Source organism: Pyxicephalus adspersus, chromosome 1 (genome assembly GCF_032062135.1).
Source record: "Pyxicephalus adspersus chromosome 1, UCB_Pads_2.0, whole genome shotgun sequence".
Lineage (NCBI taxonomy): Eukaryota > Metazoa > Chordata > Amphibia > Anura > Pyxicephalidae > Pyxicephalus > Pyxicephalus adspersus.
In genome coordinates, this window is record NC_092858.1 from 119,193,778 (window position 1) to 119,265,849 (window position 72,072).

General features: G+C 37.4%; 2 protein-coding genes across 2 annotated transcripts; one reads left to right on the top strand and one right to left on the bottom strand.

Annotated features, from left to right (window-relative positions):
• The first annotated feature begins 13,802 nt into the window (after positions 1 to 13,802).
• On the top strand, positions 13,803 to 37,606 carry LOC140340379 (guanylyl cyclase-activating protein 2). The gene is made up of 4 exons (XM_072425531.1): positions 13,803 to 14,034; positions 30,496 to 30,645; positions 34,483 to 34,597; positions 35,220 to 37,606. Exons 1-4 carry the CDS (start codon positions 13,834 to 13,836, stop codon positions 35,345 to 35,347), a joined length of 594 nt encoding a protein of 197 aa, XP_072281632.1. The 5' UTR covers positions 13,803 to 13,833; the 3' UTR covers positions 35,348 to 37,606.
• A 5,642-nt stretch (positions 37,607 to 43,248) lies between these two features.
• On the bottom strand, positions 43,249 to 51,578 carry GUCA1A (guanylate cyclase activator 1A). The gene is made up of 4 exons (XM_072425546.1): positions 51,190 to 51,578; positions 49,078 to 49,227; positions 47,160 to 47,250; positions 43,249 to 45,588 (listed from the first exon to the last, which is right to left on the bottom strand). Exons 1-4 carry the CDS (start codon positions 51,385 to 51,387, stop codon positions 45,410 to 45,412), a joined length of 618 nt encoding a protein of 205 aa, XP_072281647.1. The 5' UTR covers positions 51,388 to 51,578; the 3' UTR covers positions 43,249 to 45,409.
• Positions 51,579 to 72,072: the final 20,494 nt, after the last annotated feature.

Below are 72,072 nucleotides of genomic sequence, written 5' to 3' on the forward strand. Positions count from 1 at the left end.
TTCCCACTTACAGTTACCGTGCGTTTCTCTCCGCCGGGGGAACTCCGTTAGGGCAGAGATCAGCGTGCTTCCGGGATCGCGGGGGCGCGTGTGCCGGCTTCTCCACGCTCGGCTCTGAAGGAAGGAGGAGACACGCGCTGCAGCCAGGAGGAGAAGCGCGCCGGATCGCGGTATCGGGTGAGTACCGGTATGTTCTTTTAATTATTTTTTAAAACTGTATTCGCCGTATAAAACGCACCCACTTCCCCCCCCAGTTTTGGGGAAGAAAAAGTGCGTCTTATATGCCGAAAAATACGGTATTTTGGTCATAACAATCACTTTGGGATTCCCCATCACTTTCTGCCTTAATGACAACAGTCACCAGGACAGATAGAAAAAATAAATCCACCCAGTGAAAAACAGCAATACAAACAAGACATATGGCTAACTGTTCTTTTAAAAGTACATTTTGGCTATACATACACTTTTACACTAGCTTGCCACCAACTGACTATAGACATCTATAACTAAGTAAAACCAATACCAAATCACATAACTAAAATAAATAAAGAATTTGACATTTATTTTTTGTCCTGGACATAATACATCATTAAGAAAACATTCACATTTTGTGCTCCAGTGCCTGTTATGTTTTGCATTATTATACGTTGCATTTACAAAGCAAAATTTATTTGAATATATTATCCTGTCGCACGTACAGTATGTGAAAGATACATTGGCTTGAAAATACAAAGTATTGATTGCTAGGATTTGGCTATCCCTGTATATAAAGAATCATACAGGCTATAATATATTCATATGATCTTCATTTGATTGTTAAGATTGCTATCCTTGTATATAAGGTCAGTTTCTGTTTCTTCCTGTAGACAGTGTATGTGTCTTAGTAAACAGGTTTAGATTTCCACATTCCTCCTTGTGGTAGTTTCTAGACATTGTAAAACATTATGTTTCGACAACAGTGTCTGCATAAAAAAAATCTTATCTTGAGAGGCCAAAAGTATGTTATTTCCTCATATATTCAGACAATGCTATTCAAACAGGTATCTGCATGTTAAATGTAGCTATATTCAAAACTGGTATGTGAAACATCAACAGTTTTCGTATTTGAAACATTTAAATCAAATAGGATTCAAACTAGCTTTTTGCAGATTGACAAATACTATGGTACAGTATCGTATAGTGAAGTATTGAGGTTTTAATAAGCTAAATTCCAATGTATCTCTTCCCCCAATTACTTTAAAATAGTATTTTCCTGTCCATAGTTTAACTTCAATTTATTGAAAAACACCATTCTTTTTAAATTTTTTTGCTGTTAGGACATGTTTTCACAAGAACCCAAAACTTCCCTGCATATTTAGCGACATGTACAGAGGTTTGCGATGAATTGGGCAACCAGTGCTAAAATTAAGCTGCGTACACACGTGCAATTCTTGTCGTTTTTAAAGGATCTTTTTACGATCCTTTCCAACGACAAGGACTACACGATGCATGAACGAGTGCTGGACATACAGCACCGTTCTGCTCCATGGAGAGGGGAGGGGGAGAACGACGGAGCGGCACCCTGCTGCGCGCTCTCCCCCTTCCCTTGCATTAGGATCGCTCATCGTTCATTGTCCGTGGATCCGCCAGGACGGATCCACGGACGATGAACGACCTGGGCTGTACACACGCCAGATTCTCGCCCGACATCTGGCCGATGCCGATTATCAGGCGAGAAAAATTTGACGTGTGTACGCAGCTTAAGTTTACCTGACTGTAATTTAACTTTGTTATACAGAGATACTTCTTAAAACATCTTTCTGGTTTTGATATGGGTTATGTTATCATTGCCTACCTTACTTTCCTAATGATTTTGGTGAACGATATGTTCTGGAGCTTTGCTTTAAACTTAAAGGGCTCAAATTATAGAATCAGTTTGTCACACTTACCTCTTCCCACAAAAGCACAGGCATCCCTCTCCTGCACATGCTTGCAGTTCTGAAGCTGGGAGTGCCTCTGTTTCCAAGCTTTATCAATTCCGTCCAAACCTCTGGCCAATCAAAGTATATCCTCTTGATCAGCCCTGGCTATTTAGCTGGCTCTCAGACTGCACTTTGTGTTCATGCAACAAGTGGTGTCTCTTTTGAGTCTCCATTGTGCTAAGCCCTTGATTCTGTGAACTAAATCCTGTACACCTGCTGCTTAAACCAGTGCTTCCTGTGTCCAGCTCCCGTGTTAACCCCTTGTTGTCCAGTCTGTTGGTTCCCAGCCAACTTCCCTGTGCTGTTCCTGTGTTCGTGTCTGCCTGTGGATATCCCTGCTTCTTCTGTGCCTCCTGCTGTTTCCAGTGTCTTCAGTGTTCCTTGTGCCCGCAGTGGCCACTGTGTCATTGCTGTCTGTCTCATGGATCCCTGGCTATTGACCCCTGGTATGTGACCTGACCTCTCTTGCTTGCTGTCTGTCTCGACCCCGGCTTTCCTTGACTATCCTCCTGCCTGGTGACTTGGTACTGTGCTTGCCCACCTTGGTGTGCCCAAGGACCGCAACCTGGCCATAACCAGCAGCACAACATCCTCACCATCAGAGGCTCTGGAGAAAACCTGTTTACGGCTTAGACTCTGCGCCTTGGCTCTTCTCAGGGCTCACACCACCTCCATACACCCCCTGAGGGTCCTGTTACTGCCATATATAAAGCATATATACCTGGAAGATTCTCTCCCCGGGAATGTTTGAGGGAATATCATATTCCCTTTTTTATATTTAGAGCTCTAAAGTAGATAGTCATAGATATTAGGATTAATAGCTCCAATCAGGCATATTACAAAATCTACATCACAACGAGTAACATTTGGTAATACAGGTGCCCTCAACTCTTTCCCCCTAATTTCGGTGACAATAATATGTATCAATAATTTCATTCATCTATTTTTTTCTCCATAAACCATGCAGTGGTGAAAGGTAAATAAATAAAATTCACAGCTTGCAACACAATCTAAGAATTAAATAGATGGAAACAGTATAATTTTACCAGACAGCCACTTGACAGTGTACTTTGTCAACAGATATTTGCCAGTAGAATTGTACTGCTTAGGTTACATGCATCAGCAGCACCCCAATCTGACGACTTTCCATAAAAAAACAAAACAAAAATTGATTGAAATTAATTACAGCAACACATACCTCAGGTGAGTGTTTTACAAGAAAAAAGAAGCTTCAGAGTGCAGATGATGTAGAATTCACCACCTGGGAGGAAAGTTTTAATCAAGGAGAATAGGCCCAGACTATACATGCTTCACTCCTATTCTTACTTTTGGGTTGTGTAAGGTAACCTATGGTTTAGGTGTCTGCGGTTTTTGGTAAACAATGCAGCGGCATCCTACTAACAAGCAGAGTTAAATGAAAAATTGTGGATAATACAGCAGTTTGCTTACTGATCCTAATCTCTTCCTATGCAGGTTATTAGATTTCCATATCCTATTCCTACACAGTCCCAATGGCTGCTTTAAGTACTCATTTTTATGTTTGGAGCTGGGTTATTCAAAGTCCCCCACCACTGGCCCTTCAAAGCCTGCTAGCAATAGACCCTGAATTTTTACAATTCCAGGTTTTACAGCAAAACCAAGGTCGCAGCAGATCTGAACCTTATCCCTAGTCATGTGCATCACCGGCAAATACTCACATCTATAACCAATATTTACACTTCAATATTGTGCATGTCTGTATATGAATGGGATCATTTGGGTAACTGGGTAATTTCACACAAACACTTGGGCCTAGGGTGCCTCAGCAGCATCAGGGATAGGATGTGGATGTCTAGGTCAATGTAAAATCCAACTGCCCACTACTTTACACTGTTGCCCATTTCCTCTTACATATGATGCAGGGCATTATTAATGGGTCGCCTTTCTTTATATTCTAAAACAAACCACTACAGATTCTTTGAGGGGGTGCTGAGAAGTTCTTGGCTTTTCCCCCTTCCAGATTAAATACAAAAATGAGCGTGGGGGCATATGACAGCCTAATATCTTAGTATGTAACCGTGCAAATATCAGTTCTTTGCGATTCTTAAAACTGTTTTTTCTTTTAGTGAGAAGCTGTCATGGCAGAGGCACAAGCAATTTTCATGTCGTTGGAGTTACGGGCCGTCATGAAGTTTTTGTTTCTCCAGGGAAAGTCAGCAAAGGACATTCACATTGAGATGTCACAAACACTCGGGGAGAAGTGTCCTTCCCACAGCACTGTCAAAACCTAGATTTCTCATTTCAAGACTGGGCATTTCACTGTTGAAGATAAGCCCTGCAGTGGGCACCCCCCAACCTCAACTGACCCGGCAACCTGTGATGCTCTCCATGAGCTGATTATTGAGGACCGGCGAATATCTGCAAAAAGCCCAGATACTTGACATCTCACTGGAGCGTGTTGGGTTTGGTATCACCACTATCCTAGACATGCCCAAGCTTTCAGCGAAGTGGGTGCCGAAATGTTTAAACAGTGATCAGAAGAAGGAACGAGTTGAAGCATCCAAAGCCGTTTTGGCCCATTTTGAACCTGCACAGCACTTTTTAGCTAGGTTAGAGACTGAGGATGAAACCTGGCTCCACATCTATGATCCTGAAACCACGGAACAGGCAAAGGAATGGCACAGCGGGTCACCATGGCCGAAGAAGTTCTGAACCCGGAAATGGGCCAAAAAAGTCATGGCGTCTGTTTTCCGGGACAAAGACGGTATTTATTGGTGGACTACCTACCTCAGGGCTCTAGTATCACCAGACAGCATTATGCTAACCTCCTGGACCAGCTGAAGGAGGCAATTAGGACGAAACGCCATGGAAAGTTGACTAAAGAGATCCTTTTTTGCAGGATAATGCACCTGCACACACATACAACGTTGGGGCTGCTAAATTGAACACCCTGGGTTTAGAATTGGTCCACCATTCCCCCTACTAACCTGACCTGGCCCCTTCGGACTATTATCTGTTCCCAAATTTGAAGAAACACCTGAATGGGAAACGTTTTGAGGACATTTCTGATGTCAAAGATGCTGCTGAGAGCAGGTTTGCGGCCCAACCAAAGGACTTTTATTTAAACGGTCTAGAAAAGCTGCAACTACGCTGTACCAAGTGCATCAGTCTCAGGGGGGAAAATGTTGAATAAATGTGTTATTTTATAACTCTGGCTCTCTTATTTCTGGGCAAAGCCAGGATCTCAGCACCCCCTTATACCATGGAGCCTCCTGTATTGTTATCCCACACTCTAAACCCCCCATTACTCACCTGTCCCCATTTCATTGCAGGGTGTTGCCATCTTCTCTTCCTCTTTGCAATCTTCAGCCACCTTGATTGGCTGGGCCGAGATGACATAACTTCTGCGCAAGCAGGCAGGTGTTTATTCAGTGCCAAGAAGTGTAGTGGAAGCCAGGATTGCCAGGGGCATGCAGCTCAGCTTTTATGGCAATTCTCCAGAACAATCAAGTAGCTAAGAAGGATTATTGCAGAAGGAACATTGCCTGTCCCCACCTAATATAATGACCTGAGTGATCAAACATTTTTAAAAGTAAAACTTTAGCTCTACTTAATAAGATCAATTATTCCAATGCTGATGGGCTGTACTTGGTGCATGCCTTTCATTCTGTGCAGGCGCTAGCTTTTCAATCAAGACACAACATATACGGTGTACTTTCAGGCTGCCTGCACAGTGATCTGATTAGGCCACTGGAACTAAGGTCTGCTTTCAAAGATATTTACACATTATATACCTAAATGTAAAAGTGTGAATCTCTAAGTGTTAGGTATTTATTAAAATTTTATAATTGATCTGAATTTGTCTTGCTATTGGGTTCCTGTAATCTCCCATGCAGCACAAGAGGGAGGTGTGTAATTGTGATGGAGCACCTGACATCCTGGCATCTAATCTAATACAAATTGTGGACTGGTTTCGTAGCAAAGGCAGGAAGAGCTAGGTTTTATTGGAGAACGCACTTTCCCCACTAGACTTACAGTCACTGCCATGGATAGACAGCTCTCTTCTACGTTCCCGCCGCCTTCTCCCTGCTTTTTCTGCCAGCAGCGGGGGTGCAGCCCTTCCTAACATAGAATGGCAAAGACAACTGTCATCTCTAAACCATTCTCCACAGATGGTAACTTCCTCCTTTTCTCATCCTTAATGTTAGAGAGTGTGGTAAACTGGTCCCCTGGTTTCATTATCGACAATTGACATTTTCATGTCTTCCTACAAGGACAAATGTATTTTTCACAGAAATCTCTCTACCCCGGAGGTGGTGTTAGAGTCCCCAGATCACCCATCCCATACTATCTCGTTATTGTATAAAGTAACCCTTCAATCCTTTTTTTATACCTGGTATTCAGAAACAGACATAAAAATGCCCATCTTGGATTGGGAAAAAGCTTTTATTCTCACTCACAAACTTGCTCTTACATGTAAAACCCTGTTCCTCTCCAGGTATCGATGTCCAACAGATCCACATCAAATCTCCCCTTCTCCTCTCAATACATGCTGAAGATGCTTATCTAAAAGAGGCTCTACGATTCATTTGTGGTGGGAATGCCCAGCTGTCTTTCAATTATGGGAGACAATCATGAAGTTATATAACACAGTGATAGGCTCTGATGTCCCCAACAACCCCAAGGTGGCCCTTGGCATTGGGAATGCTTAGACCCTCCTTTTTCCCCCCTCTCCATTCATTCCCTTTATCAGCCACTTATTCCAGCCACCTTACCCAATTCATATTCCTCCCCCTCCCTTAAATTTCCAAGTTTCCCCTTATCCCCACCCCCCTCCCCCATCCCAACAGGGCTAGAGGGAATGTGTGAACTTTCTCTTATGTCCCATCCCACCATCATTGTACAATATCAATCTTTGATTGAAACATATAGTTTTGCATTTTTTAGGATTATATCAGCACTTAAGTAGCTGCCTGGTTACGTTGGCACTTAATCCCTTGTAGTGGTTATATAATGGATGGTCACAGATATATTGAGCAAACAATATGAGTGTTACTCAAGTCAAGAATCCAATGTGATAAAGGTTATTCTACGTAAGAACTTGTACTGGCAATTTCTTTGTGCAGATAAGATATAAACTTTCCATCTGTCAGTGTCTAATACATTCCCTCCTTTCCTGCACTTCTGTCTGTCTTAAATACTTTAGATTGTAGTACTCTAGATTATAAGCGCTTCGGGGCGGGGTCCTCTTCTCCTTTGTCACTGTCTGTATTTGCGTAATATGTTGGTGCTTTATAAATCCTGTTTAATAATAATAATAAAAATAATATTAAATACTTTACATTTCTAGTAGAGGTGGATGCCACTGACCCCTCAATGTGCTGTGGCTGCTCCCTTCAACCCTTACATATTTTCAGGGTAATTCTTCCAAATGCTGTCTACAGGGGGGAATATGAATGCAAATCTCAATGCAGTACAGATGGTAGCGTTTTTTTATTATTTTCACCATCATCAAAAAAAGGAAAAAGCTTTAGCTTCAGATATATTTTAGGTATTTTACTGTCAGAGATAGGAGAAAACTAGATTTTTTTTCAAAGCAAGCACAGTAAATTCATTATAAGTTATTGGCCCACATTGGGGAACACAAGGCAATACTTGGGAACTAAAAAATTGGGTAGGGGTGTCATAAGTGTCATCATCATTTGACAGGTAAGAGAAATCTACTGGTGGCTAGTGAAAGTACCTGGTGATTAGTATAATGAAACAGAGTCAATCTGTTTAAGCAAACAACAGGTCCAATTGTAATGGGTTGTTTTTAGGCTAGTTGGAAACTTTGCCTCTGTCCAGGAAAAATATTGTCATCTGCTCCACAGAAAAGGAAAGTATGAAATGCTCACCTATCGAAATGGGCAAATGAGGTGGAATAAAATGCTCAGGCTACTTTTTGGAGTATGAACAGATATAGTCCTATCCTTCAATCTCAGATATATGTCATCTATGGCTTTCTTTTTTCCCTGTTGATATGAAACTGTATGAAATTTACAGTATGGATTACAGTATGAATTTTACAAAAGTCAAACTAGAAATCCAACTTATAAGACTTTACTTCTTCTGTCACAATCTTACCATTCTGGTCAGATTGTTTGTGTGACTTATTGATCTTTTTTAGCAATCAATTAACATTTAAATTAAATTTCCTCCAATACAGAAATTAACATAGGCATACTGAACAAATTTGTATTAGCAGAATCAAACTTTACTAAATATAAAAAATATGCATGCCTTTGCCTGTTTTGGAAAATTCAGTGTGTTTGTGACAAGCCAAACCCGGGTACTGAGTATTCATTGGCAAATAAGACTTGATGACTTCACAAGTGATTTATCACCAAGGACATTACCTTGACATTTCATTAGAAAATTGCAGTGTCAAAGTTCCCACGTTTTTTCTCAATTTAATCAAAATGTCACTAAACAGTAAAGGGGATAAATATTGTTTGAAAAACACAAACTTTTTTAATTCATATATATTTTCAAATACCAGTAATTTTTTCCCCTTCTCTAAATAAAAATGTATACTTTTAAAAGGGTCAGAGGTGTTTATGTGTAAAGTGGTGGTAGTGGTGGTGAGGTTTTGTTTGAATTGGCTGATAAGCATATCAACTTTTGGCATTAGATGCATTTTCTTTTTTAATGAACTTGGAACATGCTAATAATTTTTACTTTTCAGGGGACCTAGGCACATTACCAGTTTATAGTTATCTAGTTAATTAAGCATTTTAGTCATCTAGGAGTCAACAGTCATACTGGTGAAAACTTTATTTTAACTGATGCTATTGATATATGTTTTGGTTTGACTAATTACCAAAAACCCAAACACTCAGCTTGCCTTTTAACTATTGAAAATAAACTTTAGGTATTTTAGGACAATTGCATACATAGTGATATGATTTAAAGTGTAAATAGTTTTTTTTGCTGTCTGGCAACCAAATCTCTATGGCAGTCAATTTTTATGATAGACTTTCAGAAACAGTAATTTACCAGGTATGATTTAGGAGTGCATGAACCAACCTGCCCCATTAGCATTGATGCAATTCTCTTAGCGTAGACTAGTGTATTATGCAGCAGTAATGTTAGGATGCAAAATGACCCAGTGCTCCCTCGAGCATTTGCCCCTATGCCATTTGTTTCCCTATGCAGACCTCTTTCTGGATACTTGATCCTCATTCATTTCCAGTCCTGTACAACTTGTTGTTTTCTTCCTCCTGACAGGTTCAGCCTTCTCAGTTGAAGAAGAAAGCCTTGAACAGGAAACAAATCATCTTGCTCCTCCTCCTCAAAACCACGAATCCACATATTTCCACCCACAGCCGAGTAAGTGTGCATTAGTGTATGTGTATTTGTGCATGCTGCATGTTTGTGTGTGTAAGTGCAACAGTAAAATAAGTCTCTCAGTGCAGAGACTGAAATAAATTTAGTATTTTATCATCATCACCCATGGCAAATCCACACTAGTACATCTTGGCCTTTTGCAAGTTATTACAGCATATGTAGAGTGTGGAACACAAGTCTTTCTGTTGCTGTAAGCATGCTGTGGGTAAGTAAAATGTCGCTACCAGAATGTGGTGCAATGGGCATATTCTGATAAGACCTGGGCAGAGGTATTGGGCTTGTGGTGGGGCTTTCTACAAGCGACCGGGAATAGGTAGTGCAATCACACATTCAGGGTGCTGGACATTTATTATGCTGTGCCTGTGGTGTTCTTCATTCCAGAGAATCTTTTACCTTTTTAAGCTAGTACAAAGTCACATTGGGAAAGAATACCTTACATACCTCTCTAAGTGTTGTCGATGCCAGGACTGACACAGGCATTTCAGGCGTGAACAGGAGTATAAATAGCCTTACTTACAGTAGCTTAGCACCTGTAAGAACAGTATTAACAGAAGAACAAAATGAATGTAATACTTACAAGCATTGTGATTTGTAGCACTGTCTGAAAAAAATCATGCACATTTATGTTGACTTATTTATTTAAATTTTAGAGTATTGAAAGCAAACAGGAATCTGATTTTCATCTGATTAGATAACTGAAGTAAATTTCCAGATGCATACCTCCTGCCTTTTTCTGTCACTGGAGATAGGATTGAGTTCAGGGTAGTCCAGCAATATCAGTACCTCACTCTCTGCAGCAGCAGATGGAAGTAAATGCCTAGCCTCTGTTCATATAGGAACCATTGTTTTGGTAGCATGGGCTGCTAAATGCTACCCCAACCATGCACAGTGTAGTAGGCAACGTCCTACTGAAAAATCTGGTGCTGTGTATAGGGGTCAATGTATGTTTGGAAGAATAGCTCTTATAGGGAAAGTGTCATTACTAATGGCCCCAGTCTGTACCAAGCCCTACATCCTAAATGAGGCCATAGGGCCAATACAACATAGGAGAAAATATATGCATCCAAATGGCCCTACAATTAAAACAAGTGAGTTCAGTGGCTACAAAGTAAAATGTAGGTAAACTTGCTCAGCCTTATTTCATCACATATTTTAAAAAATGAAGCAGCTGTAAAATAAATAAATGTTTTGACTAATGCATGATAAAATGCACTTTATTGTTCAATGGTGTGCCTTAACAATTTCACATAGCAAAATATTTTCACAATGTATATCTCTTTTTGTATGACAAAAGGATAATAATGTTCTTACTAGTAAAACATTTATTTCCAGGTAATAATGACACATTTGCATTATTAGATGCACCACAAGTATAACACATTATTCTACTTTTTTCCAAGAATTACTTTCCCTGCAAATAAATCAAGTGAAATAACCGAGAGTTCTAGAGAACTGAAACTGTGTTGCACGTGCTTTCATCTATTGTGTCCTGTTAAAACGGTCCCAATCCTCTTAACAGTACAATCACATCTAAGACCTTGGACCATTTTTAGAAACAGGTCACTAATTTGGCTCCTGACTTAGGGAATGAGATATCATCCTTTCCTATTCAAATGAATGCATTTATATAATTTTTGCATAACAGGTTTATTTTTTTCCTAATCAATTGATCTATTTAATTATATTAGCATAGTCTTGGTATTATCCAATCGTGTAATCTTTACAGAAGTATAGAAGATTAACAACTTTCTATTAGAAAAGCATTATGCATTACATTTTATTACATAAAAAAAATCACTTGCACGTGGGTATTTTGTAAAACATCGATTTTGGCATGTGTGAGTATGTAGCTGTTTAACTTTATGTATTGCTAGCAGGTCTTTTATTAATTTCTCATTTTTTATGAATACTACAGATGTATTTTAACTGAATCTTTTAGCTCAATAGTTTAAAAAAAATCAAATAGTAGAACTGTGTAGAACTGTGTTATGTTGGAGCATTTGCCCTAAGGAAACATTTAAGGCTGCTATTGTTTGCTTGCAAAAAAATTAGATCTGTGGGGATAAACTGACAACATTGCAAGAAAAAGTGCTTGTCTAATCCACACAGCATAGATCTTTGCAGGGAATAATGTATTAGAGAGCACAAAAAGAACAATCGTCTTGTCCTTCTAGTGTTTTACAACACCATTACTGACATTTAGGATGTTACTGGCTGCAAGCCTGTTCTGGTATAGTGGTCATTATTATTATTCTGTGAGTAATAATATAGTGCAAACATATCATGCAGAGCTTTACCAAGCCTAGTCATGTCACTAACTCTACCTCAAAATATATTGACCCTACCATAGGCATATGTCATTAACACAGCCTAAGTCCAATTTTGGAGGTAGGCCAATTAACCTAACTGCATTTTTTGGTATGTGGGAGTAAACCCACAAAGGCTCCATGCAGAGATTCAAATGTTACCTATTGTATTACAGCCTATGGATGTAAAGGAACTCCATGAGGTTTTCCACACCTTTATTTGGGTTGGAAAGCAAGTGAGGTCAAGTCTCATTATCTTGCAACAGCAGTTTAAAAATGCAGATCTTAACTTCCAAGATGTAGAACTGAATATCTGGGCAGCAAAAATTGGTTGCATGGCACGGCTTGTTACATGGATTAGGTGTTAGATAAACAGACAGTGCCACATCAAAGTTTAAACTATATGCTGCATATTCACAAGAAATTACCATGATGATTACTATTCTACCAGAACCCCCAGATCCTTTCCCATTTCTGACTCCCCCAGCTGTATTCCCCCTAGACAGTATGAAGCATGCATGTTGTTAGCGCCCAAGTGCATAACTTTACATTTATCTATATTAAATGTCATTTGCCACTTGGCTGCCCAATCAAACACTACATCCAGGTCTGCTTGTAGATTATAGACATCCTGTATGGACTATGAAGAATTGTTTCAGGTAACAGTAATTACAAGTGTGTACTTTGAGTAATTCATAACACTCTGTTGTAAAGTACTACCCGATAAATATCCAGATACATTTTATTTTCCTAGTTTACGTTTTCTTGACAAGGGTGAATATAGAATAATTATGGTGTTGGTTTGGTAAAGGATTCGAAGCTGGGGTTAGTTCTGGACCAATTGGAAAAGATGCAGATTGGAAGCTAATGTGGCAGAAGAAATAACAGGCAGAATGGCATTTGATAATGAACCAAGGATTGGAGGCATCGAGAAGGCAGAACAAAAACTGGATGTTAACTAGAGTCATAGAGGAGGCCAAGTGGAAGCTGATCATGGCAGATGTTTTAGGGGCGATAAAGGGAACAAAACTTTCAAGGTTGAAAAACAAGGCAAAGCAGAAGCTAACTAGGGTAAAAAGTAGGAAGGCTAGCTGACCAAGGACAAATAACGTAGTAGGTAGACAGGATATGTTTGAAGAAACAGTGGGTACATTTATATTGGACAGGGATACTGGAATCAAACAAGAAATAGATGTTGCCTAGATAGGGGAGGTGGTGTTCTACATCTAGGGCTCAAAGATGGATCGTGTGAAGTGGACGGTGATGTTCAAGGAGCATATCAAGGACAGGAAAGGAGTCCCAGATATTGCAGGGATGCTGAGGATCTTCTTCACTTGCAATTCTGCAGGGAAATCTGTGTCTTGATTCTTCCTCCTCCCTCTCTGGAGGACCCTGGGATGGGACAAGTGGGACACTCCTTGATTCTACTTGTACACTTTCAAGTTCATCAATGACTATGAGCTGCATGTGCTGAAACCCAACCTGTGGGAACCAAAGGCTGTCCACAATGTAATCCATGAGGAGGACTCTTTGGAACCTGTCCGGGGTAACAAGGTCTGGACTAACACTGAATTCAAAAGACTCACCAAAAGGCACACGGACTTGGCTTTAATGGTGGTTCAGGGAGGACTACTGCTCAGGACTTTTATGCATGACAAAAACCTTTGTCGGTGCACAATACACAGCGGAGGGAATCAAAGTCACTTGGAGGATTGAGTTGCTTTAAGGGTGCTATTTGTTGTGCAAGGAAGCACCTTATCAACTGGAGTAAAGGATGTCCATTGAGGACTGCCACAGGTTGGTCCTCTGCTCAGAGACTATTTCTTGACAGGTTTTCTTGAGGAGAAAAAAAATGTCTGAAAGCATCCCCCCCCATCCTACCAACAAGCTCCTTCATATCAGTTTAGGGAACTCTAATAAAGCTTTGGGCCTGTGAGTTCTTCCCCTACCCCCTTTTCCCACACCCCAACCTCATATCACACCTGAATGCAATTACAGTGATGCTATAGGTTTGATGTATCATATATCACACATGCAGTAGTTTTGTATGACTTTAAATAATGCTTTGGCCCTGGGAGTTTTTAAGAGATATGTTTTTCGATTTTAATTGTCCAGTGCATTGTATTTAGTGTTTTTGCATACAGTCTGACTGGGTATGACTGGAAAGGAGGACATTTGTGTTGCAGGATTTTCCTAAAATGGGTAACCATCTCAGTGAGGAATCCAACAAAGTGGAAATTGATGTAGCAGAGCTCCAGGAGTGGTATAAGAAATTTGTGGTAGAATGTCCCAGCGGAACTCTTTTTATGCATGAATTTAAACGTTTTTTTGGTGTGACGGACAACCAGGAGGCAGCAGACTATGTGGAACATATGTTTAGAGCCTTTGATAAAAATGGGGTAAGTTCTGAATGCATTCTGTAGAAATATAGCTATACTAAATATATTATTTCTTGTGTCTAGATTTTCCATAAGATAGACTTGTATAGGTTCAGATACCACTTCAACCTTCTCGCATAAAGGTATAAGTTCCATTGGCACTTTCCTAACAGAAGCTTCAGTAATATTCTATTTGTAGAAGCAACAACACATTACTAAATTGCACATGCTTAATAAGTTTGAAAAACTAGATTTTTTTTTGTGAAACATTTCACTGAAATGGCTCTCCTACTGTGAACAATGGTAAATCTGGCTTTAAAGTTACCATTTTTTTAAATGCTTATGTGAAATCAACAGCCATATGAGCCAAATGTTTCAGTTTTAAATAGTGTAAGAGATGGAAAAAAATCCCTTGTCTTTTTTACTGCTATTCAGGTATCTATAGCTCCTATACTGCTCACAACATTTTAGCAGACAGGAAAATAATTCTTCAGTAGAGAATCACTGTCTGACTGATTTCTCTTTGGGTTTCTGTTGCATATTTCCCCCAACTTTCTGTCTGTTGAAACCATTGTGAGCAGGACGAGAAGTCTAAGGTTGTGTACACTCATTCAATTATTTTTGTTGGAAAGGATGTTTCACAATCTTTTCCAATGATGTATGAATGAGCGCTGTACATACAGCTCCGTTCTGCTCTATGGATAGGGGAGGGGGGAGAACGATGGAGCAGCACCCTGCTGCACTCTCCCCTTTCACTTCCATTCGTCATCCATCGTCCTTGGATCCACCTGGACGGTGCATTTTTTATTTCCCATGTTGAAAATGATTAGAGAAAAAAAAGCTGAGCTTATGTCATCCTACTGTCTCAAGGCTGCATTTATACAACTCCAAAGTGGCCCAGCAATTGTAGTATACCTTGAAGGAAATATCACATCTTTACGAAAGTTCCAGTTTTAAGAATCACAAAGACCTGATATTTGCACAGTTACATACTAAGATATTAGGCTGTCATATGCCTCCACACTCATTTTTCTATTTCATCTGGAAAGGGGCAAAGCCAGGAACTTCTCAGCACTCCCTCGTATAAATATATATATATATATATATATATTTATATTTATTTATATATATATAAAAATATGAATATATATGTACTGCCTGGTGTGTGGGCATTGTCTCCTTCGGACCCTGTTACTGTCAAATAAAGGAAAAAGAACCAAATATGCAACATTTTTGGTTTTGGGTTAACATTTATTGTAAAAATAAAACAGTACTTTTTGCATCTTCCTAAAGAACCAGCGTTTGCACATCTTACAGGAGTGGGTGGAACTAAATCACACATTGCCACTCCTAAGCATTTTTATCAGCTGCAGCAGGTTAGACACTACATGTAGCATCCCATCAGACAAGGCAGTTTAGTAGCATGAAGAAGCTGTAACTACACTAAACTCACAGCTAGTCTGAACAGTTTATCAAAACCTTATAATTTAAGCACAAAGAAACCAAAATGTTATATATTGCAGTATTTAATAGTAACAGTGTGGTAAATACTTTGGATATACAGTATATGAGAAAATCTACCTGGACTCAATTTGCCAAGGGTGCAGTAAATCCTTTTTAAAATTCAACAAACCTGAGCCTAATGGTGAATTCTATTGAAGTCTTTATGAGGCAAAACCTGTAAGTTATAGCTATTCGTAAGGCTATTAGGCAAGCAATTTTAAAAGACATGAGGAGCTGGACACTACCATGGGGTACACATAAAAAAGACATGAGGAGCTGGACGATACCATGGGGTACACATAAAAAGACATGAGGAGCTGGACATTACTGTGGGAGACATAACAGAGGAGAGACCCTATGCAGGCTTGAAGGCAACATTGACAAGGCATGGGGGAAGTCCTAAACTCCATTGTAATTTAACTGTGAACTGTTAAATTACAGTGGAACTGTGTGATAATCATGGACATCCTAAGCAACTCTGGCAAAGCGTTTCTCAAATCCAATTAATTTAAGAAATGCTGTTTTTACAAGTTTTTATCGGCCTCACACACCTTATCTGCAAGTAGTAATATGCCCTTTTGACCAGTAGCTAGAAATTAGCCAGTAGTTCAAGAAGAACTGGAACTGATGCAAAATATAAAATATAATATATATATATATATATATATATATAAATATATAAAATATGAATATATATGTACTGCCTGGTGTGTGGGCATTGTCTTCTTCGGACCCTGTTACTGTCAAATAAAGGAAAAAGAACCAAATATGCAACATTTTTGGTTTTGGGTTAACATTTATTGTAATAATAAAACAGTACTTTTTGCATCTTTTTAAAGAACCAGCGTTTGCACATCTTACAGCAGTTGGTGGAACTAAATCACACATTGCCACTCCTAAGCATTTTTAACAGCTGCAGCAGGTTAGACACTACATGTAGCATCCCACCAGACAAGGCAGTTTAGTAGCATGAAGAAGCTGTAACTGCACTAAACTCACAGCTAGTCTGAACAGTTTATCAAAACCTTATAATTTAGGCACAAAGAAACCAAAATGTTATATATTGCAGTATTTAATAGTAACAGTGTGGTAAATACTTTGGATATACAGTATATGAGAAAATCTACCTGGATTCAATTTGCCAAGGGTGCAGTAAATCCTTTTTAAAATTCAGCAAACCTGAGCCTAATGGTGAATTCTATTGAAGTCTTTATGAGGCAAAATCTGTAAGTTATAGCTATTCGTAAGGCTATTAGGCAAGCTATTTTAAAAGACATGAGGAGCTGGACACTACCATGGGGTACACATAAAAAAGACATGAGGAGCTGGACATTACTGTGGGAGACATAACAGAGGAGAGACCCTATGGAGGCTTGAAGGCAACATTGACAAGGCATGGGGGAAGTCCTAAACTTCATTGTAATTTAAAGAAACAGTGTGATAATCATGGACATCCTAAGCAACTCTGGCAAAGCGTTTCTCAAATCCAATTAATTTAGGAAATGCTGTTTTTACAAGTTTTTATCAGCCTCACACACCTTATCTGCAAGTAGTAATATGCCCTTTTGACCAGTAGCTAGAAATTAGCCAGTAGTTCAAGAAGAACTGGAACTGATGCAAAACTGTCTTGCTGGCCAACTAATACCAAATTTTCAATAAGACTTTAAAGAACACAAATGATTCAACAGGGTACAAAAGGGAAAATTACTAGAGATAAAAAAAGAGAAACTATTAGAGACAAAAATCAAAGACAGTTGTTATAGCAGCGTAAAAGTGGACAGCAGGACATTTTTTTATAGGCCCAAATATACTAGCAACATTCTACAAGCATTAAAAAACTGCTTATGATACAGCCGTGTAAAATTGGCCTGCAGCAGACAGTTTTAATGAAGTGTAATAGATCTAACTTGTCCATGCCTAATACTTTGGGGATGGAGGATGTGTGGCTAGTGGCTAAACTAAGTGATCAAATCTGTGGTGGTTTTTTGGTTTGCTGCTTTCTTTATTTTTACCTTTCAAACAACAAAACAAATTAGGCAGCTCCAACATCAGATGCTGACCTTTATTTACCCCATATTTGAAAATAATCATTATCAACATAAAATGAAAACCCCAAAATACCACCCCTGAAACAAAAGAACAGTTTTTTTCTTTTACAAACTAAACATTGTAGATAAAAAGATCTCTTTGAAACATACAACAGCCTAAACTAATTGCTACAATACAAACAGCTAAAATATAATGGGCTAAAATATAATAAAAGAAAAAAAAAACTAGAAATAGCAACAAGACAACAGCAAAGCTCTTAAAGAGCTAGGTATTATAATCAGAGTAAAGTTTCCTAACTGACCCTTATCTCTTTGTATGCAGTCAGCTGTTCCTATCGATGCCCTAAGACAGATATTACATAGGTACATAGTTAGTTAGGTTGAAAAAAATATGTGAGGCCATCAAGTGCAAGGGAAAAAACATAACTCAGATAAAAACCCTATAGACATAGTTGATTCAGAGGAAGGCAACAAAACCTGGTTCAATTTCCTCCAAAGCGGAAAAAAATTCCTTCCTGATGCTGTGAGCTAATTGGATGTTCCCTGGATCAACAGTCTCGGTTGTCTTTAGTTTATTACCCAGTTATATTCTGTGCTTCTAGGAAAGCATCCAGCTTTTTCTTAAAGCAATCTTTAGAACTTGCTGAAACTTCATCCTCATGGAGATTATTCTACATTTTCATAGACTTTACCATGAAGAATCCCATTAATTTGCGTAGATTAAACATCTTTTCCTTAACACGCAATACACTGCCAATATGTGAGCTCTGTACCTTTATAGTGAGAGGGTTGGTTCATCCAAAAAGCCATAGTTGGCCATAGTTCAAAGGTCTTGATGTGCATTATGGTTAAAAAAAATATTCGGGGAAAAATTGGCCATAGACTTGCAAGAGACTTTTAAACTTAAAGTTGCAGAATTTGATGCAAACACATTCTAGTGGTCAATCCCACTCCTAATTATTGCAGTAAAATTATTGCAGTGTTTACTAGTAAATACGTAGCTAAACCCTAATTAAGTCACACTTAGTTTGCTATAGCACAGTTTATCAAAAATGCTTAAAAAAACATACCTCAACAAATGATATATATATATATATATATATATATATATATATATATATATATTGAGGCAGGGAACCATTTAAATTTGCTCAGTGCATTAACGTGCATTGTGCTTAGGTATCTAGTTCATTAGAATCTACTGTGTACCACATGAAAACAAAAAAGGTGTATGTACTATTCTTTAGCAACATGCTACATGACAATGTTTTGTGGTATGTTGTGCATTTAGACTAAATGGCACCACAGAACACCATCACACATAGGGCCTGATTTATCAAAGCTCTCCAAGACTGGAGATGATACACTTTCATCAGTAAAGCTGGGTGATCCGGCAAACCTGGAATAGATTGCTTCAAAATCATTTGCTACCAAATGTTTTCAATCCTTGACCAGATCCATTCCAGGTTTGCTGTATCACCCAACTTCACTGATGAAAGTGTATCCTCTCCAACCTTGGAGAGCTTTAATAAATCAGGCCCATAATGTGCATTGCTATACAATGCAGTAACACTTGTATTACCACTTCACACTGAGACAATTCACAATGTAAAATCTGTGTTTACTACTGTAAAAAGTAATATTGTTTTCTATTTTATTATCCAGTTAACACTACAAAAACTACACATGCAACCACACACACACAGATATAAATATCTTTAGGCAGTGAAAAATTGTGAAATATATCATTTTTTCTTTAGATCTGACACTTTGGTAGGGTACAACTCACCTTTTTTCAAGGTGCACGTGTCAAATCAAAGTGACAATAAATAAGCCCTCTTACTAACTTTCCATCTACTTATCCATTTATAGCCCCTGGCTCTGTATGAGTTACCATGTATTCGAAAACCAAACATGGAGGAGACTATAGATAAGACTTACCCCAGAGGAGCAATACTGTGAGACAACTGTCAAGGTATATTTAGAAAAACATATAGATAGCATAGAAGAGAATGTAGATAAAAATAGGGGGAAACAACAAAAAAGACTTGAAAAAATAGATAAATAATATTATCAGACAGTAATCATTAACTACAAAAAAAGCCTTAGCATATATATTACAGCTCAATGCTCATAATGGCCGGTTAACATATATATATTTTGCTAAAGCATTTTTCTAAATGTTCAGATTTCGGCTTTTTAGTTTATAATTTTGTTACTGTGGATAGGAATGTACATTTTAGTCTATAATTTGCCTGATTAAAATAACACTAAAATTCTGATTCTGGTACAAAGCATTGCAAAATTGATATCAAATAAAATAAAAGGGCTTTCAATTGTTCTTTTGTTATGACATTAAAAATTTAAATTGGTATTTAAGTCCCACTTTACAAAATAAAGGATCAGGCCAGTGGTTATTGCAGTAAGGGCCTGCTTATTCCTGCTGGAAATATGTGAAAAAGCTGAGCATCCACTATCAGCTTTGGTTGCTAGGGAAACCTGGCAATCCCGGCTTACCTTGCCTGTGCCAGGGATGGATGGCTGGCTGGCTGAAGGTCATCACTGGGCAGATGAAGAAAGGAAAATGGTGGTGGCTTTAATCCCAGTTAGGCTGGGTCTACACAAACGTTTTTAAAGACGCATGTAAATGTTCCTACTGTGTTAATATGCATTTTTATGCACTTTTGTTAGCATTTTAAAGCTTGCCTTTAAAACGCTTGAAAACATCTTTATCGTGACTTCCCGCATTTTTCTGTGATTTTCCGCGTTTTTTAACGTGTTTTCCAGTGTTCTTAATGCGTTTACGTTTTAAGTGCTTATAAATGTGGGAAAATGCCCTATTGAAATTAATGGAAGCGTTTACCCATGTTTTAATTTTTTGGACATTGCAAACAACGTTGTAGATAACGCTTATAAACGTGCCTCAAGGAAGCGCCCTGGTGTAGATTAACCCATTGAAATGCATGGGAATTTCAAACATGGGCTTTTAAAGCCTCAGGTTAAAATGAACAAACCAGAAAAAAGGGTAAATATCGATCGAAAAATAGAAGTAAAACAGCCAAAATACCAAGAAAAAGCAGTTAAGAGGGAAAATTAAGAAATAGAAAAGCAATAAAAAAACAATATTTAACAATGGGCTTATCAGCTTGTTTCAGCCAATATCACACAATTCAAGGAGATCTGCAGATGAAAGAAACAGAGTACTGGTAGATACAAAACTAATAATGTGACTATGTATCTTTTTTCCTCTTAGCAGTGTCAGACAATATTTTGACAGGAGCAGCTTTGTATGCAACTTTGCAGCTTTGTATTTATACAACTCCTGCTGCCATTTGACAGATAGGCATTAGTTTAAGAGGAGGTAAACTTACCTACCCTTACCCCCTCAGTGGCACCAAAATCTTCACGTTACTTTTGCACGTTTAAGACATCTTGACTGGCCAGATCAAGATGTTTTAAACTTCCAAGCATGTGCAAAGGAGTTTGTTAATTCCAGCACAGAGGTATGCATGCACATGCTCAGCATGGTGTACATGTTTTAAAAGATTCAGACAGGTAGGTAAGTTTGTATAACTACAAAAAAGCCTGACTAACATTTTTTTTTTTTATTGCCAGGGTGCACAATTGAAATTGTTTTAAATTGCAGTTGGTTTTTTTTTTTAAACAATAAGGTAAAAAATTGGGGAAACAAAAATAAAACAAACAGGGAAGCAATATAATCAGTATGTTTTTTTATTTAAAATGTTTTATTAGAGGAAAACATATAAACAAAACAGTGTACAATATACATAATAAAAAGGTAGGGCATAGGAGAGGAGATGCTAACAACATCAACACAATTAGGGTAAATCACATGGAAACATAGATAGGAAAAGGAAAATTACACATGCAGAGATTCAATAATACATCTGACTTTGAGTATATAGATCATTACCAGAACTAAACAGAGAAGACCTAGGTAATAGGGCTAAGCGTAGATTTGTCATTTGGAGTCACATACACCGGAGGGTCATTGAGAAGTAGCCAGGATGTCAATTGGAAAGATTGTATAATTTTATGTTTCCTGAGGAAGGGATAAGTATCTATAAAGGGTTCCCATACTTCAAAAAACCTTCCACTCTAGATTCCTTATCTAGGGAAGCTTCAATCCACTCCATTTGAAATACAAACAAAAGCTTATCAAAAAAACAAACTGAGGGTAGGAGGATTGGGGGACCAATCAGTATGTTTACCAAGAAAGTAAATTAGGTATCATCTTAATAATTGTAGGGAAAATCCAAAATTATAAAGACTACTATAGAAACAAACAAATGTCTACATATACCAGCATTTACTGGGCAAAAAATGCATAGTTAAATAGGTTCAAAGCGGAGTACCCATATGCCCCAAGTTTGATAACATTTTATACTTGATGCAAAACCTCCTGCACTTCATTTAAACCATTGTTTTATAAAATCATTTCAAATTTCAAGAATCTGGGAGATAACCAATAGGCTGTATTAAGAAGGTATAAAGTAAAAGAGGCTTTATAATGTTTGAGTGACATGTCATTAACACATAGAAAGCATGTTTGAGGTGTAAATGGGAATACAGTAGCTGAGCTTGTAATATGATTATAAAGCTAGTTAGGACTTTGTCCCAAAATGGTTACACTAATGGGCATTGCCACCAGATGTGCTCTGTACAGTTATCTTTTAAACATTTCCAGCACATAGCTGGTTGATCAGGAATCCACCTATGGAGCTTAACTGGTGTGAAATTACAATCAATAATTTGTAGATCTCCCGAAGTTTTATACTTATAAAACATTTATGAGCCATAATAAAAGCATTCTTCAACAGAGAGTGAGTTATTTAGTAAGATAGGCATTTCTCAAATACTTCTGTATCTCTGGGAGGCATCACCAGAAAGACTGTTTAACTAGCTATAAAGAAATGCCATCTCTACACAGTTTTTGAAAATTTGTGAGTCCGCTAGGCTATTGAACTCACTCAGGGAAATTATAAATGATTCAATTTGTAGATACAACCAGAGGGGGAACTGAGTGCCTCCGGCAAGCTCAGAGATGCTCTGTCTCTGAATTTACCATTATAAAAATATTATAAGAAAATTACATTAAAAGATATAATATTATATTATAAGATTATAATATTATAATATAAGAAAATGTACAATTTTCTACTATCAGAGAAACTGGTAGGCCAGTGTTTTAAAAGCATGTTCAGTGGTTGGTGGAAATAATGGATTGCCCATTAGGGTTAGAAGACCAGAAACTGAGGCCAGCTTTTGGTCAGTATTAATTTTACAAAAAATTACCAAAGTAGCAATTGTAGAGTGCTGTTTAGGCTGGGTAGGTAAATGAGGTATATGATATCCACTTAATTGACTGGGAAGAGAAAGAATTCTATTTGAACCCAATCTTTGGAATGACCTTGGTTGTTTTATTCCAAAATCTGTAGTAACCATGCTGCCTGAAAATAGAGATTAAAATCTGGAAAGCCCAGTCCTTCCATCTCCTTTTGGTTTGGTAACGCATGTACCGCTTTTTCTAGGCATTTACCAGCCCAAAGATATTTAGAAAGGGATGTTCACATCATGTGCAAAAAAAGATGAGGGAACTGCTATAGACAGTGTCTGAAATAAATATAAAGAGGTAATATGTTCATTTTCACTATAGCTGCCCTTTCAAACCTGGAGAAACATTGTGAAGATGACCTCCTAAGGTTTTGTTTAACTGCTTTATATAGGGGAGGATAGTGCGGTGAAAACAGCAATGCAAGATTGCTTGGCAGTCTAATGGCCAGATAGGTTGAATGCTCCCATTTGAATGGGAATGATTGGGCTAAACGGCGCAACTTCTGTATTGGAAGGGCAATACCCATAATAGCTGACTTGGACTAGTTGATTTTAAAGTGCAAAAAGTATTGGAACTACTCCAATTTGCCAAAGAGGGCAGGAAGTGTTATGATTAGGTTGGAGAGAAAAAAGTAAGTCTTTAGCAATCGCAGCAATGTTGTAGGATTTGCCTGCAATCTCAAGGCCTGTGATAATAGGCAGAATGATTTCTGAGGAATGATTCTAATGTCAGTACAAATATTAGGGGTGGCAGGGGGGAACCTTGGCAAATTCCATTAGATATGCTTATGAGGCCTGAAAGAGTACCATAGACTTTAACTAGCAGATGGGTGATGACATAATGACCTTAAGAAGAACTGCAGGGTTCCAAACATGTAGTCCCATGCCACTCTGTAAAATGCCTTCTCAGGGTCTGTGGATAAGAACACACACCGCCCCCCACGCAAATAAAGCTTGTTGATGGGTTTTATCATGTTATCTTCCCTGCCTGGCATAAAGCCCACTTGATCTAAACCTTTTATTTGAGTAAGAAAGGGAAGAATTCTGTTTGCCAGTATCTTATCTAGTTAATTAATGTCTACATTTAGAAGTGATATAGGTTGGTAATTAGCACAGAACCAGTTGTCCTTTACTGGTTGCAGAATTACTGATATATGTGCCTCCAGAAAAGTTGGGGAAATAGCTTGGATCCTTGGAAAGATTATTTAATGCTGTCAACAATGGATTTGCAAAAACATGAGTAAAATATTTATAATGCAGCTTGTCCTGAGTTTTTACCAGGTTTCATTTGTGAAAGTGTGAAGTGGAGTTCTGTTTCAAAAAGAGGTCTTTCCTAAAGTATTATTTCTAGTTTTAGGGAAGGCAAATTGCCATCACTCAAATAGCAATTAATGCAATCAGATAGCAAACATGATGGGATTCCTGGTGTGGATTTTAAAGCCAGATTATAAAATTTGGGGTAATGCCGTTGGAATCGGAATGCTATGTCTCGGGCCAAATGATTAGCTGCCCAGAACGGTCACACAGTTCATAGATGGTTTCAGATCTCTAAGGGCTTTGGCAAAAAAATTGATGCTTTTGATGCCTTGCTTGTAATAGAATGTAGTATGATAGAAAGCAAGTCCCCTTTTTTAACCAGGTTATGTATAATACACAATGACACAGCACCCCCACCTTAAAATTGTAGAAATATAAAACATCCAATAAAGTAAAGCATTCCCATGTTTAGAACTGTACAAATATTGGTGATAATAATTGCACACTTATTTGTGTTCTTTTGTGCACTACTTTTTGGACCTTCAGAATAACACTGAGTGCTACTTCAACATGTCTAATAAAAAGAAATCTCCTCTGTTTAAAACTGTACAAACTCCAAAAGTGCAAAAAGATGCAAACTAATTTATATAATTAATTTTTTGTAGGGGTTACAACAACAGCAACAATAATTACTCCTGAAACATGTCGCACAATACAAAAAGCATGCTACTATTTTAAAATGTTTAATAGTGTCCTCAGAACAGTAAATTACTGTAAATCATTTCAGTTTTTTTTCTTATCACCAGCAGTGAGCTAACTATTATAATATTAGTACACAGTGCTAACTTGGCTGACATGGCACACATATGCTTTTTATAGGGTATGTGTGGAGCATATAACATGAAATCAATTAGAAATCTGTCAGCATCAAAAATGGTTGGCTTACTTGCTCCTCTACTGGTCACTTAAAGGTAGACTAGTACAGTGTTTCCTGTTCCATATTAAAAGGAACATAGGAAGGTGCAAAGTGGCTGCTGTACGAAGGCCCCAACCCCTGAACAGTCAAAAGGGTCTCTCTCAGGGGCCCACTGTTTACTATGTCCACCATTGCCACCAATAGTGTAAAATTTGCAGGTAACCACCTTGTACAAGTACCTCAGATATGGCCAATAGGATGCAAAAAATAATCGATTTAAAAATGGGCCCTTTCAGTCTATGCTGCTAAAAAGTCTGGTCCATTTTCAAGTCAGTGCAATCACCAATACAAAGGCAGGGAATTAGTGTCTCTGCAATGATGGCTCCTTACATGTTTGGTTTTCTACAACACATGCACTGTTGAATGTATGTACTAGTTTGGGTAACCATGAACCAGGGCACTACGGGAAAGCTTTTGTTAAGAACAAACCATTTTTCAGTTAGTGCTTCTGTTGGCCAATTGTTCCAACTATGTGGCCACTTACAGCCATTGAAGGTAATGTGTCTTGCTCCATGACTCAGATCAGTCCCTCTGTCCAGGACTAGACTTGGTAAAATCACAATATATTTAAAACACAAAAGCCAGGGAGGGAGCACAGGTTAATATAAGAAAATGTTAAAAATGAAATTTGATTTAGAAATACAAAGATATAAATACTGTATATACTTTATATAACCCTAACCTCAGTCCTTTATTTTCAGGCTTCACCTTCACCTGTAACACTAAATTAAGCCTTTCTAATCTGTACCTACTTTGCCCTGGCCGAAAATGCTTGGTCATCTTGCACCAAGGTCAGTACAAAAGCCACCTGCAGAAAAACAAAGCCAACATGAAACACATAAATGTGCAAACCCGTGATTTCTAGTCAGACATTCCTTGAGGCATGCACCTATTTTTAGGTGAAGTAAAGATATTGTAGATATAGAAATGTGCATGCACACACTTGCTGTGTCTTCGTTTCAGAGTACAATATCATATTCTTTACTGAATTCTCACATAGAGAGCAATATAGAACAAAGGACAATGATTTGCTTCTGTTTTATTAATATTTTTTTAAAAGCTGTGTTTGAAGTAATCATCAGTGATATGTAAACTATCAAGGGTCTGGTGTTTTTTCAGAAAGTTGCACAGTTGGAGTTCGCTGATTTACTGCAGATGGTAACTGTGTGGCTGCACCCAATGTGGCTTCAGTTCATTGTTTCATTAATTTAAATACTCCCCAGTTTGATGGTAGTATATTGCTTTAGGTATTGAGCTGTTTGTTTGGAGCAGATTCCAAAAAAGTTGGGAGGGGGAAAGGGGATGAGCACCATAAAAAGGACCAAGGGTGTCTACATTTTAATTCTAAGCCAATGAGAATGGTACAATATAAAATACATAAAATTAATTTGTATTGTAGGTCTTGTAGCTGGACAGGAAAAAATCCCAGGTCACAGATAAGTAACAGCTAACTGCAACTAGTCAATATGGTCAATATTTATTCAGATGGGATGGTAAAGTTACTGGTAATAATATTTTGTAGTATTTCAAGTAGATAACAGTGAATTGATTGCTATCTATCGTAGAAGGGTATGTACACATGTGCAATCATTGTCGTTGGAAAGGATCTTTCATGATCCTTTCCAACGACTAACGACTGCAAGATGCATGAATGAGTGCTGAAAATACAGCACCGTTCTGCTCTATGGAGAGGGGAGGGGGGAGAATGACGGCGCGGCACCCTGCTGAGCTCTCTCTCCCTTAACTTCCATTCGTCATCCATCGTCCGTGGATCCACCAGGACCGTGCATTTTTTATTTCCCATGTTGAAGATGATTAGAGAAAAAAAGCTGAGCTTATGTCATCCTACTGCCTCAAGGCTGCATTTATACAACTCCAACATGGCCCAGCACTTGGAGTATAACTGGAAGGAAATCTCACATCTTTATGAAAGTTCTTAACTTACAAAATGATTAAATGTACTGTACTTTTACATGCAGGTAATACAGATAATTCAAAACTATCTTGATATTACTGTCCTGTGGCCCTCCACAGAGCAGCAATTAGCCATATAGCTAGTGCAATCACTATTACTTTGCACAGAGCTGTCAGTCTAGTACAGGGGTCAGCAACCTTTACTATCAAAAGAGCCATTTTGCCTCCTCTTCCACTAAAGAAAAATAGTCTGGAGCCGCAAAACATAACACAGTTTATAAACTTTTAAAAGTTTTAATATTTTTTTAATTTTACCTGTTACAACAAGTGTGCATGTATGTAGGCCTACTTTGAAATAAATTAAACAGTGAACTATGCCCCTAGAAGCCTCCAGCTTCTATCATATCATCCTGTTACATTAGAAGCTGGAGGCTTCTAACGTAACAGGGTAGATTTTTTTGATGGGCAGAGTTCTTTATGTTCTGACGATGCCTTAGCGATGAAATTTTTTAAGGGGTGTTAGCCACAGGTGTCCCTCATTTGCAGCTTTAATTTTGTTCACCTGTACCCCCCAATCTTGAGTAATTGAGGTTCAGGTGCTAGAAGCCTCCAGCAATGTGTAACAGGGTAGATTATTTTGATGGGCAGAGTTCTTTATTTTCTGACGATGCCTTAGCGATTCAATTGTAGGTGGTGTTAGCCAAAAGTGTCCCCCACTTGTACCTCTATTTTGGTCACCTGTACCGCCTCCCCCCCGTTCCAGACAAAGAGGGGTTCAGATGCTAGATGCTTCCAGCAATGTGTAACAGGGTAGATTTTTTTGATAGGCAGAGTTTTTATGAATTTTTAGGAGGTGTTAGCCACAGGTGTTCCGTACTTGCACCTCAAATTTTTTTCACCTGTACCCCCGTTTCCAGATAAATTGGGGTTTAGGTGCTAGAAGCCTCCAACAATGTGTAACAGGGTAGGGGTTTTTTGATGGGTGGAGTTTTTAGGAGGTGTTAGCCACAGGTGTCCCCCACTTGCACCTCTAATTTTGTTCACCTGTACCCCCTTCCTGTTCCAGAGAAATTGGGGTTCTGAAGCCTCTAGCAATGTGTAATGGTAGATTTTTTTGATGGGCAGAGTTCTTTATGTTCTGATGATAGCCTAACAATTAAATTTTAGGGGGTGTTAGTCACAGGTGTCCCCCACTTGCACCTACATTTTTGGTTTTGTACATCTCTCCATTCCAGAGGAATTGGGGTTCAAAGGAGGGGGATGTCATTGTACACACCCATTTGTACACGCCCCGTGGTAGATTTATTTCACTGGTAGATTTTTTTCATTAGAACACCGGATAGGGAATCCCCCTCCTCCGCAGTGTCTTGGGAGGAAGGGGATCCCCCATCAGAGATCTCCCCGCGGCAGCCGAAGGGAGCCACAACAAGGAGGCTGAAGAGCCGCATGCGGCTCCAGAGCCGCAGGTTGCAGACCCCTGGTCTAGTATCATGAACAGGATGCTGTAATTGTCTGCTAAATAAGACTAACTAAAAAGTTCCACTTTTGAGGATCAGATCATCATTGCAGAAAGGGACAGGTGATATTCCTTCTGCAATAATCTCTCCCACCTGCCTGATTGCTCTGATTTTCTGGCGATAAAGCTGAGCTGTGCATACTTTGTCACTATCACCTCTGCACGTGTTATGAACAAATGAATTCCTGTGCATTACATCAACTGACTGGCCAATGAAGTGACTGAAGATCCCAAAGAGGAAGAGAATAAAAAAGAAGATTAAGGCTCCCTGCAAGAGAATGAGGACAGGTGAGTAACGCCAGGCACATAATTTTATCTTAAAAATACTAAAATACTATAGTTTTTTTTTTTTTTACCTCCCAAAAATTTGCTGAATTTTAACAATAATGCAATATATCCACACACATTAAAATTATTTGTGAACATTTATAATTCTGTACTTTTACTTCCTTCAGACACTCCCTAGTTACATAACTCCCACACAGAACCTCACCTGCCCTCATGCAGCATCAGTGTGTTGGAAACACCTCAATAAGACTGACATCTATTGGCTGAAATTAGCATTACGTTGCAAGGGTTGAAAAAAAAAGAGTATCTAAAAGGGAATAGATCCAAAACTTTTTTTTTTCGGCAAAGAGTGGGAAAGACCTTCTGTGTTGAAGGCTTCATTGGAGAAATTCCTTCATTTTCTGTCTGGTACTCTCACCAGTACAGGAAGTGAAAAAAAGCCCATAAATGAATAGACTTCCTTAAGATAATGCATTGTAAACTGTAACCATAGCTAAAAAATTTTTAAAATTGCGACCAAGCAGATCCTTTATTGCAGAAGGGACAGGCGATGTCTATGGGGAATGCAGACTGAGCTTAGGTGGCTTGTTAAATTGGGAGTTAGTCTATGCATATACTTAATCAATACGTTAAACCATTTACAAAACAATCAACAGCAATTAATTTAATTTAGCAGTTTAGCATTTTAGCAGTTTTAGACAAATCTTATGACTAATGCAGTAAAGTATTTTTTTCCCAAAAGTGTGGGCGCTGATACAGCCCCTTCTTAACTGCCTACAGTTTGTCTTCTACAGATGGTATACATCTTAATGCAAAGGTAGTATTGTAAGAAGATCAAAGAATATTTTATTGTATCTGTGAAGTCTCATCATCTGTTTTTAGCAGCTGGTTGCTGAATTGTATCTGCCGACCTTCCTAGGTGTAAAAGGATCAAATAAGAATCTGATTATGTTGAGGCAGTATATGAGAATTCGGTCCAGGCTCCTTGTTTTATTCAGATTCCACTTGATCTAAACTGTGCTGACATTTTCTGGTGCACACACTTATGTTGTGCTTAACAGGTATTCTGGAATAATTCTGAGCTCCATCAATCTGCATATCTTCACAGAAGATGGTAAGATGAAGCATTCACATATCACATGTGTCTTCAGATGGAGAGCTTTATTCTTCATTCATTTAATGTATTGCCAAATAGAACAGGTTTCATATTGTGTTCCCCAAATAAAAATTTAGCTGGTGGATGGTAGGTATCTCCCAACCATTAACTGAAGCTATTTGACAAATAATAAATACTAATAAAAGTGACGTAGCTTGTAGCAAAAGTACATAGAGATAGTTTTATTATGACTTTAAAAATCCCCTACAACAAATCTGAGGTGCTTTTCTTCCTCTATGAATTATACTTTGGGATATCTCTACCATTGAATGTCACCATTAGATCTAAAGCACAGCAAATAATTTTTAACTATGGACTGGAAAATTGTCAATCAATGTCTAAACTACAAATCAAGTGCCATGGCTTAGCTCAATAGACTGGCCATGAGAGGTAGGTTTTTGCAATGTACAAACCAAATTTTTTAAGCAGTTTATGCAAAGTATATGAAAACCTTGTTTGTCATTTACAGGACAATACCATAGATTTTTTGGAATATGTTGCAGCTCTAAATTTAGTTTTGCGAGGAAAACTTGAACACAAATTGAAGTGGACTTTCAAGGTTTACGACAGAGATGGAAATGGCTGCATAGACAAAACTGAGCTCCTAGAGATAGTTGAGGTAAGCTGTACAAATTTAACTGAATTTACTTATATTTGTAAGTATATATATAATATATATGTATAGCTATACATGCATTTATTATATCCGATAATGAAAGTTAAAAACTTTGAAAACTTTCTCCTTCTCTCTACTTTTCCCTGTTTATACCAATCTGAAGCACCTTTGTAAAAATAGGCAAGTCCCACTCTGATGATATGAATTCTTGTCCTGGATTGACAACAGTGCAGGTCACATCATCTAAAACTTAGATTTATTGTAAAATAATATAGGAGCAAATTTGAAAAAGCAACGGTTATTTGTCCTTTCCATTAAAAAAACAGTACCTACCATAAGAGTTCTTGTCAATGAAACCTAGAATGGTGATGCCCCAAATTAACCAAGTGACCCCTTACTTAAAAAAGACCACCTCACCTTTGTGTTGATGCTAATGAATATAATATATTTGTATTTAAATTACATTATAAAGATTTTTAACACTCTAAATTTATCTGTGTGTAAACTATTGATACAACTTTGAATCTATCCATTTGCTAATTAAATATAAGATTTTTTTTAGTAGCTTTAGTTCTGTTAAATTGTAGTATTAAAAGCTTGGCTAGATAAGCAAATAGAAAATTTAACATTTAAGATTCGTCTTGGTTCTCCTTCTGAGTTATTCTGACCTTTCTGACCTCCTGCTGTCTTCTATATGAGTTGCTTTGGGCAACTCTTGGATTCCCTAAAAAGTACCCATCTTCAACACCCCTTTGCTCAGAAGAAAATGTACTATACTTTTTATATATCAGATTTTATGTCTGAGCTGTCTTTTAAGTAACTTTTATAATTTGAAAGCCCTTTTAAATAGATCACTAGCAAGTTTAAATGTAATTGACTGCCCCCTGGAAGCTGTAGTTTACTTCATTCTTGAAGTCAGTAATGGGCCCTGTTCCTCTCTTGATTCTTTTGGCCATTGAGGCTGCCAATCAAAGCTCTGGGCAGATAGTGAGGTGCAAAAGATAGACCAAACACTAGTTTGAGGACCGCAGTTGGGACTTGCCTCAACACCTCAACTTTTGGGGCTCGCTCAAGTAGCTGAATGTATCTGTAAGGGACCCATTACCCCATGTTGCCAATGACTTGCATTGTTCTTATTGTCCCTTCACCCATGTATTGAAATATTTTCCATAATTACAGCCTCAGTTTCCCTAATGAATGTGCCCTTTGCAGTCTTTCTATTAACTGCTAGTATTTCAGTCAACAGTATTCATTTGTTAATGGCATAGAAGCTGTTCACCCAGCAAAATCGGCAAGGCTTAGGAAATAGGATGACATTGTGTTTACCCTTTTACCAACACTTAATGTGAAGGTTACCAGCCTTTATTCCAATTCCAATTACAATGTGATTACTTCACACCACTGTTTACCATGACTGATGGATTTGCCTCTATACAGCTGGCCAGGATCAGTAATCTTATTTAGTTATAAATTAAATTATTAAACTTTAATTGGACAAAGTACGTTCTGTAGTCAATCTGGAGTTTAAAAATGTAGACAATTAAGTAACAGAAACATAATGTTGAATTTCTAGGTAAAAGGTTTTTGCTCCTATTTTTTATTGTGTTTTTTTTTAACATGGAACCTCCCCTCCACAATAAAAATTACCTAACTCATAATAAAGTAATATACTGTATAGCTCCAAGCCAATGGCATCTCTAGGCAGTCTTTTTCCTTGTTTCTACAAAGCTGCAACCAGTATGATTTTCCTAAAGGACTTGAAGAAACATAAAACTGCTTTTGTGTATGTGTTACCTTATATCTTGTGGAAATGAACAGCCATACAATGTATTATTGCATTTTAATTGCACTACAATCTTCTTGAGCTCTTTAAAGAGTCTTATCACTGCCTGTCTTTCAGATGAGCAGACAATCTAATATCCCTACCATTCTCATATGTCTGTAACATATTTAAACAGCCCTATCACCACATATTAAACAATATATTAACCTCCATAGAGGTAACCCTGTGTACGGCTCGGGGTAGAAAAAAGTTGCTAAAAGTGGTAACCCCGAGTCACACTTGGGGTATGTTAACCTATGGGAAGGTTAGTAAATAGAGCGCCGGCATCCCGCGCCATCCAGCGCCGCAATCTCTGTCTTTTTTCTTCTTCCTGCTTTTGCATTGGATGAGTCACCGGGGAGTTCCCGGTGATGTCGGTGCGTGTGTACGTCCCGGCCGGGCAGGGTGGGGAATTCAAAATCCATTTGTATTGCATTCAATACAAAATAACTGTATTGAATGCAATACATTGGATTTTTATGTGTAAAAGCAGTACATTGTTTTCAAGAACATTTATTTTACAGTAAATATAATAGTATGATTATAGTGTGTATTTTTTTTTTTTAAATTTAAGAAAATTAAAACTTTTTTTTAAAATATATACATTTTTTAATTTATTCAATTTATTGTTTTTACATGATTTTGTGTTTCAAACTATATTATACTCATACTATTATACTATACTGTAAAATAATTTTTCATGAAAAACAATGTACCGCTTTTAGACATATAAAACTGGAAAGAAATGAACCGCTAGGGAGGTTAAAGGGTAGCTATCCCTTTTTTTAACCTCCGTAGCGGTAACCCTGAGAGTGACTCAGGGTAGAAAAAAGTTGCGACAAGTGGTAACTCCGAGCCACTCTCGGGGTTGGGACACCTAAGGAAGGTTAGTAAATAGAGCGCTTACCTAATCCGCTGGGGTCCAGCGCCCCCCAGCGCTGCGATCTCCGTCTTTTTTCTTTTTCCTGCTTCTGCTCCGATGAGTCACCGGGGGAGTTCCCTGTATTGAATGCAATTCATTGGATTGTTATGTGTAAAAGCAGTACGTAAAATATGTAAATTATGTATTTTTTTTTTAATTAATTTCTTTTTAATATATAGATTTTTTAAGTAATTCAATTTATTGTTTTTAAATGATTTTGTGTTTCAAACCTATTATACTGTAAAATAAATGTTCATGAAAAACAATGTACTGCTTTTAGACATATAAAACCGGAAAGAAATGAACCGCTAGGGAGGTTAATAGAAATGTGTTTTTTGTCTTTTTCCCCTTCCTGCTTGGTGGTAAAGAGTGAAGAGGAAAGCTGCTGCTTTCCGGTATACTCACAAATCCCAGAAGGCTGTGGGCTGCTCCTTCTGCATATGTTAGAGATTGGGCATGCATTCTCAGAGGCTTTTCTATAACATAAAGAAAAAAGTGCTTGATCTCATGCGCAATGAGATTGGCTCTTTCTTTTTTTACATTTTCAGGAAGACATGTCACCTGATCTCGCACCTGGGCAGTGTGAGTTTTGGTGGCGAGACAGGAACTTAGAAGAATTAAAAACGAATATAGAAACGCTGGGCGTAACAGCAAGCACCAGAATGGAAAAGGGAAGCCAGAAAGGTTTGTGGACAAATTGAGAGCTTGTCATTGGTAAAGGTTATTTGTTTTTCATAAAAGTTCCCCTTTAATTCAATATAGTGTCCTGGCTAAGGACACAAAAGTTTCCCTTTACTTTAATGCAGTGTCCTGGCCAAGACTTAAACCTTGGACTCTAGCATTGCAAGACCACATGCTAGCCACTTAGTTAGCATGCTACATAAATCATTGTTAATTACTGTGCCTGTGCAACAACTTACAAAAAGTATATTTGACCCTGGATCACTACTGTTAAATGTATTATTATTATTATGGCAAATACATATAGTAAAATTATATGCAAAATATGATAGATCAAAATAAATACTAAGATTGGGTAACAAAATGTATTAGAAAAATATATTACATCTCTAATTCAGTTCATTTTTGTTTCCAGTCCATCTACAATCTAAAGAAAGTTTGTCGGCAAGGTCAGGATGATCGAATTCCCCTGCTATCCCCAGAAGAAGTGGTAGACCGGATATTCCAGCTGGTGGATGAGAATGGAGATGGTATATTTATTAGCAAATATAGCAGTCTGAATACAATAAATAGGATACAACAGTAGACTAGTTTATGAGTTTTTAAAATATTTGACTGCAACCTGGTCATTTTAGGTGGTAAAGGTAAAAAATGACAGTAGAGTTGATCAATCAAGAGTCAGTAAGTTTATTGTGGGAACCGGCAGGTACTGTGAAAATGGACCGCCAACCAAAACCCTTTGTTTTTTTGCTATCTAGATCAACATTGGGTAAATTTTCTTTTACTTTTTTTTATCAGAGCTATAAGGGGAGGGGTGAAGAAATCTCTCCCAAGCTATAATAAATGCTGCATTCACTGAAGTAGGTTTTCTCTCTGAAAGGTTTGTCCTCAATTCCTGTTTACAGCTGTAACATTTATTTTTCTTTTATTTTTATGATTATGGTCAATAATCAAATAGTGGGGGCAAATCATTCAAACTTAAGCAATGACAGCAGTAAATTTAGATGAATGTATAGAAAAAAATAACTACTCTAGTTTCTTCTAATTGGCTGAGAATAACAATAGTCCTGTTATAAATCTTTTTTTAAATTTGTTGCTCATGATGTTTTAATTTGCTCTTGTAGTTTATGTTTTTATTTACTTTATTTTCAGGTCAGTTATCTTTGGACGAGTTTATAGATGGGGCTCGCAAGGACAAGTGGGTGATGAAAATGCTCCAGATGGATGTCAGTCCTGGTAGCTGGATCAATGAGCAAAGAAGGAAGAGTGCTTTGTTTTAATTAAGAAAGGAACAAGTACTTCAAGAGACCGGAAGGTTTCCATTAAGAATGGATCTTGTAAGGGATGGGCAGTTAAAGCTTTGAAAGCAGACATTCACTTTGACTGGGACCAGTAGAGTGGATTCTTAATCAGAAATGATTATATTTTTTTCTGATTCACAACTGCTGCTAGGAGTTTGCAGATGCCCATGTTTTCCCACATTTCTGCTCAATACATGACAATACATGATGGGATACATCATTTCTATGTGTAGCCAAATCTAGATAATGTGGGCTGCTGATGGGTACTGCCATCTCAAAATAATTCATCCATTGGCGCTACAGTCTAGGTTGGGGTATAACCTCCCTGAGGAGTTTCTGCTATTCCTCACTGTTGCAAGCAACTGCTTTTCAATTTGTACATTTTATGCCTGAATATCAAAACAATACTAATGATACAGTTATTTTGCATGTAATTTATAAGTGGTCTTGACCCATAAACATTATTTTATTTCATTACTGACAAATGTATTACTGGAGATGATTGCTGAAGTGGTTTAAAGGTTGTTTGTCAAACTATGCAGCTGAGTGGGTTATTTAAGGGTTGGATGGAAAGTTATATGTGTTAAAGAGACATGACTAAAAAGACCACCCAATAATTATAACACATGTGGGTCCAGTCACCAACTAGAAAATGACAACATTTGGAAAATTAGTATGTAAGTCTTCTCAAGAAAACACAAGGTTAATCTGTCGCCTGTTCTCTTCTGTAATTGTGATTTATGCTGATTATGTTTATGCCGAGCAGTGGTATCACACTGAGCATGGTTTACAGTCAACTTAACTGATAGAAAATCTATGGGGATGTGTGTATGGCAATATAAAACTATTGAATGGAGACCTTCACAGACACATATCACTTTGGGGGTCCTCCAAAATTGTACCTTAAAAACATAAAGATGTGCATTATATTGTTACCTATGATAAGCTCTGCAGATACATTTATTGTAGATAATTTTTCTTGCATAAGTTACATACAGTATGTTACTTCCATACAAGGGTCCCTGAGGCATATCCATGCACATATGTGTATTATAAAATACAGCCAATATTTATCAATTATCTCTTCTTGTTAGGAACATAATTTTAGGCTGGGTACACGTTAGACAATTGTCCCCTGAGACAAACAGTCGTCATTTGTTCATCTGCCACTGGAAATGATCATGAAAGTGACAGTAGTCTGAAATTTGTCCATAGCCTAAGTTACCCATTGACTTGGGTACATTTATTATTAGTACCAATTACTGTTTGTAAATCTTTTTTAAAACTATCCTTTATGCATTAAAATGTCTACATTCTTTACTGATCTTCACTTTATCTGGTTAACACAGTATGATAACCACCTGCAGTATTCATACTGCCTCTGTATAATGACATTAATACCAGGAAAAAATTCACCATACAACTGGGAATGTTTCAGCCGACAGCCATATTTTACTTCAAGTGATAAATAGGTGCTGCAGGTTACAGCACAGTCATCCAATTTGTTGGCTGGTTAGTGGATTATAGTAATTCAGTTTATGAATCACTAATATAAATGTGAGCAGATGATAAGTCTAGGGTTTATTGTTAGTTGAAGCATAACATTATAACTTTATTATGTTGCAAACTGTATACTGTTCTTTGATCTCTTGTACAGAAATAAAGAAAATATCTAATCCCATTTTTTTTCTAAAAAAATCCTTTACAACTTCAGCTTTATAACAGTAATGCAAAAAGACCCAGTTATTTAAAAAGTAAATAAGAAACTAATATTAATACTAATATTAATATTCATAAAGAGGATTTATATGGAGCCAACATATTATGCAGTGCTGTACATTAAACTGGGGTTTTAAATGACAGACAGATACAGACAGTGACACAGGAGGAGGAGAGGACCCTGCCCCAAAGAATTTACAATTTAGGGAGATCACTAGATTAATAAATGTCAGGACATATGTGTGATGTTCAATTTGTATGACCAGCTTTAAAGCAGAACTACGGTTCTACAAAGAAAATTTGTGATCAGGTATTATTTTTATTGCAGAAGGGACAGATGATGACAGGCTCACCTGCATATTCGTTATCTTTGTTTTAATGATGATGCCAGGATATGCCAGGTATGATGGCATCCCCTGGGGCAGGTGGGACAGAATGAATTTGCATGCATGTGCGGGCGTTACATCATCCTGGCACAACCAAGATGACCAAAGATAGGCAACCTGGCAGAGGAGCAGAAGAAGATGGTAGTACCCATGGAGGAATGGACACAGGTGAGTGTATTTAAAAAAATGCAGTCAGGTAGGTACATTTTCTTTTTGCAGAAAGGACATTTTTTGTCCCTTCTGCAATAAAGGACCTGTCTGGTCACATTTTTTAAATGGTAGGATTTAGTTCCACTTTAATTAGAGTAGTAATGAGTTCCTAAATGAACTTTCATTAGTGTAATTTGCTGATTTCTACTTCTCATAATTCTAGTTGTCTGGCTGACATCACACTTGCTTTACTGATTTAAGTTACTGGTCTGAAACAAGTGCTTATATAAGTGCTTCTGACTTTCCTCTTTATTGGTATACAGTTAATTTAGAAAACACTAATGCCAGAGGATCAGCTAAATAAGCAGGTAAATAACATATAATAAACTTCATATTATAATACCTACATACATTATATAGTTACTTATATTATAATCTGCTAGGCTTTACCCAGGAGGATTAAAGCGAATTCAGATCAATCATAGGATGAAGTGAAAGACGTAGAGAAAAAGAAGGCTTTTTTAGGCACAAAAGGAAGATAAATACCCATAAAAACATAATTATTTATTAGTTCAATTCAAAGATATAATTTAAAATTATTTATGGGTAGCCCATGATATAAAAACATGACAAGTAGCTATTTCACATAGTACAATACATTGATGTGAGGTGGTTGAAATTGTTCACAGACTTGTATGAACGATCGGGGTCGTCTCAAATAGCCAGTCTCATCCCCACGCGTTTCGCCTAAGAAGGCTTCATCAGGGGAGTTTTTAAGGCCAGCAGACCCACACTATAATAATTAGAAATACAACAATTACTTATTCATAACTCATAATTTTGACAAAACTAACGGTAATACTGGTTTTTGAAATGATCATACATTTTCAAGACAATAGGTAAGAATATATACAATGCACTCAAGATATTATATTTGCTTAACAAATATGGAGCATCCTATGAATACTGAAATTAGAATCATATATTTATGAGCACTAAACATTAATCTTATTTGCTTATCTGCAAGAATATGTTTATACAATATGAAACAACACATCAGCATAAATGAAACCTATTTTGTTTATGAAAGGATTTATGGGTTTCAAATATATTGAAAAGTATATAGTATTTCCGAATTGGTAAAGGAAGTTGAATAAATAGGGTTTTGAATTATAGTGGTTGCTATTCCAAGAGAATGAAAAAATGAGGAGGAAAATAATTTTATAATTTATCATTTTAGGTCTGAAAGTGATAGGTACTGTAGAAACTATTTTTACTTCCATTTGGTGTAACATAGCAGGAGTTTTTTTAAGGAGAGTTTTAAACAAGGGGGGATATATATTAGAGAACCGTATGAGTGAGGAAAAAGCCTTTAGGACTTAATTAGATTTAATGAAAGGTACACATAAATTGTCATGTTCAATTATGTATCATGCAAGAGATATGTTAGATAATTTATATTCAAAAATTATGTATGTATATTGTAGTCAATATCATTATTGTTTATCTCAAGATAGGAGAAGGGTAAACTCACCTGTAAACTGTATTGAAATTGTGTAGGATTAAAGGTGTTTATTATCCATGAGGTAATTTGTGAGACTGAAGACGTGGAAATTTTAAATAGTTTCAGAGACTGTCAATCTGTTTGAGAAATGGATTCATAAGAGTATGTAAATAGAGTGTAATTAGAAGTAATCATGAATAATGATTTTAGAGGAGGAGATTATACTTACTTCTGAAAAGGGTAAATGACATTGAGGTTTTTGGGGTGATATAGGGATGAAAGAGTTAATTAGGTCATGTTTCAGGGTGAAACATAGACTCTGCAATGTGAAGAAATACATGTATATAAATACATGTAAATAAGTGAATGCTACATTATTAGGTAATGAGATAACTGCTATGAAGCTGTTCTCAGGTAGTATAACTACTTACATGTTCTGTTGGTAAGTTGATAAGTAATTTTTGTATTTTTGTATTTCTAATTATTATAGTGTGGGTCTGCTGGAGTTAAAAAATCCACTGATGAAGCCTTCTTAGGCGAAACGCGTCAACTGAGACTTGCTATCTGACCCTGATCTGTGCACGATTTCCACCACCTCACATCAATGTATACATTGATGTATGCATTGATATAGTACTATGTGAATTAACATTGATATAGTACTATGTGAAATAACTACTTGTCATGTTTTTATATCATGGGCTACCCATGAATAATTTTAAATATTATTTTTGAATTGAACTAATAAAATAATTATGTTTTTATAGATATTTATCTTCCTTTTGTGCCTAAAAAAACCTTCTTTTTCCTTACTTTCTCTTCATCCTATGATTATACTACATAGTCCTTTTTTCTGGACGTTAAGGCTTGGCACTGCACCAGATGTATCTGGTTAAATTTAATCCTAATCTTGACTTCGTACACTCTCCATAACACGAGTTCAAATGAAGGTTAAACTTTCAGTTTTTTACTTAGTTGCTTTTTTCCCTGGACAATATTTGCGGATTATTGCTTGGGTCGTTCACAGAGAAAAGTGAATTTTCACTCTGCGAGGTATGATTCATTTAGCTTAGTGAATCCGGTGAAAAATTACTTGAAAATTCACATACCCAAGTGTAAAAAAAGCACAATTTTTGCTTGCACATAATTGGGTGGCTAAAGCCAGCAAAACCTTTATTTTACTTTGCCAAGTGAACAGCCTAAACTCATTTAGAAATACAACCACAATGATCATAGGAGAGTGGTGGGAGAAAGTGTCCATATACCTCCTGCTTCAAGCCTTGTCCCAGGTAAGTAAAAAAAATGTAAACGTAGATGCTACTTTCCATAAGGAATATACTGTAATATAGGAATTTCATTAACATTGGCCAATCCAACTGAAATAGATTTGCAGTTCCATTCATCTAAATTTCCCAGTGAACAGTGACACTTTTCTTTAGAAAGCCATCCATATTCTATGAACTTTTCACTATTTGCCAACATTTGTAATTTAATTTTAATAACTTATCTTTTAAATCTTAAGTTAGAATGAGTCTGATTTCTTTATTTGCTTTAAAGCCTTTTAAACATCTTAAACATTTACGTTGACCAGTTTGACCTTTAAACTAAAGCAAGCACAGCACCCAGTAAGTATTCAGTAGGTTCTTTTCTTTACCAAATTCTGCTAAGTGATATATATATTAATTTCAGTTTGGTAATACCAGATTTCCTTTTCCAGTGTAGACTAGTAGATGCTAATCCACTTTATGATGTTTCCAAACATGACTTCACCTCAACGCGTGCTCTAATCCAATAGCAATGGATTTTGTGTTGATCCGATTTCTTAACTGTCCCAAATTAGAATCCTAAAGAGCAAGGAAGAGATGGGGAAGGGCACAGACCCTTACAGAGGTCAGTAGAAACCTTAAAGAGAAACCATTATGATAGAAATGTAGGAATTGCTTTCTGCCTTATTTGCACATACTGTGAATTCGCTTCCAGGAACCTAGTTCTTGACTTTCCATATACCATGTTACCAATACTCTATAAATACCCTGCAACAAAATCACAATACTTAGTTACCCAAGTAAAACAAATGTCTAGTTGCCATAAATATGCAGTTGTACCAGTGCCTACACAAGGGTAAAGTAATTATCTTTCTGTTGAAATCCAGAGGAATGGTACCCCAAAACTCAAAAAACAATGTTCAGATTCTGGATTCTTCCTTCAGAACCATAAAGAAAGGATCATGTTATGTGGCTAGGGCTGATTTGTTGACTTCTGTCTCTTTAACTAATTAATAAAAGATGACTATGCAGTCCACTATTTAAGGTACACGTTCTATGCTATGACATAAAGATTACTAAATAATAGAAAGGAATACAAAATGACAGCCGTATTTTAGCATTCTAAGGGTATGGTCTAGGAAAGCCACTTCAAGGCATGATACAATTTGTATAGTCTAGTGTACACAGTAGCTGCAACATAAACTATACTACAACATCATTAGGTGGTAGGATAGAAAACTAGAAAGTATTGGTTATCACAACTACTAAGAAAGTAGTTGTTTGTTTCAAACAACTTTTATGTCATGTTTGCACTAACATATCTTTAGATATTAGTCAATGTAAGAAAATAACTTTGTTGAAATGTTGCAGTTCATGTGTCACACTATGTGTCACACACAAATGATGGCTGTCCAGGCACATGCAGCAAGCTAAAAATGGAGACATCAATATTTTTCTATGGTAATGTCATAATTTCAAAAGATGTTGGGAGCAATGGAGGGCATAAAAAGTGTAAAACGTGTACAATATATTTAGCAAGGAGGATAGGATTGGGCAGTAGAAGATATCAGAGTGCATGTACCCTTTAAACAGCACTTATCAAAAGAGTTTACAGTTCACATAAGTCATAAAGATTACATTAAAAAGTATCTCCTAATAAAGAAAAAAATCCTAGACCTCTTTATGTCACTTATAGGTTAGACCAGTCATTCTGAAACGGGATTACATAGAACTCCAGGGTTCCTCTAGAAGTTGCTAGGGGTTCCTTGCGCTTTCCCTGATTACCATGTGACAGAGATCACCTAGTTTTGTGGCTAATGACACTTAGTAAAATCAGTAGTGTGACATCATCATTCTGAGCTATCTATAATAAGGGCATTATTTCCATTAACCACTAATGTAGGATGTCTTTTTTATTTAATGACCTCCTATGGTTTTAGCTGGGGTTGCCCAAGACCTGAAAACTATTTCAAGGGTTCCTTAGGGGTAAAATACTGAGAAAGGTTAGGCTAGACATCCTTAATCACAAGTCCCTAATTATGACATGTAATGTAGATGTTTAATGTCACCAGGGACTTAGAGAGCCATTGTGTTTAGGTAATTATAACCTATACACTTGAGAGACCAAAGATTAAGCAAGGGGTACCTTCCATAGTAATACATATGCCACATGTGTATATAAATTTACAAATTCTATAAAAAAACAAGGCTACTGGTTATCTGCTAACATCAGTGAATAAGGGAAGCCATAAAGTTCAAAAATAGGAAAACCTAAATATTATATTAGTCAATGTACAGTGAGTCCATATTTAGAAAATTGTCCCAATTTCCTATTTGTTACTTTTCAAAATACAATCTACGGGTAGGCAAGTCTGCATCTATTTAAAAAACAATGAAGTTTCTAAATTTCTACATAAATAAAACCGACTTATGAGTAAAGAGGAGAAAAATCGTTCAATAAGCAATATTAGGGTACAGAGGTTGTTTTAATTAATCAGATCCTATATCTATAGAAGACAAATCTACTCCAATTTACAGTGATCAATATCATTTGCCATTAACAGTTTAGCTAGATTATAGCCACCCATGTTATATTTGTTAGCAAATGTTTTCAATCTTGAACCATCTCCATTTCAGGTTTACTGAATCACCCAGCTTTACTGATGAAAGTTTATCTATCTCATATTTGGAGAGCTTTAATAAATCAGGCCCATTGTATGAGCACAAAGTGCTTCTATAAATGTTTTGATGCTGAACGTATGGACCAGGTTTTCAGGTTTTACAATACATGCAAAATAGACATAATAATAGAAAACGACATTGACAAAATGTACAATGAAGAAAGAGATATGAACATTTCATATTATGTGATACGTTTTTATTTTCTCTGTTGTTTTAAATATTTTTGCATTGTATATTAAATACAGACATCACACAACAATTAATAGTTTACAGCAAACAGATAAGGCGTCCATACACATTCCAATACAGTTGCCTTGCAAAGGTTGACAAACAGATTAAGATACCATTGGTTTGTGTTCTAGATATGCAACTGGATGCATTCTGGCTTCTATAAGGCCTTTCATTATGGTTGAATTAGACATCATACACAGATTGAAAGCTAAAGTTCTCCAACCATATGTACAAAATTTAATAGGCAAACAATAAGCAAAACAGTTTACTAAAATCGAAATTGACAATATATTAGGCTAATACACAGCGATCTTATATTTAGCATGGAACTGACTTGCTCCACTAGGTAGACCAGTGTGCTCAATGGATTTGTAAAACGGGGGGCGGCCTGGACCCTTTTTTATTTCATATCCTGTTTTCTTAAAGAACTTAGGACCCTCTTTACACTCATGCTTCATTCTGCAGTATGCCCCGACTTTTACAAGCTGACCAGATCCATTATATAAGCATGTCTTATATTGGTGATCTAACAAACAGCTTTATGTGTTTGCTACATCATGCTCAAAATAATGTTTGATCTTTAGAAAAGGACTGGTAATGGCTTTATCGGCACAGTGTTAAAAAGGACACATATGTTAAAGTACAGTTTGAGTGCAGGGATTTTGTATTAAAGAGGACTCCTATCATAGCATAGTGTGTAAAGCACATCCAAACTGCTGCTTATGTGAGTTTGGGTGCAAAATAATAAAGCACACTACATGTAACTGCTTGGATTTTAGCAGACCTAAAGTCAAAGTATTCCCCTTGCTGCTCATTAAAAATGTGCATTTCAGCCTCTAAATACTTACTACTTTGAAGAGTCAGTGCCTCTGCCTTATAAAGAAACTATTGAAGACTGAGATTAGCATAAATCTGAGATGCAGTCACTGGTAAGACTTTTTGGGCACCAAGCTCCAGAGCCATGATTATATATAGGAGCCAGATTGCCATTTTTTAATGGTAACAACAAGGGGGACAAACCTAAAGTTTATCTTTTACTATGGCCCTGATTTATTAAAGCTTACCAAGGCTGGAGAGGATACAGTTTCATCAGTGAAGCTGGGTGCTTCAGCAAACCTGGAATATATTTTCTAAAATTCATTAGCTATTTGTTAGCAAGTGTTTTCAATTCTCGACCAGATCCATTCAAGGTTTGGTGAATCACCCAGCTTTCTTGATTAAAGTGTATCCTCTCCAGCCTTGGTAAGCTTTAATAAATTAGGGTCTTTATGTCCATTTAGACTAAAAACAGTATAAAGCAGAGATGCAGTGATTGGTCAGACTTTTGGGCACCATGCTCCAGGAGAGGCATGATTATATAAGGAGTAGTATTGCCAAGATTGTCAATGGTGAGGACAATGGGCACAAAGAGAAAGTAATTAATAATGGCAATCCATTTCAGATAATTTGACCCAAGTGCTGAACTACTGGTGAAATGTATCTGAGCAGATTCTTTCATTATCAATAACAACCCACTAATTTTTTATCTCAAGCCCTGTACAGGTGTCATATAGAGGGCAGATTTATGTCACTAAAAACAATGTTTCGTGATTTTTTTTCCAGTAAAAGGAGAACGAACAAGCAATGTACACACAGCACTGTTTTGTTCTTTGGAGAGGGGAAGGGGAGGATGAGCCAATGGTACCATTATGTGCGCTCTTCAATAGGAAAATTCAGTGGTTGTTCCCGCTTAGTTGTTTATCAGTCCGCCAGAACGCATTGATGGATAACATTAGGGGACTGTTTTACACATGCTAGATTCTCAGCCAAGCAGGACCATTCATTTTGGGCAATATTCATCTAGCATGTGTATGTAGCCTTAGGCATTGACCTTATTTTGAGGGAAACAAAAATGTTTACCAAGGCTATGTATTACCCAAATATACCCTATCTATTGTTTTAGGGTTCTAATAAATAACAGGACAACAGTCTATTAAGTGCCATTTAGTTTTGGAAACTGTATTCTGGAGTATCCTGTCCTATACAAACCATCCATAGTATATCAGGCAAATTCCAGGGTGAAATGAGTGAAAAATAACTAAACGCAGACACAGGTTCCGTAGGTTTAGGGAAGTGAGTTTCCAGTTGTGATTTCCTGTCGGGGTCTTTCTGAGATTTCCATCCTTTTGCCATCATTCTGTATCATGTGAATAATATGCTTTAAGTCAAGGCTACGGGTTAACACTTCTAGGAGAAGCTCATCTTTCTGTACACCTTCAATAAATTCCTCCAATGATAATTCACCTAAAAAAATTAATAAAAAAAACAGTTTGGGTTCAAATGGAAATCACAGCAAACAAATCAAGAGTGTGTAATTTTAATCATAGGATAATAATGTGGTCAGACCTGGGTACAGTACTATGTTATGTTGCTCCACCAGTTGCCCCACCACCAATAACCTGTAATTACTGTAAAAAGTGCGTGCACAGAGTAGGAAAACTTTCAGTTTACCTACTCTTTTGCCAGAAAACCCATAAACTGAATGTCCCTTTGGGGTTCTGGTGAGCACACCACTAAAGTTAGGATGAAGAAATTGGCCTGGGGATTTAAACATTACAGTGGGCATTGGCTGCAAAATAGGACAGGGACAGAAGGATAAAAAAAGTGAGTGATCTGAGGTCAATTTGTTTTATACTCTTGAACACCCTGGTATTTGTTCTTGCACTCATATGTATGTGTATTAGTATGTATAGTCTCTTATCAAGTAATACGGGTATATGCTCTTAGATTGTAAGCTCCTCTGTTCCTTTCCTCCTCCTGTGTCACTGTCTGTATCTGTCTGTCATTTGCAACCCCATCGCTGTGTAATACGTTGGTGCTATATAAATACTGTTTATTAATAATAATAATAATAACAATAATAATAAAAATAATAATAATAATAATATTATTACAGTAATTGCTTTGTGGTTTCTTAAAAACTTCTATTATTATTTGTAATATAAATGTGGGTCCAGCAGAGGGAGTTGGTTCCATACTGTGAGCTCTTTTTGTCTGACTACCTTCAGGTTGTCCAGTTTATGAATATATATCCCATAAACTAAAGAGAAGAGATGTGTTTCATGATAACCGCATTCTACTCAATCCAGTCATTGTTGTTGTTCAGGCTAAGATACTTTGTTCTGAAAAAATATTTGTTGTCTAAAAACATTCCTTGTTACATATGATCTTCGTTTTCACACTATTTAATGTCTGAAGTCAGGTACATTATTACCCTGATTGTATAACTTCTGCACAATCTCTATAAGTCTATGTTCAGGCAAGAATAAAAAACTGCTCCCAATTTCCTACTGTCCATAACTAGGCAGAGTTTTTTGGTTTCCCTATTATTTCAAAAAAACTTTTTAAACATTTTTAAGCATTTGGAAGCATTTCCTATTCAAGCCTGTGGAGGCAGCAGTACACTGCCCTTGAATGCTCCACTGAGCACCCAAAAAGCGTGCGGCTGCTGTCATGAACAGACCTATTCCAATGTTGGCTAATTTTTGCCACTCATTTTAATGTTAAAAAAAACTCATAAAACTTAAAGATCCTGTGATAGAGAAAATAGAAAAAAATAATAGAAAAACTCAAAAAAAATGAACATAGCCTAAGAATGGCCAGCAAAGGTTGTTGCTGACCACTAAACAAACTATTCAATATGTACTGCAATGTGCAATGTGTAGTGCAATAGACCCTGCCCCTACCTAAAATATGTAGAATAAATGGTCACCTTAAAGATAGTTGAGTGGTTTAAATAAATGTAATATTTTAGATAGACAATGAAACTTCTTTTTAGGCTCTTTGGTTTGGACAAGAGTTGAAAGATTACTCACCATCACCATTGATGTCTATTTTGTCAAAAACCATATCCGTGAATTCTTCTGCAGTCATCTCATCATTACATCTGTTAATAGCTCTAATAGCCTGAAACAAATAAAAATAATTTTAAATATTTTTTATTGGTAGAGTAAGCTAAATATGTTTCATATTAGAATGGACGGACATCCTCTTAAATCTCTAACAGATTTCAATGGGACATCAACTGATCTCTCACAATAATTTTTTTTTTTATTAACCTCCCTGGTGGTATAAAAGTATTTTTAAATGTCAAAGCGTTACATTTAAAAATATTTATTATTTTAAATTTCCTGCCTGGTCCTACCCCCCCAGTCGCACACTCGCACGTCCCATGCCCGCCTGGCATCTGCGTCCCTTGGCTTCGTGTCCTCATCGTTCACACGCTGGGGACGCAGATGCCGGGCATCACTGGAGGACAATGCGGGCCACAAAACCACTTTTGGTACTGAAAACCCCGCGCCACACTCGGGAATACCACCAGGGAGGTTAATGGAAGATATTATTTGGATTAACAATAATAACTTTCAAAATATATTTCCTGTGACAGGTAAATTTACATGGTTTCCCCTACACCAAGACCCTCTTGGTTTACAATTTAGCTCAATAGGAAATAGTGTAAATTTTGAAATTAGTGCAGTCAACTTCTCTTGCTGCTGAGTTGTATGAAAGACCATGCAGCAACGCTACCTTGCTACCTAGCTACCTAGCACCTGAAAAAAATACATGAATGAACAAACCCATTGAAACCTTTTTTTGGGGGGACTAAATGCAAATAAAAATAAATGATTAAAAAAGAGGTACCGCTTGAAAAAAATGAGTGTGAACTTAACCTATCAGATGCAATTTTAGCTAATTGCATCCCTAAAATATACAAATCTACCTAATTTTAACCCCTACACATTGAATACAATGTAATCTACTTAAAATTCAGGTAGTAGGAAGTCTAAAAACTAGTCGATATCTGATATAGCTTACTGGCTAATCTACGCATGTAAGGCTTAACCATTGTGAGGGTTCTCATCTATGTAAAGTTACCCCTCTGTAAGGGCAGCTTACATATGCTATAAGCCATAAAATGTCTGTTTTCCATTGAAGTTGCGACTGCAATTTTCATTTTGTGAAACCAGAGATAATATTGAAGGTGCATGCCAACAAAGTAAGGTTAAACGTAATATCATAAAAAACAATGGTATTTATAGGTGGTCTTTTATCCAACTAGGTAAAGTTTATATACAATTGAACATCACTACATTTTCAGTCTTTAGCTTTGTCTACATTTTCATATACTCCTAAAGAAAGGGATATTAACCACCCTATATGGAAATGTATATAATAAGGTTGTGATGAATAATTGGTTCAGATTTAAAGGAGAAAATCCATGACCTTATCAACCTACACATTCAGTGAAATTGTTGCTGTAAACATCTATTAACTAAGCTGTGTGTGTTATTTAACAATTATGTATATTATTACCTAATGATAACTTTCACATCAAGATATCCAATTCATAGGATTAACATTTGCATTATTATGAAATAAACTTTTCCAATAGAAATTAACATTTAAGTATTCAAAGACTTTTTCTGAGTTGTCATTTTATCAGCTCTTTTCTGTTCCCTTCTGTAGTACTTTCACAAAGACATAATGCTATTCCAAATACAAATCTTTTTGAATAAACTTTATTATTACATCAAAAATAAAAATGATTCTATGCATTTAGTAACAGGAACTAGGAGGGTAAATGTTTAATATCATTTATAATTCAATATATTATATTTAGGCTAGAAAATATTGTTATAATTCAAAGGGTCATATGTTTCAGGATAAAAATTCTGCTGAAATGGAAGTATTTAAATGATATACCGGGTAATTCAATTTTCCCACATTTCTTACCTTAATTATATTGAGGAGCTCTCCTCTGTCAATACAGCCATTTCCATCGACATCATATAATTTAAAGTACCACCTTAACTTCTGTTCCACTTTTCCTTTTAGGACTAAGCTTAGAGCAGCCACATACTCCATGAAATCCATATAACCATCCTGAAAAAGAAGACATCTATAATTTCACTTCTAAAATTATATCATGTACAATTCATGAATCATTAGTTGTAGCTGTTCTGTGCCAAAATACAATTAAATGGGATTTTTAGTTTTTTACAGGTCAAATACTCTGAATAAACATATCACTTCCCCTTCTTACCTCCTGGATCTCACTATTAATATTATTGTCTTTTATTTATAATACAACAATATATTATACAGCACTGGACAATAAATACGAGCAGCAGATCATAAACCTGCACACATGCAAGTACACATTTCTAATCATATAAAGCTGTATAGTGGAATTGTGATAGATTTGATAATTTTGGTTTGGAGGAACTTATGTTACCTACACAGAACCCCAACCTTAACCTTACTGAGCACCATTGGGATGAATTAGTATGGCCATCATAAGCCATACTTTTTCATCCGACATTCATTACCTGACTTTACAAATGCTTACCAAATACCAAAGGGTTGAACTAAAACAATTTTCTATTGATACACGCCAAAATCTTGTGAAAAATCTTCCCAGAAAAGCAGACGCTGGTATAGCTACAAAACATGGACCGGGTTCTTATTAGTGCTCACGTTTTTGTAATGACCTTGCTAATAGGTTTGAAAAGGTGAGGCACTGACCGGAAAATGCCCCTGTCTGATCACATCATAAAGGCAAACTTTGGACAGGTATTTCGTAAACTATTGCTTCTGTTTTCTGTAATTGTGAAAAGGATTTTCCTCATAATAAAAGTATGTAGTAAGAAATACCTGTACAGTGTAAAGATCCATCAAGATATTACTAGATATTATACTACCATATTGGATAATGCTTATAAATAGATAATTTAGAGCAAAAAGGGTTGTTCTGTAATGGATATGTATCTGGCAGCAATGTGACCCCCTTTAAGGTAAATCAGCTTTTTATGTCAAATGTTTAAAAATATCTAAGCGTTTCCCATTCTCTTCACTATTAAAATATGCAAAATTCTTTTTACTCTAAAGTACTGTGAGCTATTTGGAAGACTGCACAAAAGCATGGTTGCAGCTTACACCATAGTAACCAGCTATATTTAATTTTCCATTAATTCACCCTATTCAACATAGTAATAGATGATAGCTGTCTACTTGCTATGAGTTTCAGCATTCTAATGATGCTTTTTGCATTATCAAGAAAACGTAAAAAATGGCTGTAGTGAATACAACAAATTTTTACAATTTGGCTGATTTATTTAAGTTCATGTGTCTTTTAAATCTTATTGGATATTGTACACTTTTGCGATAGCTGATAATTACCAGATACCACCAGATGGGTTGGTTTACCTTTGATATCTAAGAGATGTTATTATAGCTGGAACGTTGTATACGCATAAACCCTTTCTATGAGATTGAAGTGCCAATATTACCCTCCGAGTCAGCTTTGCTAACTATCTATCTATATATATATTTTTTTTTTCAGTATACTTGTACACATGAAGAAAAAAACACAATATAAATCAATATTTGAAGGAGTCGTAGAAGGAAGTATGTATTACTGTAGATCAGATAGATTTAAATGGAAATAGAGAATAAAAACTTGCGATTTTCCAGATCTGTTCAGCACTATTTACTTTATCACTATATAAACCTTATAAAAATTAACTATTTAAATACCTTTTGGTTGCTACTTGCATACATAATTTTAAATAAATATATATATATATATATATATATATATATATATATAAATATTAACATGTAATAATAATATAAACTAAGACTTGTATTTGATTCTAAAAATGAAACTTTTTTATATTGTGTGTATATACAGCACATGAACAGAACAGCATCATCTGTTATGGTAGTCTACATTCTTTGTAAGACAAACTAATTGTACCACTAAAGATTATGTGGTTATAAATAAACAAAATTCAGCAAAGATATTATATATTGTGGAATGTCATAAAAAGAGGTGTGATTTACCTTATTAAAGTCAAATGTGTCAAACATTTGTTCAATATATTGGTTGGATGCTGGACTAAGGTTCTTGAGGCCGAAGAATTGTTTGAATTCATGTTGAGTAAGCTGACCAGATGGACACTCGGTCATAAATTTTTTATACCATCTGTGAATTTCTGTGGCGCTTAGTTCCTCAACAGCTTTTCCATCCATGTTCCCCATGTTTCTTTTCCGTAAAAGACACCTAAAGAATTCTGAAAATTTTATTTAATCCTTATAAAGATCAAAAAGCGTATCCTTTTCAATATATGAAATGCCCCAATCCTTAGAGTAGATGCTTTTGCAAATGCAGAGCTTCAAGTATTCTTGTGTGTGCTCTTTAAAGGTTTGAGAACAAAGTCATTGTTAGGTCAAGAAATTTCCTTTATGAGAAGAAGAGGAAATCGCTGCTGACCAATCAGGGTTTAAGCTGGGGAAACCCCTCGTGTACATACAGGTGGGACTCCAGGAGTTGGCAAACAAAAACACATTGGAAAAAAAGCTTGGGAACCATTTGTAGTGATTAGAAAGAAACAAGATTAAAGGAGGTGGTATAGGATGCTACTCAAAAGATTTGTAATCTTTTAATCGGGATCTGGCTCTGACATTGTTCATGCCCTATAAATGCCCTATCATCAGATAAAAATAGCACTGCTTCATTCTCTGCTTTGACACTGATTAATATATTGGCTTTGAAGCCAGCACTTAGCTGATTTTTAGCACTTTAACATTTAAATGCTGAACTAAACTGGAAAATAAAACATTGTGAACAGACAGCACTTTATTGCAGAATGGACAGGCTCTGTCCCTTAAAGTGTATGCAAAAGAATTAAATTGTATGTAAACTTAACAGTTCATTTATATTTGTAACAATGCTGTTACATCCATCCTAGTTGTGCAAGAATTATGTTGATCCAGTTAGTTCATTCTGTCCCCAAGAAGTGGCTGATACTCTTCTAGAATGTCAGAGGGACCAACAATACCTGTTTTAAAGTCTGGTAACAGTTCCTGTGGTTTGCCACATGTCTCAATTTGCCGAGGAGCTGCTGCTTCTCGGGTCCAAAATTTCTGGAATGTTAACAGTAAAGCTTAGCCATATATTAAATTCTAAGTACAACAAACCCATGGTATTTTAACCACCTGGGCGTTACACTGATGTCTAGATTTCTGTACCAAAAGCGGTACACTGGTTTTCATGAATTTTTTTTTTAAATTGTAGACCTGTAACTTACAGAAATATGTCCGAACAAGGGTCTAGTAGATATCATGAATATAAAAAATGTTTGAAACACACAATCATAAAAAAAAAAAAAAATTCTTTTAATAAAATTAAATAAAAAACACAAAAATCAGCTTATACAAGAATACATAAATAAATCAAAAATACTGAAAATGCGATAATTCAGTATACTGTATAGTAATATATTTTTTCTAAAACACCTCCCTAGTGTCCAACAGTCCAACATCACATACCTATTGACAAAACCACATAAATATATTTTGTATTATTTTGTATTGGATTGGATACAGGACTTTGTATTGAATCCAATACAAAATATTTGAATTTCCCGCTACGACCCCCAACGACGGCGCACACACAGACATCATCAGGAATCGCGGAGGGGCGTGTACGCGAACGCCGGGTATTCTAATTCTTTCCAAACTTCTGTACTTCCATGCAAAAAGTGTTAAATTTTTTGCATGGAATTTTATTTTATATTGTAGGCTATAATTTACCGAATTACTCAATAATTACTTATAATTCACCGAATTACTGCATACCTCACCGAAATATGTCCAAAATTTTATAAATTTAATAATAAATTTTTTTTCTATAAAAAAAAATCTTTAAAAAAAAAAAAATAGTGTATAATGTAATGTACAGTAGCCTATATAATATATATATAATACAATTATATATATTATATAAGGGTTTCTTTGTATTGGACTCAATACAGCTTTTTTGTATTGAGTTCAATGCAAAGGAACTCAATACAAAATTTTGAATTTCCCGCCCCGCCTCCCGCACGCACCGACGTATGCAGCAACGTCACCGGGAAACCCCGGTGATCATCACTGCACTCGCCGGGAGAAGAAAGAAGACAGAAACATGTCCGGAGGAGCTGCGGGGAGAAGGTGAGTATTTTTTTTTCGATCGACGCTGCATCATCGCAGCGGGGACCAGGTAAGTGAGGGGATTTAGAGAGTGAGAAAAGTTTGGGTTTATCGATTTTTGTAAAATCGATAAACCCGAACCAAGGTCGGGTTTGCCAGCCAGGTGGTTAACAAAGGACCACCAGGCTACCAACAACCTAGCTGTTGAGTTGTTTAAAATGATAAGGAGACTAAGTCCTTACTCTTCCCAAAATAGAACTTTCCACCAGTTTTAGACTTGGGTTTTAGATGACTTTAGCTCAGTGTTTATTTAACATGTTTGACTACAGACCCTAAAAAGCGACCTTTTTTTCTATTATTATTATTATTATTACAGTGTTTATTTAGTGCCAATAAATTACGCAGCACTGCAAATTAAATAGGGGGTTGCAAATGACAGATAGATACAGGAAACCTTGTTTAGGACTGAAGGAGACAGGTCAGGGATGAACTATAGATTTGAGTGTCATTAGCATACTAGGTTGCACTCACTATAGAGAGAAGGGTTTTTGGAAATGATAGGACTAATTGTTAAAGAGCCTTCTACTACCTTCTTTCCTGTATGGTCTTAACACATTCTTATAGGAGTAAATCATTATCTTGGGCAGTAGTGGACCAAGTCTCCTTTTGAAATAGTCTGCAAGGCAGCGATCTGGTCCTCCCTACATACCTTTATGTTGCATTACTGTGTTCTTATTGTGTGCTTGTTCTCTGACTACTGCTGCTTTTGAGCAAAGTGACTTGTCCTCTGCATCTGCTTGTTAATAAATTCCTCACCTTATTGTAAGTTTCCATATGATCATGGACATGAAGATGTCAAAGAATCACAAAACTCAATTCTTAGCACAATTTGTTTTTCTGACAAGTTCCATGGCAGTATTATTTCCCCCAGGTTAATGATACCTAATGGTAGGCCTGTAAAAGGTACTAATTTTTTTTACACTTACACAAGCAAGTGATGGCAGATCATCACATACAGGTAAGTATGAGTTTCATTTTTAAATTTCTTTAAATTTAAAACGTATTTTAAGTAAAAAAAAAAAAAAAAAATCTAGGATTCTTCAAGATAACTAAAATAATAGCATATGAAATGTAAAATTATTTGCAGATAAAATTACATTTTTATCCTTTTTTTACCATTTTCAGTCTAAGCATGCACATCCTGTTTCGAACTAGCCTATTCTCGGGGATTCATGTTTTCATTACAAGCCATATTTGTATTCATGTTACACCACATTCTTTTGGGTTAATAATTACCCGGAACTTACTAGGTTCCCACAAAAGCAGACTTGCCAAAATTATACAAGTTGACACCCTTTTATTATTACCAAGTGAAAACACAAGATTCATGGGTAAGTAAACAATGCTTCACCACTAACACCATGAAATTATGGCATGAAACCACTGTTTGCCAAACAAAACTTACTGTGGAAATATTAAGCTAGTCCTTCATTGAACAATGTGTCAGTGTCAATGGATCTCACCATGTGTTATACATCATGCTACAACACAGGTTAATAAGGGTCGTATTAAAGAGGAATGGCTCTGCAAGGTGGAAATGTATGGGATCTGTGTTAACGCTTGTCTCAGTAATGAACATTACCACAACTCAAAAAGACTAAATGGGCCTTAGATTATGTATTCAGATGGTTATTAAACTATTGATTTGTGTGTAGAACAGCAACAGTCTGTTTTATCGTCTAGGTTTGTTTTTCAGGCATTTAAAAAATCTGTACAAATGTGATCACTGCTTTATGGTGGGATTAACTAACTTTCTCCATGAATGAATTCACTAATGGGATGCATATGATCCCTTAAATGTGCAATTCCTTAAAAAATCTGTACAAATGTGATCACTGCTTTATGGTGGGATTACCTTACTTTCTCCATGAATGAATTCACTAATGGGATGCATATGATCCCTTAAATGTGCAATTCCTTAGAAAGACACTACAGCAATGGCTTGTTAAAAAGCAGTTTACCTGAAAGATGAATAATCTCCTTAGCAGTGCATTGCAAGGGTCAGTGAACTTTTCAACGGATTATATAGATGTTTTAATCCTGATGAACCTTGATTCCCTTAATTGATCATTTAGCGCTTAGGTTTTAGGACTTGCAACTAAATATATATTCATTGGTATAAATATATATTCATTGGTATGAAATGTATGGAAATACACTAAGCACTACCGGGCAAGCTTCACCAAGACCTCTGGCCATATAAAACATAATATAGTACATGTTCCTGGGCTAGAAGCATTGTAAACTGGTACTAAAGAACAGCCACAATGTTATCTAGAGTTTTTCCTTCTTTTTTGGGGGTTACTTGGACATTTATGGGACAATTTAGAAGGATTAAAAAAACCTGTTCTGAAAAGTTATCAGATTCTGCAATTTATGTCCAGTCATGTCCAAAGCTGAATTCCAGCCTGACCTCTCTTAACAAACTTGAAGATAATCCTTTCTTGTGCTGAAAGTGATTAGCCATATTTGCCTGCACACTGTGACATCCCCAAAACAAGCATTAGAAACTGCAGCATATATTTTCAACCCACCTTGTTTCCTGTCAGATTATCCTGCCCTCTCTTCCCCCCTTCATAGCCCTTCTCTTTCTACTGTTTTTTGTCTGTCCTATCAGTCTAAGTTTTATGTGCAGGAATTTCCTAGGGTGGTCTGCAATAAAAAGCAGCCTATCCCGCAAGGCCTGCATGTGCTGATACAGTGTGTGAGAGGGAATGCTGTGTACTGAGGAATCCCCTGTTCTTGCTGATGTTTAATATTCTGCTGCACACTTCTGCTAAACTTATACTCATTAGAATCACAGTTCAGTGAGTTGTAGTAATGCAGAATTGTATCACTGGTGCTGACAGAGAAAAGTCATGACACAAACGATCTGATGTTTGTGATTGTGCTGTCAGCAGTGGCATAAGAGAACTGATAACAAATGAAAATGAAAACCTGTTTCGTAGATTAGAGCAGCGCAAAGAGAAGGAGGTATGGAACAAGTTTTAGGTATTAGGTGGTAACACAGAATCGATTGTTGTTCTGATTTCAGTAAATTGGATATATAAAGGATTGGCTGCACATTATAATATACAGCATGTCTGCAGCATATAAGAACCATGTATGACGCTTGGATGAGCACAGTGACTGTGCTTGCTGTGGGAGCAGTAGCAAGATCAGCCCTGTATCCCTTACACTGATACCATCCCTGTCCCTGATTGGTCACAAAGACTGGCACAGTCTGCGGACATCTTTTCCACCATAGAAGATGGAAGTACCAAAGAAGGGAAATACCTGTTAGTTTCTCCTACCTACAAGGCTTTTTATGTGGTTTAGTTATAAACTCTTGTAAAAGAAAGCCTATCATTGGAATCAGGCAGAGCAGCAACTTTAGTTTTAAATTTCATCTGTAATTCCTATAACCTAAGATCAAATTCAGAAATAAGGCTAAAAGTGGAACTACAACCACCGATGTAACTGTCTTCCAAATGAAAGATCAAGGTAAAATGCTATTAAATCCTTGATCAAGCTTTTCAATATCTGAACTCTAGGGGCTCTTTTTTTAAAATAGGGAATCAGACCTAGGGAATTTTCCAGATCCAAGTATTTCAATAGTATTTATTGAGTCACACCAAGGAAGTTTTAAGAAAAAGTAAGATTCTCTGTTTTATAAAAAAGTGTCCTAAGTTTTAATTATAAAAAGTATTACAAGACTATTCAAGTCTACAAAAGGATTTAACAAAAACAAAGTAATGGATTATAGTTAACCATGTTTAATTGGAGAACATACAAATGCTGTTTATTTATTAAAAAACATAGTCCAGGTACATGTTTTGCTTGTATTTGAAGTTTGTGAGGGCATAGTAACTTTTAATACATTTACACCATTTTTATAGCTAAAATGGAAAAATGAAATGTTTCTGTAAATAGCCCAAGCCCCCCATATTTACTCAATCAAATAAAATCCATAATGGTCTGGTCTCTATGCCCTGCAGATTGATGAGTGATCAACTAGGAAAGCCCCCCTGGTTTCCTATAGAAGAAAGTACAGCTCCGCTCTCTTGTCCTCCTCCTTTTTCCTCTGCATAAAACAGAACAGCGTTGCATGTACAGCACTGATTTGTTCATCTGTTAATGGAAACTTTTACAAAAGATGATTTTAAACTAGAGTAATCTCACATCTACCTGACATCTCTACAGAGCCAAATTCCTAAATCTTTCATGTTAATGGAATTTACGGTAATACTTCCTATACACAAAACTCTTGATTTTTCTTCAGTGGTAGTCTAAGAGTAATTAGTAAAGTGATGGAGAATAAAGTTTGATTTCATATCAGTAATATTTATTGAACTATTTATTGTCTGTTAGTTGATTTCACATCTAATTTTATTGTTGGCAGACTGAGAAGACTGGCAGCATGCGAAAGTGAACTGGCTGCTTGGTACATTATTACTTAAATCTTGTCTTTTCAAAGTAGAAAAAGTGTTGCATGGGCCATAACCTTTTGACTACAAAGAATATGTCATATACATCCTGCCAGTGAAGGGGTAAAACCAACTTTCAGTTGCTATATTTATATAAACAGTTCATATGTATTTTAGGAGTTTTTTTTAACCTGCCATATGATTTGTAAATGTGGTCACATTTACGTAACTCAAACCAGACAGGACAGCAAAACAGATTTTGAAGCAGAACAGCCGGAAAAAGTGGACCATGGGAAAGACAGCCATGAACTATTGCACAGACACCACAATAACAATGAAATATCTGTTTGGATTATAGCTCTTTTTTAAATCTCAAGTTTTAAAGGTCATTACTGAACATCATTCATTTTTGTGTGTATTTATACTATTCATGCTTGTTCACGCTTAATGTTTAGGGGGAAAGACTGTTTATGCATGATGGATGCTCGTCTGCAGATAACTTCCCATAGAATATCTTCAAATCACAGCCAACTTAGCACCAGTAAACTTTATAAAGATCAATGTAAGTGTATCACTGAGAGATCTGAAATGACTGCTCTATCCATTATTAGAAAAAATAAAATATGAAAAACTAAAAAAACCAAAAGGTTGTTTTTTGGCACAATAGGGATGTCCATCTTGACCCATCTTGCAACTGGCTGTACTGAATTCCTCTTCAAAGAACTGATGAAATCTCTGAAAGATCCCACATAAACCCACATAAACACAGACTTTCTAAATTATATTTTCATAGCCACACCTTCCTCATATCCATCCATTCCAACTAATCCAACTGTTCAGACACTGCAAACAATAACAATGTCCTGGCAGTCAAGAAAGGCCTTTTGAATTTTTGGAGAGGGAGAAGGAAATAGGGGCGAGGTTAAAAAAGCGGCGGGCAGGCTGCTTAAGTGGGGGGCGATTGGATGCTGAGGGCATGTTGAAGGGTTTAAAATTATTATTGCAAGGAGTGCTGCCAAAAGAAAAAGGGGTTAATGGTCCGATGGATGTGTGGGAGTCGCGGGGGAGGGAAGGCATTCCGGATCTGGGGTACTCCATTAGGTAGTCGGTTAGAAGGGGGTCCTGGGGGAGAGGGGATTGGGGGTTGCGGTCCAGAAATCCGATTACACCAGAGGCGTCAGACATTGGGACCTTGGTAAGTAGTGGGGGCCCCCCGAGTGGGGAGGATGCCGGTGAGGTGAGTTTGAGTGGTTCTGGGAAAGGAGAGATTTATTTAATGAGGGTTCTCATTTAAAGAAGGAGGTTCGAAAGCAAATTTTGAAAGGTGCTTATGTAGACATCTTTTCACTTTTGCCGTTAGAACGCTTCAATTTGGATAGGGCTCGCAGTGGTGAAGGTAAGAAGGGTGAGGAGGAACAACAGCTGAAAAGAGCCATAGAGCCATGTTTGCAAACTGGTTGCAGGCTTTTGTGATCTTGGCTAGTGTCATTGGGGAACAGAATCCTGAACATTGTTCTGCGTTCTGTTATCTAGATGCTATTAGTGAAGCGCATAGGGTTTATGGGGACCTAGCCTGGTTGTGATACGACAAACAGTTTAGTCCCGGAAAGGCAGTTAGGCCATCTATTCAGTGGGACCACAAAGACTTTGGATGAAATTGATGACTTCAGTGAGGGTTGGGGGTCAGACCTTTCTTAGGGGGTTCGCGGTGTGGGCAGTCAGGGATCACTGGCCTCATGGAAGCGTGGAGTATGCTGGCTGTTCAAGAGCTCATGTAGGTTTGAGGGTGGATGCCAGTTTAAACATGAGCGCTCCGGCTGTGGTGGGGCACATAGCCTTACCTGTTGCTTTAAACAAGCGAGAAGAAAGGGTTTTGAGGGAGCTGGTTAAAGGGAGGACGCCAGTGAATTTGGAAAGAATGTTCCCTTTTTTAGGTGGGTATATGAATCAGGTGTCTGCTGGGTTGGTGGAGAGGGGGTTCAAGGAGGGTTTTGGGATACCCTGTGATCTGGAGGTGATCCCAGCTGAAGCGAGGAATTTGGAACCCCTGGGGGTGGTTTCAAAAAAAGTACAGAAAGAAGTGGCGTTGGGGAGGATGTGGGGATCCTGTGTGACTCCACCGCTTCCCCGGTTGGTGGTTTCTCCCTTGGGGTGGTAGCGAAGAGGGAGCCCAGTAAGTTCTTATACGTCAGTCGACTGCACAGTGGCATGAGTGAGGCGATACGGTCGGGGAGCGTTAATGGCGAAAGCTGACATTGAGTTGGCTTTTCCTTTGTTACAAGTTCACACGGAATGTCAGTATTTGTTAGGGTGTAAATGGGAAGGGGTTTATTTTGTCGATCGCTGTCTGCCAATGGTTTGTTCCATATCCTGAGATATGCATTTTTTGTACAGCAGCTGGCAAGGAATTTGCCAAGTTGCAGATGGTGAATCAGTGTTCGGCTTCCTCTTTACCGGTCATTAGGCTAATGAATCAGCTGGTATTTTTTAGTCTGCAGTATAATGTTTTTGTGCGGGCAAAGCATGTCCCAGGGGTATCCAACCAGGTGGTGGATGTTTTTTCTCATTTTTAGTGGGACCTTTGGAAGTTGACACCTGGAGCGGAGCAACACGGGGTGAACTGTGCTCTGGAGCTGTGGCAGATTGTGTTGAGATCTTGACCGGTTTGGTATGGGGGTCGATGAGCAAATTAATGTGGGGAAAAAATACCGCGATGTGGAAGGAGTGGGGGAAGGTTTGCGAAGAAGGGACTGCATGTTGGGATTATGCGGACAGGGAGGCGGCAGTCCTCCATTGGATATGTTTATGTTATGCACAGACATTTGTCTTGGGTGATGGTACAGAGGAAAATGTCAGGCTTGGCGGGGTGGCGGGATGTAACTAAAGATTTTGTGGTGCGGCAGGTGTTAAAAGGGTATTGGTGGGGTGTGGGGTCACTGGGTGACAGGAGACCCCTGGTTTCTTTTGAATTACTGGGGAAGTTGATTCATCATTTAAGGGGGAGGTGTTTTTCAGAATATGAGCTGGCCTTCTTTAGAGCATTGTGGTGAGCCCTGCGGGGGGGAAGGAAGATGTGGTATGCCCGGGGGATGGAGAGTTGGGGATTTGGATTGGAAAATCAAAAACTGATCAGTTGGGTAAGGGGTTTTGAATTAACTTGGATCAGCTGCGAGGGTCAGATCTGTGTCTAGTGGGGGCGGTGCGCAGTTTTCTGACAGAAAGGACGCTTCAAAGGGGTCCGCCATTAGTACCTAGTGATGGCAGATTTTTTATCACGTTTCCAATTCACAGCCATTTTTTTTTAATTGTTTGATGGCAGAGGGCTTGGAACCCACAGTATATGCAGCGCACTCCTTTCCATTTGGGGTGGCTACTGAGGCAGATGGGGGCTGGAAGACCAGGTAATAAAATGGATTGGACGCTGGGAACCAGATCGGTTCAGGTTGTATGTGCGACCTCATTTGGTGGAATGAGTTTAAAAGCGGACTTCTTCGTCTATTGGATCCTGGGGTTGTTAAAGTTTTGTTAATTTGGAAATGTGGAATTTTTGTATGACGGGGAGGGGGGATGTGGTATAATCGTTATCTGGGTACTTTTTTTTTAAGTGTGGGGTCTGGACTGGTTTGGATTCTGGGTCACTCTTTTGTGTTTTGAGGGGCCAAGAGAGCGGAGGTGCGATCTAATGGCTGGCAACTTGGGGTGCTACAGTAAGAAGGTATAGTACATTGGATGAGGTGCCCGGCATAGTATGGAGCAGAGTGCTGCTGGAGTTTCATCGATTTGCAAGGTTGGATCGGGTGTCTGATGTCTTGGTCTTGCATGTGGGTAAGAACGATCTAGGTAGCCGGTCCATGAGGGAGCTTATTCGGGATGTTCGCTTAGATTTTTTATGGTTTTTGTATGGTCAGATATTGTGGCACGTGCAGCCTGGAGGGGGGCACGGTCAGTGGAGAAGATAAATAATGCTAGAATTAAGGTCAACAAGGAAGTGGGTCGGTTCGTGGCATGGAATGGAGGAATTGTGGTGCGCCATAGAGACCTAGAGGTGGACACGGCGTTTTCTGTGGGGTGACGGCATGCATCTCAATGTGGTCAGGCTTAATTTGTGGTGCCTTGGGCTCCAGGAGGGTATACAGTGAGAATTGAGGGTATAGAAAGGCCCCCAAGCGTAAGTGGTTATCGGTTGAGGCGCATGGCGTTTGGAAGGTCCTTGGGGGAAGTCCTAAAGTGGTGATACTGATTCGGGTTGAAGGTTGGTGATTGGGATGCCTTTGAGGACTTACAACTGAGGTGTTTTTTCTGGAAAATAAGGGTCAAGGAGGTAATGTTAATAGTAAGGTTAATGTTAATGTTGTTTAGAATGTAATGGTTGTAAGCTGATGTTAATTGATATTGTTATATATATATATAATTATATATTGTTATAGTTTTTTATTGAAATAATTTGTAATAAAAACGGCTGCTAAGCCATGTTAAACTGCAAGAGTGTGCATAGTGCTTTTTAAGGTAATATGATAAGGGAGGTGTAGCAGTCAAAAGTAGCGGGGAGGGCCATCTGGGATACCCTAAGTCATGTTTTTTGAATTCAGGGAAGTTACAAGTTTACGGGTTACAAATGCTAATGCTCTTGCCACTTATGTGATTTTCATTGTGTTGCCTGACTACATAGAAAATGAAGTCACAGAATAACAGACTGGGGTATATGGGTACCACTTGAATTTGAAAGAACATAGTCCCACCTCGAAAAATGGATATGGTTTACTGTAAGTGGCCATGGAAGCCTGCTTCTTCTACTCACCATCGATAAGTAGGACTAGTTAGAGGAAATGTTTTCCATAACATATATTTTTTTTTAGTTTTTCAGAAGCAGATAAGTTATTTGTATTGTATTAATGCACCCAAAAAGGCACATATATCTGAAAGTGCAATGCAGTGTACTTTGCTATTGGAAAAGTGTGACGGTTGACAATTTAAAATGAAGGGCACTGCATCTCACCAACACATGTAAAATTGCCAGGTGGCACCACAATGCAATAATATGAATGCCCCACATTGAACACAATGGGCCTGATTTATAAACACTCTAAAAGATTGGAGAAGATAGACTATCATGGGAGAACCTGGGTGATCCAGCAAACCTAAAATGGATTTGGTCAAGGATTGGAAACATTTGCCAGATAATAGGACATTATTTAATGAAATCCATTCTTGGTTTGCAGGATCACCCAGATACATGCATGGTAGCTTATTAAATCAGGCCCCATGTGTTATGGTATTCTATAGGGCATTAAAGCACAGGTTTGTTGGAGTGCCATTCTAAATAAATTGCACCGCAGGACACCAGCATATGTATGGTGTGTTTCCACTGCACCTTACTTTTGTTTTATTTAGTGCATAAACACTGCATATGTTACCATTCCTATCTGAAGCTTCTAAAACATGTATTAATGAACAATAAGACATACATGTAACTTTTTCAGGCTGGACATGGATGCTAATGTGCTGCACATATGTGAACCAGCAACGAGACACCTAGGTTCAGTCTTGTGCCACATTGCTATTAGCGGTCAAGTGAATAATAATTTTGATATTTTTTACATTACCTATTAAACACATTAAAAAATTAATACCATCATAAAATCATATAACGTAACAATTTAAAAACATATTGATTACCAGTTTATGAAAAAGCTAGCTCTTATACTCCCCACAATGTTTTGTTTCTTTAAAAAAATGTACTCATCTTTGTTTTACAAAGCTATGTCTGGCTAATTGCAGCATTGTCTCATAAACAGTCCTTTCACATGGCCCTGAAAGTGTAAGGCTGGGGTGTGGTTCTTGTTCTGCTGAACTTGTGAATTCCATTTCTAGCAGAGTCTTGTTTACTAAAGATGACTTCACCTGTCTCTGAAGCTGTACCACGTGCAGTCTCAGGATGTACATATGGTGGGAAGAACATATAACTCTTACAGGAAACATACCAGGTAATCATTTTATCTTATAAATCTTAATGGCAGTTTCCGATAAAACTCATGTAGCTGCGTTTTACAGTTCTCGGCATGTAACTGGAGCTATTCTACAAGAAATGAAATTTCACAAAAAGCAAAAATTTAAGATGTGTAGCAAAACTAATCAGCTTAAAAAGTACTAAGAAGTTTACCTCCATTTCTAGTGCCTGCATTCCCCTGGGTTTAATGATATTGGTGGACTAGGGAGTGTGAAGAGGTTACTCTGGTAAAGAACTTGATGAAGTCTATGTATAGTAAAGCAAATGCTAAACGTGTTTGCAATCCAGATCCTATGTAGAGCAACTGTTTGAGCTTCCCTTCCTTCCCTATTCCTGTTTTAAATGTCTTCACAGCACTTCAGTCAGTTTCATGTAAGGGTTTTAAATAAACCAGTCCACAACCCTCCATTTTTTCATGTTTAGCTATTCCATTAGGAAAGATACTAGTGTGCTTCAGGTCATTATGGTTCAGATTCAACTTTTAGATAGATGGCCTTACAATCTCATGAAGCATTTTTGGATATCATGTAACATGACCAGGGTATCTTGGACCTTCTAGCCCATCCTTTACCAACAACATCGTCATAACCTCCGCCTCCCCCCTGACCCCCCACCTGCTTACCAACCACTGCCCCACCATTAAATACCCAAACACAAATCTTGGATTTAAATTGGCTGGCAAGCAGCAGTTTATTTAAACACCATTAAATAAATTAACCATTCAAGTAATTAACAAACAGTTATCCAAAAATAAATAAATTCCAAATAAATAATTAGATTTTACACTTTGATAAGCATACATTAACATAACATAACAGTCCATTATTATTTTAATTATTATTAAAACAGGTTTATAAAATGCTAACATATTACATTGAATATAGCTTAATTAACCAACAACCTAATTCCCCTTTTAATAATACATAACCATTACAACAATATCTAAAATGTTATCAAACTCCCTATTATACACCCAAACAACCAGGCTGCAGGTATCAAAAGGCAAAACCCGCACCCAACAGGAATTTAACTCCATCATCAAATTCATCTCCACCTTGGCCCCCAGCCGCCCAGCACCACCTCAGGAGCCATAATCATCCATTCACCATAAAGGGGGAGACCCCACCAAAGAGGATCCCCCCTGCCAAAATCCACCACTTTTCCAATGCACTGGATCCTTGCCTTCCAAGACCCCAACTGCTAAAATGAACCAAACTTTCAACTTATAACCATACCAGAAGAGGCGGGTGGGTGGGAAACTTTTTTATTCCAAAAAGGGCCTCTCACTTTCGTCCAGCCCCCTAGCACCCTGTCATGTAGGCCCTTTCTTACGGCTACGGGCCTCTCTTTTCTAGTTGACAAAGCAACCCTAGGCCATAACATTAAAAGCAACATGTTTGATATTTGGAGCTTTTGGGTTGTATAAACTTCTACTCGCAAGCTTTTTTGATTTGTCAGTTTACAGCACATTTTTACAGAAGGCTTTTTCTTTGCTTGTATGTTGAATGGCATACTTTACTCTTGTTCTTCTTAAACTTCGATGGCTTTTCCTTGCCCAACTCCCATGCAGTTTAGGGGTCCAAGAAAGATATATGATATATTGTGGCCCTAACTTCAAAATTTTTGAAGACATGGAAAAATGTTACTGTAGTTTTATTGAGTGTCGATTTTTATCATTGCAAATGCAAATCAGCAACATAATATACATTAAATAATATAACACACTTGCCAACCTAAGTGAACAGATCAGATGGTCATTTATTCTGTGAGAAGTATGTACAGCTTAAAGTGAAACTAAAGTGAAAATAAAAAAATATGACATTTACCTTTACTTGGGCAGATTCGTCGATCCTCCTGGAGCTTTCCCGCGCCATCCTGGTTTCCCTGGAGGAAGCACTGGGCCATTTTCTTCTTCTTTCTTCTTCTGCCTACGTCACCCAGTCTCGCACTCCGTAGATGCAGAATCAGGTGACGCATGCTGTTGTAAAAAAAAAGCCGCCAAGTCCATTAAAGGAAAGGTCTTTTGCCTTTTTTTTTAAATATAGGCATTTCATTAAAAAAAATGTTGTTGATGTGTTTGTGTAAAAATTTATTTTTGTGAAAATTCAATAAAGATATTTTAAAAAAATAAAACCAAAACACATTTTTCCTTAATATAGAAGGGTAGTCTATGGTGCAAATTATGGTGATAGGTCCGTTTAATAAATATTATCATTCTGCTGCAAAAACATGCATATGTTTATTCATACTAGATGTTTTAGGGATATATAGGCACAGACCTAATTTTTCAATAGTTCATATAAACTCTGTAACAACAAAATCATACTAATGAAAAACTTGACTCAAGCATATACTATACTATACTGTGTGTAAATTAGGAATAATATGTGTTAGCATCTCCAAACATAATGTTGATTTATATAGACATCAAGTTGTTTTACAGCACTGACTTTGTTATATTTGTTTGATTTGTCCAGCCTGATTTAATTAATACCTTTTGCTTTTCATATGTTGTATTTCTGGCACTAATAAACTTCATACACCCATTTAAAACACCCTCATAATTGTACACAATGTTAAACATGTGCATTTGTTTTCTATTTTAACGTAAATGAAGATAATGAAGAACAAATACATACTGTAAAAGTATCCTTGCGTAATATAATGCTCAATAAATACATGTTTTATTGTATTACTTTATATTTCATTTTTGAACAAAACTTTAAACCTGTCAAAAAATGATGGAAAATGCAAAATGGAACATGGAACAGTAGGTGAGGAAAAATATTTTACTCTGTAGACACATTTTGGATAGGAATACACATTTGAAAAAGTTGAATTATTAAGGAAAAGAGATATGTGAGCTTGCACAGCTAATTTGCTGTGGCTGCTTGCTCTGGGTCTGTTATCTTTTTTCTAACCATTTGGGGGTTTACCTTAATGATCATGACCCAGAACAAGTTCTTGTTTTTTAAATACATTTTCATAGATTGGGTGCATGGCTTGTAAATTGGTAATGTTTGTTTGCATCTTTAAAATGTACATGTACAACTCATGGTATCATGTGCTGTGCTCTGCAAAAACATGGAGATGACACCTAATTTTTCATTTGTTGCATTCACTTTGAATAGCCTTCCTAGGACAATTTATTGAAATCCACGTCAATGCAGAAAATCTAGCGCTGCAGCACCTTCAATGTGCCCTTCTGTGCAGTCCCAGCACCTTCACCACACAATTTTTTTTTAACGAACACCCACATCTACAAAAGCAGAAAGAGCAGGGTCGAAAAATAATGGACCATGCCAGTATTCCTATATACATGGATAAGATATTTTGTTCAGGGGAACAACACATGATCTAAATGCCTAATTTCCTAAATGCCCTGCACATACTCACCATGTTGCAGGATCAGAAATTAATATGGGTTGGGTTGATTTACTTTGGGTGAGGTATCATTATGCAATGGACAGTTTATTTAGTTTAATAAATAAAGTAAAGCTCTCCACGTGAATATAAAAATTGTGCGTGTTTTTTTTTTTTGCAAATGATTAGATAGTTGTGCCAAAGTGGATGTTTACCACATTTACTAAGGTAATTTAATTAATATTATTAAACCTGCAAAAATTCACTTTGCTGTGTGAACAATTTAAAACCTCATACTGATGTTAGATGGGCATCAGATGATTGTGACTGAAAACATTTTGTGAGCATTTCCAGTAAAAGATGGGCAAACAAGCACTGTACACACAGCACTGCTCTGTACAATGGATAAGGAGGGGGCAGGGCAACCAGATGGCACCCTGTTGTGCACTCCCGAGGTTCCTGATCAGTTGTTGATCAATCCACCATGGTGGTTACTCATTTCCTACCTACTGTTCTTTTCATATGCACTCTGCCAAGATATATACCTAACACAATTTATTTGGTATGTACCTCCTCGTTTTTTTGACCTTTTTATAAAGATCTTATGATGTAGGTTTAAAATAGAGATCAGGTTAATGATGTTATCATATGATTTTTGATAGACCTAATTTGTGTTTATTGTATATATAATATTGTATTGTTATTTATATGCATTTCTCATTTTTTTGTAATTTGTATTTGATTTTAGCCTCTACTTTTGAGTTTAATTTTGTACCTTGTTTCTTACTATTCACATAGATTGACCCTATTATTAAACCCCTCTTTTTCTTTCCATATCTTTTTGGGGAATTTAATTATTATCAAGGGGAATCCTTGAAATACCATTGAGGTCTTAGGGAACTACTGCTATAGTTATTACTAGTGTTGTTGTTCGAATTCGGGTCGTCCTAATATGGTCAATCAAATTCGGGTCGACCGGACCCGAATTTGGTTGGATTTGAAGCCTCCAATTCAGCCCTCCCACAATTCCTAGGGACCTCCCCCATAATGCCTAGGGCTCTCCAATAACAGCAGGGATGCTCTCCTCCATGTTTGTTGTGGCAGGCGGCCGATTGGCTGTCTGTCACTGCATGCCACACAGGCAGCCATTGGCCTATATAAGGCCAGGGTGTGTCTGCATTTACCACTCCTGAGACAGAGATTTGCTGCTAGCATCACAACCTTTCTGTGCTGCTTGGCTTGCTTTGACAAAGTAAAAAAAAGTGCTTTACTTAGACTGTGTCACACTCACACTATTAGTCAGATAGATTGTTGTATTGTACTGTACTGTATTGGTGCAGTCCTGAAATCTACTGTACTCATATAGGTAGTGTGTCACTGTTAGCTAGATAGATACATACATAGATAGATAGATAGATAGATAGATAGATAGATAGATAGATAGATAGATAGTCAGTCAGTGTGTTACATACACGCAGCCAGAGGCAGGGTCCCCTCGCTGACTGCCTGCACAGTATCACACTTGTACTGAGAGACAGACGCAGTGTATACTGCATTATATAGTTTGTATACTGTGCTGCATATTACAAGCTTTACCACTGAAGGAAAGTGCTGCATACAACACACACAGCGCACTTGCATTTTTGGAGTCAACACCCCCCCCCCAAAAAATGAAATCCACTTACTGTACAAATTTCCTCTTTGTGAAGCATATTAGCCACAAAGTATTTGCAGGGTGTCAAACCACACAAAAAATTTCCACAAATTTTTTCTTTGGCAGGGGTGGCAAGCAATGCAGTATGAGTTTGTTTTTAGCTGCAGACCCTAGAACAAGAAGCGCTGCTGTTGGCGGTGGGCCATTATTACCACACCAGGAACAAGAGGTAAGTAGAGTACATAACCCAGCATGGGTCAAGTGATTGTACCCCCTCTTCATCCCAGTCACAGACACAGGCCTCACAGGTGTCCCAAACAGTCCAAACATGATACACCTGTTCCTCCTAGTTCTTCATTAGCGGCTGGAAAGTCTCATGTACAGCAGTATGTAGAGGAGTCCCACCGAGGGGTTGGAGAGACGGAGCTACAAGCATTCCTTCAAGATGCTCAGTTGCTTTAGCCATCTGACGAAGAGAGTCAGTTCACAGGCTTTCCCCCCACTTACTTTTCACCAGAACACTCTGATCCAGACGAGCCAATTCTAACTGGCTCCATAAGGCCGCTGCTTCCTTTCGGCACATACAGGGAAAGTGTGTCTTCTGATGATGATGATGATAATGATGATGTCCTTGATTCAACATGGGGCGAACAAGGAGATCATCCTAGGCAGGAAGAAGAGGAAGAGGAGAAGGAAGAAGAGGAGGAGGACGTTGCAGAGCATCCTCAAAGGGGGAGAGGGAGGAAGAGGGTAAGTGAGGGTAAGTGTCGCCACAGCTATGCCTCAACAACCGCAGACCGCCACTACGAGCACTAGCGTCAGAGCACCTTTCGGCCCAGTTAGATGTTCGCCCGTGTGGCCATTTTTTAATGTCCATAGTGATGACAACACTATGGTCATCTGCAAACTGTGTGTTCAACACTTGAAACAAGGCAAAAACCCAAACAAACTTGGAACAAGTTGCATGAGCCTGGGTTCCCTCAGCCACACGGTAAATATCTGTATTTTTTGGACAGAAATACAGAAATTTTTATGGCTTTTTTGATGGATAGCAAGTGGTATCAGAATTAAATATCTCTATTTTTTTACAGAAATGTTTCTGTTTATTTTGATGGATTGCAAGTGGTATCATAATTAAATTTCTGTTTTTTTTTTAAAGAAATACAGAAATTTTTATGGCTTTTTTTTGATATATAGCAAGTGGTATCAGAATTAAATATCTGTATTTTTTTTACAGAAATGCAGCCTTTCTTCTGTTTATTTTGATAGATTGCAAGTGGTATCAGAATTAAATATTTTTTTTTTTTTTTACAGAAATACAGACATTTTTATGGATTTTTTGATAGATAGCAAGTGGTGTCAGAATTAAATATCTGTGTTTTTTTTTACTGAAATACAGAAATTTTTCTGTTTATTTTGGTAGATTGCAAGTGGTATCATAATTAAATATCTGTAGTTTTTGGAGAGAAATACAGAAATTTTTATGGATTTTTTGATAGCAAGTGGTATCAGAATTAAATATCTATATTTTTTTTACAGGAATACAGAAATTTTTCGGTTTATTTTGATAGATTGCAAGTGGTATCATAATTAAATATCTGTATTTTTGAAGATAAATACAGAATTTTTTATAGGTTTTTTGATAGCAAGTGGTATCAGAATGAAATATCTGTAATTTTTTTGAGAAATACAGACATTTTTCTGGCTTTTTTTGATATATAGCAACTAGGCTCAGAATGAAAAATCTGTAAAACCCATAAAAATTTCAGTATTTCTCTCCAAAAAATACAGATATTTCATTCTGATCCCACTTTGCTATATATCTCTAAAGCCATATAAATTTCTGTATTTCTCTCCCAAAAATCTAGATATTTCATTCTGATAGCACTTGGTATCGATCCAAAAGACCATACAAATATCTATATTTCTCTCCATAAAATACAGATATTTAGTTCTGATCCCACTTTGCTAAATATCCCCAAAGCCATAAAAATGTATGTATTTCTCTCCAAACAATACAGATATTTAATTCTGATAGCACTTGGTATCTATCCAAAAGGCCATAAAAAAATTATATATTTCTCTCCAAAAAATACGGATATTTTATTCTAATAGCACTTAGTATGTATCCTAGAACCCATAAAAATGTATGTATTTATCGGAAACAAATACAGATATTTAACTGTGATAGCACTTGCTAGATAGTCACAAATGATAAAAAATGTATGTATTTCCCCGCTGATTCCACCAAGCCCGTTCCCTTTTAAGTGGTTTCACTAGATAGTAGGTATGGAAAATGTGAATTTCATTCATCTATTTATGTCTCGAATAGCTACAGCTTCTACAATGCCCATAGAGGTGATGGCCTCAACCTCTAATGCGGTCCTTGCTCGGTCACAGGGCCCACCGCCTCCTCCTCCTGCTGTTACTGCTGCCGCCTTCCCAGTACCCAACTCTAGATGCAAGATACTAATGCCGTCCACACTCCGTCTCAGAGCCCACCGCCTCCTCCACCTGCTGTAAGTGATGCTGCCACCTGCCCAGTACCCGACTCTTGATGCAAGATACCGCCTCCTCTTGCTGTAACTGATGCTGCTGCCTACCCAGTACCTAACTCTAGATGCGGATACTAATGTTGTCCACACTCCATCTCAGAGCCCACCGCCTCCTCCTCCTGCTGTAACTGATGCTGCCGCCTGCCCTGTAACCGACTCTAGATGCCAGATACTAATGCCGTCCACGTGTCGTCTGAGAGCCAACCGCCTCCTCCTCCTGCTGTAACTGATGCTGCCACCTGCCCAGTACCCGACTCTAGATGCCAGATACTAATGCCGTCCACGTGTCGTCTGAGAGCCAACCGCCTTCTCCACCTGCTGTAACTGATGCTGCCGCCTGCCCAGTACCCGACTCTAGATGCAAGATACTAATGTCATCCACACTCCATCTCAGAGCCCACCGCCTCCTCCTGCTGTAACTGATGCTACCACCTGCCCAGTACACAACTCTAGATGACAGATAATAATACCGTCCACACTCCGTTTTAGAGCCCACCGTCTCCTCCTCCTGCTGTAACTGATGCTGCTGCATGCCCAGTACTCAACCCTAGATGCCTAGATGCAAGATACTCATTCTGTCGACACTCCTTTTCAGAGCCCAACGCGCCCTCCTCCTCCTGCTGTAAATGATGCTGCCCCCTGCCCAGTACCCAAATCTTGATGCAAGATACGAATGCCGTCCACTCTCCTTCTCAGAGTCGTCTCACC

What these genes read in the sequence shown, in the direction of transcription:
- LOC140340379 (XM_072425531.1), top strand. Translation starts at nt 13,834, where the DNA reads ATGGGTAACCATCTCAGTGAGGAATCCAACAAAGTGGAAATTGATGTA. An exon ending in AGCTCCTAGAGATAGTTGAG is followed by an intron (nt 30,646 to 34,482) that starts GTAAGCTGTACA and finishes TTTTGTTTCCAG; the next exon opens with TCCATCTACAATCTAAAGAA. An exon ending in GGTGGATGAGAATGGAGATG is followed by an intron (nt 34,598 to 35,219) that starts GTATATTTATTA and finishes CTTTATTTTCAG; the next exon opens with GTCAGTTATCTTTGGACGAG.
- GUCA1A (XM_072425546.1), bottom strand. Translation starts at nt 51,387, where the DNA reads ATGGGGAACATGGATGGAAAAGCTGTTGAGGAACTAAGCGCCACAGAA. An exon ending in ACACATTTGACTTTAATAAG is followed by an intron (nt 49,228 to 51,189) that starts GTAAATCACACC and finishes CTTCTTTTTCAG; the next exon opens with GATGGTTATATGGATTTCAT. An exon ending in AGCTCCTCAATATAATTAAG is followed by an intron (nt 47,251 to 49,077) that starts GTAAGAAATGTG and finishes TATTTGTTTCAG; the next exon opens with GCTATTAGAGCTATTAACAG.